This window comes from Musca vetustissima, unplaced genomic scaffold, assembly GCF_032173495.1.
Source record: "Musca vetustissima isolate MV318-11 ecotype Yass unplaced genomic scaffold, APGP_CSIRO_Mvet_v1 utg10349, whole genome shotgun sequence".
Classification (NCBI taxonomy): domain Eukaryota; kingdom Metazoa; phylum Arthropoda; class Insecta; order Diptera; family Muscidae; genus Musca; species Musca vetustissima.
The window spans coordinates 80,314-152,402 of NW_026879760.1; the positions used below are offsets into that span (position 1 = coordinate 80,314).

The 72,089-nt window shown below is 32.4% G+C and overlaps 2 protein-coding genes across 2 annotated transcripts in view; both read left to right on the forward strand.

The window, feature by feature from the left end:
* The first annotated feature begins 11,770 nt into the window (after positions 1 to 11,770).
* On the forward strand, positions 11,771 to 57,105 carry LOC133324880 (insulin gene enhancer protein isl-1). The gene is made up of 8 exons (XM_061533707.1): positions 11,771 to 11,939; positions 48,259 to 48,448; positions 50,161 to 50,291; positions 50,382 to 50,576; positions 54,613 to 54,733; positions 54,811 to 54,973; positions 55,123 to 55,338; positions 56,740 to 57,105. The coding sequence occupies exons 1-8, from the start codon at positions 11,807 to 11,809 to the stop codon at positions 56,938 to 56,940; spliced, it is 1,350 nt and encodes a 449-aa protein (XP_061389691.1). The 5' UTR covers positions 11,771 to 11,806; the 3' UTR covers positions 56,941 to 57,105.
* Positions 57,106 to 70,831: 13,726 nt separating this feature from the next.
* LOC133324881 (large ribosomal subunit protein uL13m) overlaps positions 70,832 to 72,089 on the forward strand; it is a 111,058-nt gene continuing 109,800 nt past the window's right edge. The window contains exons 1-2 of the mRNA XM_061533708.1: positions 70,832 to 70,964; positions 71,587 to 71,989. Of these exons, the coding sequence (XP_061389692.1) occupies positions 70,937 to 70,964; positions 71,587 to 71,975 (417 nt within the window). The 5' untranslated portion in view covers positions 70,832 to 70,936 and the 3' untranslated portion in view covers positions 71,976 to 71,989. The remainder of the gene's footprint in view (positions 70,965 to 71,586; positions 71,990 to 72,089) is intronic.

Here is a 72,089-nt window from a genome sequence, read left to right on the forward strand (position 1 = left end):
AGTATGAAGAGTATATTAATTTTGTTTTTTTTTAATAAATCAATATTGACTTATTGTAATAACACAATTTTATATCTGAATCTGAATTTTTGATGGAAAATGTTGGTACGTGTTTTTGTTCCTATTGTTGTTACACCAGACAATTTCATCTTTCATTTTGGTTTTTATTTTAAGCTGTGTGTGTCTTTTTTCATTTTCGTTTTTCATTTTCTATTGTTTGCGAGTTTTCATCTTGTTCATTTCGCCATCATCAGTTTGCTTCATGTCATCCAACATGTTGAGTCCATCATTTTTATATCATCAAACCGCCTTTAACCCACTCCCCCATCTATCTTCGGCGGCACAATCATTTGTTGTAGTCACTCTGTGACGGCAGACTAATTTAAATCATTCGCTCAGCACATTCATCAACGGAGGGAGCATCGTTTGTATGGTTCACTGGTTGGCATTCTTCTGCTATCCGATGTTTCACGATTTCAAATGATTTAACGTCATGCCATAAAAATGCCAATGTTTCCCGTTGTCAAATGTCAGTCATTTCGTTTTTTTTTTTTTTCAAAAATCCACAAATTCCACCAATAGTTTCTAATCCATCAATTCAATGAATTTGCATTGTTGTGATGGCAAACAAATCTGAGCAATTGCCATTTGATGGCATGGCAGGTGAAAACTATGAAGTTTGTTATAAAACCTTGTTAAACATAAACGGCATTTTGTAAGCATATTTAAAAATATTTATTTAATTAATTGTATACATTTGTAAGTGTTATTTTTAAATATTAAAATTTCATTCTTTTACACATATCTACATTTAAAAAAAATTCACCAATAGGTATAAAACGCAGTAATTTTTTAAAATTATGTATTTTTTACTTTATTTATATATTCAAATTATGTATATTTCAATTCAAACACGTCTCAAGTGTTGTCGCCCTGTTCATTACAACTATGTATATTTGCATGTACACAATTAATTCTTGTAACTAAAATTAGAATTTTTCTTTCACCAAGTAAATGGCAAAACGAATGTAAAAGGCCAATATAGCGATGACCGACCGACATACAACAAACACACAAAAACCGCCAGGACTCAATTAACCCAATTAATGAATGGCTTTGAATGGAAAACGGCAACGTAAAAGGAAAACAGTAATAGTGTCATTGGCATACTGGCTGGCTGGCTGGTTGGCTGGTTGGCTGCTTGGTTGGTGTTACTTCCATGCCGTCCATGATACTAATAAATATAGCAACAAGAGCAAAGGAACAGGATAATGACAACGAGAACGTAGACGATAACAAAAACGATGATGAAATTGTTGCAAAAGAGAAAACTAATTACACATTTTTTTCTGAAGCGCATGAACCAACAGCTGATGATAAAATATTTTAAATACTGAAACAAAATGATTTTATACAAATGATTGGCTGTGAGTACTCGTGTTGTCCTCTTGCTGCTGCCCATCATCATTTGTAATTTAAAAAACATTTTTAGTTTAAATGAAAAAAGATCTTCAATGAGTCCAGTGTTCGTAATTTCAAATCAATGGAGGTGAAAAACAAAAATGTCAGCTAACAATTACAGGGACATGACATGGACGAAAGAAAGAAATAAGTGAAAATTTAATTTTAATATGACCATGAACATTTTGGATAGGTTGGGAAGGAGGAACACGAACAGAAATCGCTCATATTTTAGAAAAAATATATATTTCAAATATCCACGATTTTTGATTATAATATTAAATTATTTTGAGGTAAAGTGTATATTAAATATATTCTTTGGATTCTCCATAAATTATATGTATTTTTAATCTGAATAAAATTCAATATCAGATGGCTTAAATCTACGTATGTGTGTGTGCTTAAGTCTACGATCAATAACATTTGTGCCTTTTTTATTTAAATACTGTACAATTTTCAATAATGGAGATATTTGGTTATTTTGAAATTATTTTTTGGTCCATTTTTGAACATTTCCATAAATTAAGGTCTAGCCCCATTGTTCATATTTAGGAGGTTTCAGACGCATTTTCCCATCAAAGTAATTGTAATATGGTATTTTGGGTACCTGGAGGATAAACAACTTTTTCACGTTTTGAATTTATAAATTTTGGTATTTTAAATGATTCGGTATCATTTTGCCACAGATGTGCTGTAATTTTCCTAGTGGTTAAAAAACTTATTCACAGATAATAATTGTCCCAGTTTCGACAAGAACCACATATAACAAACTGAACCCTTTTTTAGTATTTCGAAGATGTTAGTCGCATCCCAGGTTCCTGGTAAATAAAAAACATATTCCCAGATATTTTTAAATACATATCCATATCCAAAAGTATATTTTGTAAAAACGCCGACTAAATAGTGGACGATGTCCAATTAAACAATTCAGATGTCATAAACAAATGATTGGAATCGTATTTCAGATTTTTTAAACAAAAAACTAATTAGACATAGAGTTTGATAGTTCCAGAACGAACTAGTTCATTGGAACTATTCCGATAAAGGAACGTTAGGAACTAGGCCCAGTTCTTAAGTTCCTATAGTTCATTTTTTGATCTTTGCCTTTATTCCCATATTCCTAATTCTTTATCGTACGCTTTTCAGATGCTATCACATTGTTCAAAGAATATGTATAAACAAATGCTCGTCAATTTATTACAATGTAAATCATAAAATTATTTTGGAAAATAAAGTAGACAAATAATAAAAAAAAAATGTTGTGGTTATTGTCCTGTAGTTGAATTTTGTAACTTCTGACTATTCTAATAAATAGAAATTAATTAAAATCATTTTGTTCATATTTTCTCAATATGTTTACTTTTTTCATCCATCAACTAATCAACATGGACTTATGTGAACGAAAAAAAAACAAAAACATCGATGAAAGAGGGATTCAAAGGAACTATCTGAGAGTCGGAACTATATGGACCAATGGAACTAGTTCCTTTAAGAACGATCGATCATACGATCCGATTCGTGAAGTTGATTGCCCAACTATAACTAGAATCTATAATCATAAAATTATATTTTAATTATTATTATCGCCAGTCTGCCCCAAACCGCACTCTATTCACTTTCTTCGCTGTCCCAGTATTATTGTAAACAAAATACAGGGAACAATTATTTTCAATATAGATGATACTTGGAAAATTGGTTTTATAAATAAAGGACAAGCCCCATTAAAGATATTGATAATCGATTCAGCTTTAGATATGGCTCCCACATATATTTTCGATCAAATACATGGATTTGAATAATGTCCCATGCCCCAACGTCTTTCCGAATGACTTTTAGAAGTGTGGGGTATTATATAGTCGGCAATGTTCTACTTTGGTTTTTTCCTTACTGGTTCTCAATGTTTTATTGTTACCCTTTGTTTTTTTTCTTATTAATAAAATTCACATAGATCACGAGAAACAATTGTTTTAAAACATGGAATATTTTCATATATTGACAAATTGTGTGTCAAAACAAAGTGTCTCCCAAATAGAAATGACTTTTGTTGTATATCAATTCTTTAATTGACTTATTTAAGTATAGACACGACACGAGGTATTATTTAAATTTTGTTATTAATAATACCAAATGACATATTGTTATTATTTATGAACAAGTTTTGAAGTCTGGTTTTGATTATAAATTTATAAAATATATTTATAAATGAATAACTCATATTTCAATACGTGTTATCAATGTAGAATTATATAAATTTAATGATATATTTTATAAATAAATTATAAATTATGAACATTAAAAAAAGTGTTTTTTATAGAACATACAGTTTTAATGTACTGAATATTAATCACAAAAGCTAGACTGGAACTAATTACTTCTTCTATTCTAGTTTGTGTATACTATAAGACTATATATATCAATATATATAAAAATGGAGGCATAAAAATGTATACTAACTCATCAATTGAGAACGGCTGGACCGATTTGACTCAAAGTTTCTTTCAGTTGTCGGTAATTACAGTGGGAAGGTTTTTATAAAAGAAAATTTTAAGAAAAATCCGCGAAAATCTTGCAAAAAATCTTTTAAAAAAATGGCTGGCTCGATTTGACTTAAAATTTCTGTTAGTTGTCTGTAATTGAAGTGGAGAGATTTTATTGAAAGAAATGAAATTTTTGCGAAAATGTTGCAAAAATTATTTTAAAGACACGGCTGGACGATTTGACTTACAGTTTCAATTAGTAGTCTGTAATTGAAGTGGAAAGGTTTTAATGGAAGAACATTTTGAGAAAAATCCGCGAAAATGTTGCAAAATATATTTTGAAAGATATTAGAATGTCCACACATTTTATATCGAACCTTTATGATTTCATCTCTTCTTCTTGGACATATTTTGGGCGAAAATTGGCACCGTATAATATCTTTAAGTAATTGTCATTAAATATTGTCTCAAAATATGTTAATTTTCTACAATCAATTGGAATGTCATTGCCTTGAAAAAACTATTATATATATACAAACATGAATTGCTGTTCATTAGTCTCGCTAAAACTCGAGAACGGCTGAACGGATTTATCTGATTTTAGTTTTGAAAACCGCGGAAAATTTGCAAAAAAATTACTATGAAGCATATTTGCATTTCCACGAATTTTGTATCAAGCTATGTGCACCACGTCGTAGTTGCTTTTTGAGATATTTTGGGCTAGAACCCAAGCGACCAATCCTATAAGCCTTCATTTGTCAATTATTGGAAATTTTCAATTTCAATTGGATTGACATTGTATTTAATTTTTTTTTTGTGAGAATATAAAAAATAATTGAGAAGTATATCATTGAATGTACACGCGATCATTGTATGTACACGGTTTTCTATAAAATCCACGTAAATTTTGGGACACATGCAAAGATGAAAATTAGAAGACAGTCGGAATAGTGTTCTGATTCTAAGATTCATGCCCTAGATCATTTTCTTGAAAATAATAATAATAGGAACATGTTGATCCTTATAGTACCTAAAAGGTTGCAATGTCACGAGAAATATCAAATCTTCTCCTAATCGTTGGTTAGTGTCTTTGAACTTATAAACACAACACTTCGCACTTTGTAGATTCCCTAAATCGGTGGGGACAATGTTTCAGCATTATGTGGTAATAAGTTGTCCATGCTCTGAAAAAATAATTTTCAAAATTACAGACATACCGATAATTAAACGGGAAATATTTATGGCAACTTTTTAATACGTTAGGCCAACCCAATTCGCTCAACGTCTTTACAATACGAAATCTTGGTCCTAAATAGAATTGTTTCCGCAAAAATGTGTTTTACCATCCCGGAATTATATATTACAGCTACTACAATGGGAATGGATTACAGCCGATTATATTTAAAAACGTGCCCAAATCCCCCATAGCATCGAAAATGTGGAGTACTATTATTAACAAACGTACTGTAATGTTATTACAAAAATCTGTGGAGGGTATAAAAACCAACCTAAAATGACGAAAATTATACATCAACTATATTGCTAGGCAAGACAACGTTTGCCGGGCCCGCTAGTATATATATATATATATATTATAAGACTTTTTTTTATAAAACAATAGTAAAATAGAATCAATAGTATCAATTCTAGGTGCTCAGAAAAAAGTAGCAATAAAATCACTCAATAAAAGCAATAATTTCTGATTAGAATCCAGCCTTTAAAGATTTCTAAATAGGAGCAATTTTAATTGAGTTTTAAGGAGATTTGTAAAATATATTTCATTTTGACAAATGTAATAATACGATAATTTTGACTTCCCTACACCGTACTATCATGGGTATATACTCCATTTATAAAACTTAAAGGGTGGAACACCAACGAGGGCTTGACCTGTTAAATTGGCTTGGTATGAAATGTCAATTTATAAAGGAGTATCAGAGACAATATTGATTTTGGGCGCCGTTCTCTTTTATTTATTTACAACAAAAATGCCAACGTACCATGCCTGAAGTCCTCTTATGTGTTTCCCCCCTAAGAATGTTAGACTGCTACCCCAAATAGGATGCTACTTTATAATTTACCAGTAGTCGGTTTGTTTTGTATTTGACCTCAAAGAAGTAAAAATTCCTATAATTAATTAATAAAAATGACTTGAATAATATTCAACAACGATATTGTCAGCTTCATTTGTGGAAAATTAAATTTATCCAACCATTTCAATTATTATGTAGAAAGACTATCTTTCAATACATACAACAATTTATGGTTTAGGAAAAAATTAGTGGACATAGATTTGTTGTCGATTTCAATAACACTGTGCGACAAATTTGAATTTTTTTGATAATTACCGGGAAATTCCAACAGATTATGAAAGAGGGGCTAAAAAAAGAAGACACGTGTATCGGCGTTTTGAAAGTTTACGTCGGGAGGTAACCTAAAAAGGGGGCCCAATATTCCCCCTTTTCAAGAATTTTGATTATTTTCGGATTATGATTTCTTGAAATCCTTGCATTTCTTCGGCAATGCAAGGATTTCAAGGTCTTCGGCAATATTACTGATGAAATATCGAGGGATATTTTGGTGCAACTTCTTTCTTTCTTAAAAACTATTGAATATAAATATATAGTTTGTTCTGAGACTTGAAGTGGATTTTGACGTAGAATATTTTATTCTTTGACATTATATACCTAAAATTAAGTTTCATGTTACTTTAATGCACTTTGTCGAAAAAATACTGGGAAATGTCTTTGAAAAAAAAATATAAGAACATTTTCAATTTTTGGTTTAAAATGTATGACTATATATTCGGTATATACATCATATATACAGATTTCTCTTGTTCAGTGACTTATGCTAAAAATTGATGGAGAATATTTTTGTCCCTTATACTATCTTTCTACAACGACATCTTGTGAGAAAAATAGGTAAAAACTAGTAATAAATACGATATTAACCCTAAAATGAGTTTTTGTTTTTTGAGATTTTTGACGTTTAGGCTGATTTTCGAGTTCTAGTCTATTCTGAGACTTATAGTAAAACTTTATGGCGAACATTTCTGTAGAATATTTTGAGGAGCTTTAACCCCGTTTTGAATGAGTTTTCAATCACTCCAGGAAAAGGGGGCCGAAAAGACCCCTTTAATGAGTCGCATACCAAAATATTCCTCGATATTTTATCAGTAATATTGCCGAAGACACTATATACCTAAAATGCAAGGATTTCAAGAAATCATAATCCGAAAATTATCAAAATTCTTGAAATGGGGGAATATTGGTCCTCCTTTTTAGGTTACCTCCCGACGTAAACTTTCAAAACGCCGATACACGTGTCTTCTTTTTTAGCCCCTCTTTCATAATCTGTTGGAATTTCCCGGTGATTATTTTCTGTGTTGCACAGTGTAATATTAAAATTTCATATTTTTGTATTCTGACTGTTTTTCTTAACACTAAAAAACATACAACACTTTCAAATTATTTGTAATTATGTTTTTTTTTTTTAATTTCCACTAACGATCCGTTCATAATCTGTCATACCCCTTGTAGCACCAGGAAATATTCATCGGAGAAGCCTATAGAAATATCCTGCAAAGTTCTAAAATATTAAGTCAATCTAGCTCGCAATGGAATCGGAATACAAAGCTAAAAATTTGAACAGAAGCATTTATTGGGACCTAATCACCTAATTAGATTTTTTATCCTATTACATTTTTATACAGTCGAGTACGCTTATAAAGAACACCGGTTATAACGAACATTCTTTATAGCGAACACAAGTTAATTTTTACGCTAATCATCACAAAAGTAAATTTTTACGCTAACCCTGGTAATCTTTACAAAAAGTTAATGAAAAAGAGAATCACCTTAAGCTGGGGAAAACGAAATCCATTATTTTTATTTGAACTATAGGAATTAATTTAACATGCTTCGGAATATCCGATTTGGGCCAAATATGTTGTTTTGTTGTTGATTTGTTGGCATTTTAAAGATAACTTCATAATGCCTGTCTTGTAGAAGTCCTGCCTTCTATTTGCAAAAAACTCTAGTAGTCGATTTTCACAATTTTCCCTAGACACCAATTTCGTATCATTAAAGAAATGATAATTGATAATAATCGCTTGATGCCAAGTCCGGGCTGCATTAAAACTTCCACACGACACCTCTCCTGTTGGCCAATTCTGGACGTTTCTGGTCAATTGGTCAACCGGTCCATAATAATAAATAATCCCCACCAAATGCATAGCTGGCCGTTAGTCCTGGTTTGGCCAACGTTTGAGGTGCTTCGCCGCTCTTTGACTACGATCGTTTTCGCACAGGGTTATCCGTTTTCTCATCTCCCATTTAAGAAATGGGTCCGATCTATCCTATATTTTTTTGGTTTTATTGGTGTGGCACTCGAACATCGAGCTTCTTTTTGAATCCAGCTTTATGTAAATGGTTTGAAACAGTTTTATGGTCGATTTTTAGCTCCTGGGTGATATTACGACTGCTTACATGCCGGTCAACTTCGATCATTTCTCCGATTTTATCGACATTTTCGACGACAAGCCTAAAGGATTTATTTTTCCCCAAGGTAATATTTTTTTTTCCAAACTAATAGATAATTAACTTGTTCTATAACGAACTAATCCGATTTACCCCTACTAGTTCCTTATAACTAGTTAAAATAGTTTTAATTTTGAAAGTCTATTCAATCTCAATCAGTTAAATGCCCAATTTATATTTAAATGATTTTTTGCTCTGACATTTTCTGAAATTATCCAAATATAATTCTGTTGAATTCTCTAAAAAATTCTTAAGATTGTCATGTCATTGTCAAATTCATAAAAGATTGTCATGGTTTTTTTCAAACACACAAGTCAACATTTTCTTCAGTACTTTTCACTCATGTATTGGATTTTAATCTTTCAAATTATTTTTGTTTCCAGAAATATAATATATATGACTATCTACAAATTATTTTATTAAGATGAACTTTAAATTACATAAAAAACCGGAACAGATAACTCAAGCACTATTTTTATTTAGAATAGCAACCGCAATAATAATTTAAAATTGTTAGAAAAATTTTGTACTTCGTTCTTTCCAAAGATTTCATTTCACATTTTAAAGAGCTTAAAAATGTAATTTTTATTGTTCCATAAATAAAAAAAGAAATTATTTTTTTCTTTGAATATTTAAATTTGAAGAATAAGTCAGAATCAATTTTGTATCGTCTATAATCATAAGGGATTTCAAAGTTCTGAACAAATAGTTTCCAAAGGGCTTACAAAACGTTGGCGACAACAAAAACAACAACAAATTTTGTTAGGCCCCTATTCAAAATTGTTTAACTTGTTCGCTCGACTGGTTGGGTTACTGTTGAATGTTGTAAGAAAAAGAACAACCCACAATTTAGCGGCAAAAAAAAAACTTATAAAAAAAAAGTAAGAAAAAAAAACAAATGCCAGACACCAGTATTTGCCATTGGATTTGTGTGTGTATGCGTAATTATGTTTGCAGCACCCAGTTGCAAACAAGTGCAACCATTTTGTATGACATCCATAGTTTGTTGTTATTGTTTTGTTTGTCTTGTTGTTACTGCCGTTGTTGCCGAAAATGGCAAATTGTGCATTGTTGTTGTTGCTTTTGCTTCTGTCGACAACGTCGCCACTACACTACTCTGTTCCCCACGCTGAGACAAATGAAAGAAGGCAAGCAAATAAACACCAAAAAAATTGCAATCATGTGAGAAAGAAAGGTGGGGCACTACACCAACTGCCTTTCATGGTGCTCTCAACAAAACCAGAGTATCGCACCACCAACACAGGAACAACAATTAATGCCACAAGTTTTTCTTCGTTATTTTCTTTTCTCGTCTTTTTTGTCTGTTCCTTTTTTTGTTATCGTTCGCCAAGAGAATCCTCAAGTTAGTTCCATCACGGTGTGCTCCATAGCCGATTGCGTGTACTTTTGTGTTTCCGCAAATCCATAAACGTTTAAAATCGTATTGAGCCTGTTCGGTTCTGTTTGGGTACATGAATTTTTCAACTGGCTTCAGCCAGCCAAAAGTATTTAAATTCCACTTAAATGAACGCGACGTTATTAAGGCAAACTGGCAAACGTCGGTGCTATTCCAAAAGGAAACTAAACAGAACGCCATACACACGAAACACACGGAACAGATTAATGTGAAAAATTCGAAAATTTGCTAAGGCCAAACAGGAGAAACAACAACAATAAAAACCAACAACGACGACGAGGAATATTCTTGGCTAATTGGAAGGTGGGGCAATTTGCTGGAGAAACTTGTATTAAGAGCGACGCATGCCCAGACGATTGGTTCACATGCCAAGACGCCATTTACAAGAAATAACAACAAGAAGAACAAATAAAAACACAACAAAACCTCTCCAACAACAGAGTAGCGAACTTTGTTTGGCTGAGCATAAGAATGCAGGGAGAATTCTTGTTGCTCAGACTCTCTGTGTGACAAGTGCATGAAGAAAAATACCAACTAAGTGCATGGAATAGAAAGAGAGCCACCACAGAGAAAGAAGGAAAGAGATGGCACAAGGTTGTTATTAATTTTTCGAAAATATTGTTCATGCCCTGATTTCCCCTGCACAAACATTCGAATAAAATTTAAAAGCATCTTCTTTGCTTTATATTAGCAAGAGAGCAACAAGGCCAGAGATAGACAAGTTCGAAAAAAGGTGTTAACACACCACCAATAAGAAGAGAACGTTGTTTTGTGTTGTGGCAAAGTGAGTGTCGCTACATCCCTCTCTTTCTCTCTTGTGTTACTGTGAATGGTGTGTGTGCATGCATTTCATTTTAGTTAGGGGAAGATGACTAGCAAACCCAAATGGATGGCAAAAACGACAACAACAACAACAATAATAACAACACATCCACAGCATACGACCAAACAACATACACCACCAATGTGTGGATACACACTGCGTACATTGTAACTTGCCAGTCCGGTTTAGTTGTACGTGAGACTTTGCTGCGCGCTAACGTTGCTCTGTGCTGGGCTGCAGACCGCTTAGAGGAAAAAATTCGTCTTATGAACTGACTAAACGAACACACAGCGACACACAAAAATACATTCGCATAACTTTGAATAAATCGCTCGATCCTGCTGTTAGTGAATACCGTAAAACGCGCGTTCATCGAACATCACCACCACCTACATTCGCATGCGGATTTTTTTTTGGAAAAGAATCAAAAGAAAAATAAGTGAAAAAAACTAAACGACCAAAATAAATTTTGAAATTTATCATTTTTGAGTTTTTATGTTCAGTTCGAATAAAAGGAAAAACAACAACAACAAAGAAAAGTAAAATAATAATTTATTTGCCAGGTATGAAACAAATTGGCAAACGAAAGTGACAGACGTTCTGGTGAAGAAAATTGGTGAAAATTTATTGCAAACATCGGCAACCACAACTTGTCAAAGAAAAATACAAATTAATGAAAAATAAACAAGAAAATAAGTTGGAAAAGAAAATTAAAAACAAATACATATAAAGCCCCCAATCGTATTCCTCCCCCTCACCTATAAAACATCATTGTCAGTGCCTTAAAACAAACAAACAAGCAAACAAAACCAATCTAGCAAAGGATAACAAAATACAACAACAACCGTAAATAAAATAAAACAAATAAAAATTCCAGCTCAAAACCAAATGTATTAAAAATTACACAAGAAAATCATCGGGAAAAAAGAAATTCAAAAAAGGAAAAAACAAACTTCTTTTTTTCAATTACGAAAAAATTGACATAATTTCGTGCATCAACAAAAACAACAACAACATTGTGGAATATCACATTATATAAAAAATTAATTTTTATTTGGAACACCAACGCTTGTTTTAAACATAATATATGGTAATGGCAGAGATTGGTGGCCATTTGGCTCACCAGCTTCCCCTACACAATCACAATCAAACTGGATTACAACCATCGCTGGTGATGAACCATCACCTGGATTTGGATTGTCATGGACATGATGTGATAAGTAAGTACAAAAATATAGAGATTTTCAATTCAAATCTCAGATTTACAATGAAAGATTTTATGATTAAAATTTGCCGTCGGCAAATTTAGCATAATGGGAATATCATTAGTCTTATATGAAATTTAAAGGTATAAATACTTTGGAATTTGGATTTGTTAAGTATTGAGTTATAAGAGAATATCGGAGTCATATTTGCATTCTGCCGCCATTCCTCTTAAATTATATGTTTTCTCTATAGACTCAATAATAGGGAAAAGTAGTTCGAAGTCATTTTGTAAAATTGCAAATGTAAAAAATCAACTTAAAAAAATCTCAGCGTTCAATCGGAACGATCGTTGTAACTAAATTAAAAAAATAATAATTTTAAAACCCTGCGAAGAGATGCGACTGAATAGAATTATTTTATATTCACACAGTCCACAATTAGGCTCTCAGAATCGCTTAAAAGTCTGTTTGGTTATTTCAATTTCCATAATTGATAAAAAATATGACTATAATTTATAAAATTTGTTATAAATTTAGCAACATATTTGGCAAGGTGTATTTAATAAGGTGTATGCATCAGCTACAACAACTAACATTTTACAAAAACAACATTGCTGTCAAGGTGTATTTAATAAGGTGTATGCATCAGATACAACAACAAATATTTTACAAACACAACATTGTTGTTATAGAAATTAAATTGTCATGCTGACAATAAGTTTTTGACAAAAATAAACAAAAACAATATTAATTTATTTAAGTCAAGAACTATTCTTTTAGGAATAATTAATGAATTTGTGTATTCTTGGGTTATTGGCGGTTTTAGGTGAATGAAAAATAAAGTTTTAGACCTGGTAGCGATTAATTTTCAGTTTCCCTCATGCAGCCCATGGCTCCTTGTGATGTTGTTTATATTGTGAATTACAATCTATTTTTTCTATGGAGTGGCTTAAAATTTTACCTTCTTAAAGAAAATTGTATGTCCTTCAATTTCAATCCCCGGCCAAAGACAAAATCATGGAAATTGTGTTAACCGTATAAAATCTTTTTATAAGCGTATTTAACTTCCGCCGAGGATTGTGACAAGCACCAAGGGGCCGATTCCAATAACATAATATCCTCGATTTCATGAGTAGCTGGGATTTATGGACAGATTTCCACACATAACATAAAATTTGTGGACCAATCGGCGAACGGGGTTATAACTGATTTGAGCATAGGTTTCCTTTCCGTCCGCCTCTATGAATGTATTTTCTTTAATTTTTGTTATTAAAAAATACTACATTTAAAGGCCATTTTGGAAATCGCAATGTAATATTGAAAATGTTTTTGACAATTTACTTTACAAACAATAAGGAAAAAAGTTTGAAACCATATGATTGTCACTTACACCTTATTAAATACGCCTTGATTGCTGTTATAGAAATTAAATTGTCATGTTGACAATTAGTTTTTGACAAAAATAAACAAAAACAATTATTAATTTACGTTTATTAATTTTTGTCGAGAACTATTCTTTGAAGAATAATTAAGGAATTTGTATTTTCTTGGATTTTTGGCAATTTAAAGTTTAAGACCCGGCCACGAATTATTTTGAAATGTTTTCAACGTGTATCCCTTGGTTCCTGGTGATGTTGCTTATATTGCAAATTAAAATATTTTTCGAAGAATTGCCTTCAAATTTCGCCTCCTTAATGAAAGTTTGGTGGACGTAAATCGCCGGCCAAAACTAAATCAAGGAAATTGTGTTGATCTTGTGCAATCTGTCTATAGGAGTATATCAAAGACTTTCACCTTTGGATTGATTTTTGGAATCTGCCTATTTCAATATAGGCTACGTATGTGTAGCTAGGATTTATGAACAGATTTCAACACGGGATACAAAACATAAACTATTTGGATCAAATCAGCGAAAGGGTTTAAAACTGATTTAAGCCTAGGTTTCCTTTTCGTCCTCTCTATGAACATATTTTTTTTTATCAAAATCCTAAATTTAAATTCAATTTTGTAAATCGTAATTAATTGTTGAAAATGTTTTTGACAATTTACTTTACAAGCAGAAAAGAAAAAAGTTTAAAATCATATGATTGTCACTTACACCTTATTTAATACACCTTGATATTTGGGTGATTACAAAATGTTTAAAAATACAAATATTTTTCAAAATGTTATCAAGGTCTGATATCTTCTAAAAATAGTTTTATAGTCCCGAATTTAAAACAAAATATTATTACAAAGGTCGCATTTAAATAAAAATTGCACATTTTTTGCGTTTCTTCATAACCTTATTCAGATCTTTTTGAATTTCTTTTTGAAATGAGGAAGTTTTTTTTTCTTTCAATCGTTTATATTTTCAAGAAGTTTTCATAAAATCTATATAAAAGCTGATGTAGTTGGTTCTGTAACGAAATTTAAATTAATTTTTACAATGAAGATTTAATACGAATAATGTAATTACATAGTTTTCGTATATAGGAAGAGCTTCGAAGATTTCGGGAGTACAGATTTTTTAATCGCAATATTTTCCCAAACATGTGAATTATTCAGATTAAGTAAAAAATTTTGTAATTGATTAATAGAAGGACGCATTTAATAATTAGGGATGGGTGCTTCTATTTCTTCTTCCCATTGATTAATTCATTCCGGAAAGATTAATTCTTTGCGGAAAGCATTTCAAATCGAAATGGCTATAAATAGATATTTCGGGATTTCAGATTGTAAAAGGCTGTCTTTCATTTGTTCCTTTGCATAAGCCAAAAAATCAAAATACAAACATTTCCTTTTAGAGTATGTGCAGATTACTCGGAATGTAATCGGAGAAATAGTAGACCATAACGAAAATATATACAACTTAGTACTGCAATCCTTACCTTTTAATCAAACATTTTTTTCATTCACTCAAATCCCTTTAAATTCTGCAATTAATTTTATTTTTCTTCTATTTATAACGTGAAAAATATTGAGTTCACAGACTTGTGTTAAAAATTTCGTATTGAAATTTTCAAAATCAGATAAAACGCATAAAACATAATACAGTCACACATACACACATTTTTTAATTTTGAGAATTTTTAAATATATTCATTTATAAATATTTTGGCATCTAACAAAACGTCTTGAAAATATTTCCATCATTTGCTGTGAATTTCTTGTTTTTGTTTTATTTGAATAATTCATTTTCACGAATCCCTGTATATAAATATTCATTTCAGACTAAAAGAAAAATATTGGTATTGAACATCTGGAATGAGATACACACATTTTCCAGCATTCCTTTCCTTAGCACAAAATTTTTCCGTTGACAATAAATTCTTACGAAATATATTATTGTCTTATAAATTTCCTGTGTTTATTATTCCTCCTCATAACATTTTCTCCTTCATCAAAAAATTTAAAAAATAAACCTGCATAAAATCATTACTTCTTGGATTTCTGGTCAAATTAAAATTTTTTTCCCGCAAAGATAAAATATGGTTTATGTTATAACTTGGTTGTCCTGCTGCTGCTGGTCATTAATCCAACCATACTATAACAACAACAACAGCAACTGGGCGATTGCCAAAGATTAACCTGATTGTAAATATAAAAATAAATAAACATAAATAATCAAAAAAAATAAAAATACAAAAATCATTTACCGGTTAATTTTCGTAGTTAATTGCAGCAAATGTTTAATGATAAATTTCGTTTATATTACAAATCTAACGTGTGTGTGTGTGTTTTTTGTGAGTGTGCAACCGAACGAACAAACGAGTGTGACGATGATCACGATTCCGATGATCATTTAAATTACTCTTGATTTGGTGACATTAAAAAAAAAACATTGATACTCGGCCGCGAGTTGTCGGTAGTCATTTGGAAAGTGTGCTGCCTGCTCTGTCTGTTTTGCCAGACATCGTTGTTGGCAAATTTTTGTTGTTGATGTTTTTGTTGTTATTTTTTTTTATTATGTATGGAGGTATGTACGCCACAAGTTGAATGACATTTTTATGAGTGAGTGTGTGTTTGAGCAAAGCTAAACTAATTAGTTAATAATTACAAAATTAACAAAAAAAATGCAAAACAGCTGCAACAATAACACAAAAGAATATATGAAAATGTTAAAGATCAACGCTGACGTAGAAAGAGATCAGTGAATAAATAAATTCACTCATTTAACACAAGACCAACATGAATAAATTTCAAAAAAAGTCCAACAAATTTGTTTCTCTGATTCATTCACTTTGAAAATGAAATATTATCATTTGATGTGTGATTGTGTGTCGGCTTTTTAATTTGTTACCAGAAACCAGTTGCAAACACAAAGGGGAATAAATTTTTTTTGAAATTAAATATTTGTTTAATAACATTTTATTAGATGTGTTCTGCAACCCTAGATTTTTTTAAATTCAAAATATCAAAATTGTTTTTTAACAATAAATAAATATATTTATAAAAATCCGTAGATTATAAATATAAAATTATAAGAATTCTTCAAAGATTATTAATTTAAAAAATTCGAAATATGAAAAAAATCTTTAAAGGATGACAAATGACAAACATTTCTTAAAAAAATATTTGTAAATAATAACTTTAAAAATACTCTTAAAAAATGTATAAGAGTATCATAAAAAAAGAAAATAATAATAACACGTTTTCAATATTTCATTATGTTCGCTTATTTAACTTCGCTAAATATTTCCTTGATTTTTTTTCTTTTCATTTTAATAATTTTCCCCAAAAAATCAAATTTCAAAGTCAACATCATCAAAAAAATCAATCCATAATAAACTTCCGTCATTGTAAATAATTAATAATTACATGCGTTTGAAAATAAACTAAATATTTAATAAATTCAAAAAAACAAATACAATAACAACAAATATTACTAGATTTTGTTCATTGCAGCAATTCGCAGAACCAAGTGATGTAGGAAAAACTAGCAGAATTTTGAGTAGTAGTTTTTGTAATACAAATTAAATGCTAAATTGAAATTTAATGAGCGAGAGAGGCGAAAAAGTTGATTGTGTCTGTGTGCAGTCAATTGATTTGGTGCATTTACACATTTTGTTGACATCAGAAAAAACTATATGTCTAATTAATAAATCGTTTGACTGGCAAACTTTTTTTTGGTAACAGACATCATCTAAATGATAATTTAATATATACCCAATGGTGTATGGAACTAATTGACAATTAAACCATTCATATGACACTACATTTGCTTACCTGTTAGCAGTTACCACAATTAGTAGCACATCAAATATCAATTTGTTTCCATTTATGTTGGCATTTGATGTTTTATTTCATATTCTATGAAATTTGTTAAAATAAAAATAATAATTTGTTTATTAATAGAAATCAATCTCATATAATCAATTAACATATTTGCTTTCAAGTTAATTTTAGTTACCTAACAAGTAACATTAAGGCAATTGGCACTTTCCATATTTTTCTGATGTATTTAAATATAGACAAAAATATGTTTCCAAAAATTTGTTTTAATTAGTACAATTTGACTTTTTGTTGTTAAACTATTTGTTTATATGTCTGTCTGTCTGTTGTGTCCAGCCGTCATCTGGTTTTTTCTTTTTTTGAATGATTTTTAATGATTATGCGGTTGAATTAGAAAATAAAATCAATTGTTATGTGTTTTTGCTACCACACAAGTAATTATTATTAAATAGTCATATCACCCAAAAACATCATTGGGGCAAGTGTTTTTTTTTCGATTACATTTAAATAAAATTGTCATTTTATTAGCAATTTAAATATCCATGCAATTTGTTTATAATAATTAGTTTTAATTTTATATAAAATTGCACAGCAATTAAAATTTTGTAAACATCGCTTGGTTTTTGTTCAATGTTTCATTGGAGATTTTCATTTAATGGGATTTAAATTGTCATTCAGTTTTGAAACAAAATATAAAAATATTTGTTAAATGTTATAATGAAAATATTGATGTATATTTATTATTACCATATAAATATTGGAAAATATATAATATCGTAGAATTAGATAAAACAGTAGGGGTCAAGGTTAGCGTAGAAAGTCGACAAATTCAAGGAACAATTTTAAAGCCAATATTATAATCAACATTTTAATAAATTAAAAAAATTGAATTCTTAAAAAGTATTAAAAAAAATTTCGTTTATACTTCAATCACACAAATTAATTTTAATTCTTGAAATGTTTCTTATAATATTCAAAAAAATACGATCGGTTCCAGAACCTACAAAAATCTATATGTTCTAAAAAAATAGAATTCCTAAAAGTATGCTCTGCATTTTCAAAATTAATAGTATTAAAATGTATTAAAAAAAAATCTGAAAGGACCTTCGCAATTATATTTTGCTTATATTTTGCAATACTTTAACCATTATTGGATTTTTCCAAAACCTACAAAAATCTAGAAGTTTTTAAAAAAATTGAGTTCCTAAATGTATGCTGTGTATTTAAAAAATTAGTATTATTCAAATGTATTTTTAAGAATATTTTTGAAAGGATCTCGCAATTATTTTTGCTAATATTTTGTGATGCTTATATACTGGTTATTGGATTTTTCAGTTGCCATTTTTGGGTCTAGTGAAATTTAAGAATATTTTTTGAAAACATATTTTGAATTAAACCGATTTCAAAAAATAAAATTAAATATTACCGCCAAAAATTAATTAAAAAATAACTTAAAATTAATTTCGAACGTCCTTCCAAATCTAAAATATCCTTAAATATCGATAAAAAATACTTAGTAAAGTCTAATTTCTTCAAAACATATTCTTAAAATTAATTCAGACTATATAATACTTTGTTAGTTTAAAAATAAAATAAAATACTTTGTTAGTTTTAAAATCAGAGCATACTTTTAGAAACTAAACTTGGACTTTAGTAAATACAATTAATTTATCGCTGGTAAAATATCGAATTCTTTCTATTATATAATTGTTGGTCATGGTCATGGTCCTACAGTTAAATTAATAAAATTTATTCTGCTAGTATATTCCGAACCAAACAGCTGATCATATTATAAACCTCGATAATTTTTCTCCCAAAAGTATGCAGCGAAATTCGTTGAAGAAGTTTTGAGCTTAATTGTTTTGTAAATACATATAATTATAAATTTAATTTAATTTTCGATTTGGAACTCGAATAATCCAGTTCCTCTTAATAAAATCCATTTTCCTTTTATAATTTTCAAACACTTTTATTTACATATAATAATATGTGTCTGTATATAATATTTGTTTTATAATATGAAATATTTACGTATTTTAATACATCTTCTTCCTGCAACATAAACTGAGAATGTGTAAACAAATTCTGCATGCAACGACAACAACAACAACATGCAATAATTTATAACGATTTAATTATTATTATCGAAAAGTGCATTAGCATTATTTATAAATGTATGAAACTTAATTAAAATTTATTTAAATTTGCAAAAACAACAACACAAAAAATCATATTCTCTTAATCACATAAATATCTAATAATTCTATGATACAGATGTGTATACATATTATGTGTGGATACATAAAATGTATTATCATTCTAATGATGGCAAAACATTAGATGCATATTTTCTCCCCCAATAACAGGCAATTTTCAAATATAAACATATCTAGTGTTTGTGTGTGTATATGTGTGTAAGGTAACATGTGTCATAAGTAGATGCATCATAAATTAAGTTAAGACCATTAAAATTTTAAACACACAAATTGCACAAGGAATTCTCAATTCGAAATCTTAACCAAATGCAAGATATTATTCTTTTGTTTTGTTATTCCTTCGTTGTTGTTTTTTGTCTCTTCTTATTCTTTGTATAAATTAATGAATTAATAATTTGCTCATCAATGCTTTTAATAATAGATTTTAATTGAGACATTTTTGAACAAAAAATGTATAAATAATAATAAAAATCCTGAATGGATTAATACCCTGCCCAGAGAATTTTACGTTTAAGGAGAAATAAATTATCTCCATTGTTAGATTACTTTGATGAATTTATTTATATTTTTCTAAGCCCCTGAAAAAATCAACACAAGACATTATTTCAAATGCAATTTTTTATTTTATAAGAAAATATTTACTTAATAAATAAAAATAGAAAAAATGTTAATATTTAATAAATTAATGAAGAACTTGTAATGCCAAATAAGCAAAACTAGCTACAAAACATTGATCTAAACTTAATTGCCAAGCACAAATAACAAATTTGCCCAAGTCAACAACAAAACAAAAAGCAAATTCTATGCTTCAATCTCTTTGCCTTGTTTTGTTGTTGCTGCTGCTGCTATTATGCCCTTTAGTTAGATTCGTTAAAGTTCACATTTCCGAAAAAAAACAAAAATACTGAGAGGATTGAGAATTAGTGGACCAACTAAAAGTTAACTTTAGTTTTTCATGGCTGAATTGTCCACGAATCATTTGAAGTCATGTATTTGTAACCCTGTAAAATATTGTGTGAGTTAGTAAGTGTGGCTCTGTGTATGTGTGTTTGTATGGGTATTCGAGAGTTTGGATATATATTCAACGTTTTGTTGCGAAAACAATTTACATGAAAAATACATTAAAAATGTTTACTGACATACAAAACTTTACGTCTTTTTTGTCGTTGTTGTTGTTGCCGTTTTGGTTTTTGTTTTCTTTTTCATTGACTTGTTTGTGTCTCATTGTCGTCTTCGTTGTGGCGTTTTTAAGGGAAAAACAAAATTTGAAAAACTAACACTTTGGTAAATAGAATTGCAAATATTTTTTTAATAATAAACAAAATTGAAATAGAATCTTTTAAAGAGTTCAACAAAATATAGACAATAGTCTTTTTAATTTTAAAACACTATTTTAAATTTTTTTTTAAATGCAAAATCAAGCGTCCTATGTCACATGCATTAACACAAAAAATTTTCGCAGCATACTTTCAGGAGTTTAATGAAATCAGCTGGTTGGTCCTAAATTTACTAGTAGAATACAAATTATTGAATTAACTACAGGAAATTGAAATAACTATAGGAATATGGCCATACCAGATTATATTTTAGTACAAAAATACTATATACAGAGAACTGTTTATGAATTTTTTTCAATTTTTTCTAAAATTTTAAAATTTTGCCTACTTTTAGGGGTTTTACATATATTTTATACCTGTAGGTCTATTCCGTAACTTTAAACATTGGTATTGTAAAAACAATAAAACAAACAAATGAACTTGTTGTAAAATAAACAATATCGAATATTGTTAAAAAGTTATAGAATAGGCCTACTGATTTCTTTTAAAAAAACAACCATACCAATGTTTATTTGTTGTTTCTATGTGCATGCATTACACTTCCCCATTCAAGAAAAAACAATAAGAACAACAACAAATCTTATTTAAATTATGCATAACGCCTCGCTGTAAAGAACAAAGCACAGTAGCCGGTTTAAACGATAAATGATTAGAAGTTTCCATGATACACTGGTACATACATACATATATCAGTTTCACAAAATTCACAAAATTACTGTTATCAGTTGGACCAAACAACAAAATTGTTGCTTGCGCTGTGTTGTGGCAGCTGTTTAAAATTGGCGCTTTTGGTATTTTTTTTTCTAGTGGCAAATTAAAGTGTCAGCAGTTGCCACATGTTAGGCTACCGTATTTTGGGGTTCTTTAATATTCATTCATTCGGTTCGCTTGTTCATTCATTTACATTAATTTACAATATCATAATCACGCTCACACATACATATACATATATGTGATAAATTAACCATGTGATATATTATAGTCTTTTTAATATTAACTGACTATCATCAACAAACAACCAGGCAAGGTTGGGCCAGACACATATGCACACACACACACACTCTCACACAACCACCATAAGCCATGTGGAAAAAATATTTAGTTTTTGTAACAGAATCGCAAAAACAAAAACGCAAGGAAACAAAATTGAAAAAATACTCACCGCCACAGTACACAGACATGAATAAATCAACGTTGGCGCTGTTTTTTTGCAAAGCCGCAACCAAAATAATATAAACCGCCAAACACTGAGAGTACTTCAAACAATCTCAAATATACACAAAACACACACATACACTCACATGCACATAGTCATTAAAATGGGGAGAACCGACGACAAAAAATGGCCACAATTACACTCGCACACACATACACATTTATATTTATTACAGAATTTAGCAACAAAAAAAGGAGCAACCATATTTGTCTGTGTGTGTGTTTATTTTCAATGATATAAAAAGGAAAACATGCAAATGCAGACACTGAGAAAAAAAATGGAAAAAATATTAATTTGTTAATAAAATAAAATGCATAAAAAACATATGTTTTGTATTTGATTTATACATAGTGTTGCATACTTTTAGGAGTTAATATATCTGTTAGTTTGAGAAGAGAAGAGATAACATGAAATCATATCCTTAATGCCGCATCAGCAAACCCTGGCACGCGTGCTCTCTTCGAGAGTACTTTGTATGATAAAGAACGAAAAATAGCTCTCTTCCTGACCCTACCTTAAACTGTTATTATCTCTATAACTTCTCTTACAAGAATAAGTCTATTTCACTGGTGTTTAAGCTCAGTGCTAAACGGGCATAATGGAGAATCACATTTAGTTTGTATACTTGAGTATCCACTAATTTCTCCAAAAATTATGTAAAGTCTAGGATTTCATCGAATGCCATTTTATGTGCAAGGTTTGATTTCCGAAAAAACATCCTTATTTTCGAATATATATAAAAGCTCGCTGCATACTTTTAGGCGCATTTATGTCATACTTTGAATTTTTGTAAATTGTGTCAAGTTTCTTTTTATTTTTCACTGGGAATAAAGAATGACGTCTTGTAACTGATTTAACAAAATATAGTGAAATATAACTCTTAGTTTTTTTTTTTTGTTTTTTTTTCAAGTGGATTTTCTTAAATATTTCTTCCAGTGTAATTGCATTTGCAAGCTAATATATAATTTATGTCCATAAAAAAATACTTATTTTTTAAGTTGGCTTGTCTGCTGTTAGTTGTTTCAGTGAGTGTATGTGTGTGTTATGCCACGCCCGCATATTGCGTGCAACCAAACATTTTTTCCATATTATTTTTTTGTTTTTCAAAAACCGCCAATATTCACACAACTACCGAGAACCGAAGCAAATAATAACATTGTAGCAGGCGTATATTGTTGAGAGGCCAAAGCGCTTATTAAATGCATGCTCCCAGCGGGATGCCCATACAAGCTCCATGAACATTTGCTTGCCGTGGTGTTAGCATATGAGCGTGTGAAATTCAGAAAAAAGGCCATCCATTGCTATTTATGATGGCCATTTTACAGGCACTCCAGACAGACATGGGCATGTTAACGAACCAAAGGCTTCACAACGCACTTCGTCATTTAATTGTGGGCCATTGACGGAGAGTATCTACGCCTACTTGTTTCATTTTCGCCTCGTTTTGCACAGGATCCTCTGTGTAATACCGGTAAAACAAGTTGAAAGTTACAACATTTTTTTATTTTCGTTGGTCCTTGTAAAACATGAAAACCGTACGGTATTCATTGGAAAAACAGAGAGTGAACAATTTTTATTTCTGGCTTTATTTGTTTTTTCTTCTTCTCCTTTTTTGGCCATAGAACTGCATGTCACATGCAATCTGAGCTTTTAAAAAACAAAAAAAAAATAGTGTAAAATAACCAGTAACACTATAAAACACGGCAGCCCAGTTTTTCATGACACGAGGATCCACAAAAATCTGTGGAAATGTGAATTTGGCAGCCGAGAGAGAGGAGGAGAGAGAGGGAGAGAGTGGATACCATAAAGTCTAATGGTTGGAATTTTTGGTCTGGTTTATGGCAATCGTAAATCATGCCTCAAGATATTTATGTCAGCACTCATGTATTCAATGTGAATACAACATGCGACTTTTTTGCCAGTTCTGCTCGTTATACGACACACCGACACACACACGCACACACTGACACTTCGTAGAGAGAAAACGGCAAAAACGAGTACGAGTACATCATGTGCTAGCTGTTGTTTGCATAAAACATGCGGTTTGATTGCAACAATGCTGAGTGAGTATCTGTACTCGGTAGACGACATACAACTGTTGTTGCCAAAAGGTAAAAACTGGATATATTCTCACACACATGCACGCACACATACAACAGTCATTTGTCTGTTCAGCATATAGTGAAACAACCATACATCCACCCACCCACTTTTAACAAGTCAAAACAACGCCCACATATCTGTTCTCAAACTTCATTCGGGCTGTTTCATTCTACAATCATTGCCGCAGCAACAAACGGTGACAGCAGCATCATTACATGTTGCAACAAAATATTGCAAGTGTTGTTGTCGTCGTCGTTGCGGTAGCAACAAGAGAAAGAGGAAAACTTTTGTACCAGACAATGAAGCCAACCAATTGTTACATGTTTTCATGAGAGATATTCTCGGGTGAATAAATCATTATTACTGCATTGCCAAACACGTTTACATACAAACATGCAGCAGCACTGAACTTCCTCGCGCGATCTCCCTCTCTCTATGTCATAGACCCCCTTTTTGTGGCACATGTGTAAGTACGAATATATGTGGCACAGTCATCATGTTAAGATTTCTTTGGAAATCTTTTTTTTTTTCAAATCCTACCTTGTAACAAATTTTGATTGGAACTATATATCAGAGTTGTTGTTGCTGTGGTTGGTTGCCATGTCCTTTGAGACATTTTGAAGAAGCTACGATAAAGTTTTCTTTTGCTGTGGTTTTTCAAGTATGTGTGTGTGTATTTTTCTATAACATTTTGTGGTCATGTCAGGTAATTTAGTGTCAAAATTTAATTTATTCGACATTATGTCATATTGATGTATGTATATGTAGTATGCATACATGCACATGCATGTTGTAATTGTAATGTCAGATAACTAAACAACTAATGTTGTTATGACAGGTAATCATTTGATGCCACAAAATAAATTACATACATTTGAATACACATAAATATATCACAAATGTGCATAATAATTGAACTACCGAGAAGATAGTAGAAACCTGAAAACAACAACAAGTCATATTTTAAAGTTCCGAAATTTTGATATAGGGATTGAAAGAGAGAGGTGCAAGATAATCGATGTTTAATAGAGATATTTTATTCGACAAGTGGAAATAATCTTTGACTGTCTTTTCGTGAAGGCAATTACATTATATATCTCTACAATAGTTTCGAACATTTTTGGGTTAAGATTTTAGATTTTTAGTCCTGTGAATATTTTGAAAAATTATACGATTTTAAGAAAAGCTTTTGCCAATGTTTTCATCAATCAATAACGAAAGTTTGAAATTTGAGAGTCGATCGGTTCCGACCAAAAATAAAACCAAGTATGACTATTTCGGTCGCTTCCCTGGAACCGAAATTTGAGGGCTATTGGGAAAATATGTTTAAAGCTTAAAGAAATTAACAAAAGGATACCACCAGGAGCGGATCTTGCAGATTAATTAGATTTGGCAGGGAAAAGTTTACAAGTTTCGATCGTAAGTGTCGTAGACAGTTTCTGAAATAAGTTCAACTTGAATGCTAAATTCCGAACCTATTGAAATATATAGATATAATATTGAAAATAAATATAGTAAATTTTAAAGTATCAAAGAACGATTGTCCTACTGAACATACAGGTTATGCCGTTGTGCACTACAGTAATGTGTCGCAGAACATAGATACAGACAAACAGGATGAGAACATGTTATATCGCCACGGATGATTTAAACAGCCGATTTAAACATTTTTAAGGATTTAGCTATATTTCGAATCATTCATTCATTTATACTTTAAAATATTCCCAATATTTCTTTTTCCCAAAGATTCAGAAAAAGTAGATGCCCCTACGTAAAGGAAATCACCTCATTATCCCAAATTATCTACTAGATAATTTCTCATAGAATGACATGCTGTCAAATCGAATTGCTAACCTTGGTCAAATGAAATTTATGTGTGGGTTCTTGGTGGTCCATTTGTTATTGGATTTGTTGTTGTTGTTTTTTTGTGTCTTTGGGATTTAAAAAAAAAGGTATGGGTAGTTGGGATTTCATAAAAAGGTGCAAAATCAGATAAACATCGTCAACCGAAGAATTTATGAGGTGCGCTTGAATATCTTTATTGAGGAATTCGTTGAGCTATGCGAAACACGGAATGACCAAGGTATGACAATATTTTTGTTGGTGATTTTTTTTTACCAAAACCACAAACACCGGATGTGGCAAATAAAATAAGCTAAATATATTGCTTCATTCAGACAAGTTAATAAATTCTCTAAAGGAGACAAAGAAAACAAAAAATATGTTTCATATTACCACTTCCAATTAAGCAAAGAACCACTTAGACGCGCCAAAGTCTACACAATGCTCTTCAAATTGTCATTTGAATAAGGATTTACACTTAAAACTCTAAGAGTACTTAACAAAAAAATCGAGTCAATTGCCTAAAATTTCACTTTCCAATAGTCTGTCTTTTCTGTCTCTCTCTCTCCCTGTCTGCCCAACATGTACTCCATTTGCCATTAACTCCGCAACTGGTTACACAACCATATCGAAAAAGGCACTCCAAGTTATCTTTATTTCGTCTTCGTTTTTTCTTCCACAATTGATCTTCTTTGCCACGCATGATCTGTGAGCAGCTCCTGTAAACGCTGTTGATTATTATGGCATCCCGCAGAGATTTACAAACAGCAAACAAAACAAAAAATCCCCCTCTAGAGTTACACACAGCGGGAAGTTTCATTCATGAAATTTTGCCAGCTACCTAAACCTTCAATAGCAACAACAATAACAAAAAGTAAACAAACACCTACATGTGAACGAGACGAAAGGCGAGCGGACGGACCGACGGACAGACACACAATGCGAATGAATGGCTTTGAAATAATTTAGTTTAGCTCGAGCCGTATAATTACGGCTTAACGTCACAACAAAACAATTGTATGTCGTACAGACAAGTGTATGTGTGTGTGCGTGCATGTGTATGAGTGTATTTAAGATTTACAGACAGTCATATTTTCATGTCCTTAAATGTTTCTCTTCTTGTTGTCGTCGTCGTCCTCATATTTAAGATACTTAATCCTAAATGACCAGCCATTGAACTTGATGACGACACTCGCCCAGAGTACTTTGTCCTGTCTCGCCACCATATAATTGCCATTGATGATTTGTTATGGATATCCTAAAATTTTTTGTTTGCTTATGGCTAACTGAAACATATCCTTAGTCAATTGCCTTCTTCTTCCTTGTCTGCTTTGCTTTTGTAAATTCATAAAGGACGAAGAAAAAGGCCATAAAAAGGTGTGGGCGTATGAGTTTTTAATTACGTTGTGTGTTTTTGTTCGGCTATTCGATTACCTGTCACGAGACTTAAAGTTAAATATTTTGAATTGTATTAAATTGCCATTAGAACAGCATTTAGGGTAAATATTTCCAATTTGTTTTCGATCAATAAGGAATTAAGAGGGCAGGGTGTAAAGAATGTGTAGTTATATAAACATAAGTAGAATCTAATAAGACATGAACTCCAGGTACATATTGATAATGTCTGCCATAAACATTTTTCCAAGAATATTGTATATAAAAATTATTAGGACCTTTCCTATGTTCCAATCATACATCGAAAAAACCAAAAACTCGACCATTAAATCAAGTTAGGACTAAGGAAAAGTCGAAAATCGATTGTTTGTTAAATTGATCGTGAAATCGATTTTCAATCAAATTTTAAATATATTTTTAATATTTTTTGTTCCGATTCTGCACATCTAAATTTTTCTCTCGGAAATCCAGAAAATGTCTGCCATTTTAGTTAGTAAAATCGAGCAGAATTCGAAACATGTGAGATGTAAGCTTCTATCCAAAACTCATGTTTCTATTATTAACCGAATACATTCAGAACTCTTTCAGATTTGTCTGTATCCTATTATTTTTTATTAATCCAGAATGTGTACTCAAAACCACAATTAAATCACAATTGTCTATGAGATAAATCAAAAATTTAAATCTTATCAAAAAACACAACTAAAAACCCAACCTTTATGATTTTTTTTTTTTTTTTTTTTTTTTGGGGCCCACATTGGTAATAAATCTAAGGAGATAATAAAAAAAACGTTGGGAAAATAACTCCCAAAAAATAATAAAAATCACACTTATCTTCGGACAATGGATAGCGCCATTTTAAGCCTTAGAAGCCTCGACTCAACCAAATGACCTTTTTCTTGACGCCTCTTGAAAATCAAACAGAGTCCAAAAAAATAAAAATGAAGAGGGCTTTGTGTCTACTTTTTAAGCGGCTTTACACTCTCCTGTGCCTCTTCTTCTTCGTTGTTTGTCTACATACTTATGAGACATTAAGCAGTTTATAGGGTCGGCAGTTAGGGTATCTTTTTGTGTGTGTTGGGTTTCAAAAATTGGTGTGTCATCGCAATGTCTGTCCGCCAGCCAGCCAGCCAACCACTTTACATGAGCCATTTAATTCAAGTGTTGAGATTTTTTATGACCCCCAACTTGTTGTTGAATCTTAATATATTTACACGATGCGGTTTCTATTTGATGCACCGCTGCTGCAATGAATTACATGACATCTAAAAACCCAGTTGATTGGCTGGCCAATGTCATGCGAGAAGACCACCTTATGGATTGTGGTGATGATGCCGATGACGACAACTCTCCTCTGCAAAGATAGAATCATCACACACCAAACTGTTTGGAGGGGATTTATTTAAGCTGCTGTGTGTTGCCGTCGTTTGGTTTGACTTCAGACGGTGGTACACCTGAACTACGGTTCTCTGATGAAACATTTACTTTGTTCACTTCAGAATTTTTATTTCATTGTTTGTTTTTCTTTCTGAAAATAAATCCAGCCAGCTAGCTAGCACTTACTGAATGTTGTCAACAACCAACAAAAAACACATACGGCAGTTGCAATATTTGTTTTATTTTTTGTTGATGTTGAAAACATAACAAAAAATAATAATAAAAAAATAAATAAAAGTACGGGGCAGCCACAAAAAACAACTAAAAATTGCCATAAAAGAAATAATATTACCACTGAGATTGTACGCCCGTGTATATTTCAGTTTTTGTGAGTTATTTAAGGTGTCATAAAAACTACAAAAATTCCTAAAATTTTTGTTTTAACTGTCATTTGAGGCCATTCCAGGCCTGCAGTAAAATGATGACCACCTAATTAGCCATAATAAATCGCTTCGTTTTGACTATAACAATTTATTTATTTTTATTTTTTATTTGGAGCGGGGTTTATTGTCTTAATCGTTCATTAAACAAAAAGGAATTTCAAAAGTTTCTAACACCAAAATCCACACGATTGTGAGTAACAAAAAAAATTGAAATCACTTTTCTGATTTGTTATCTTAACGAGAAAGGAAATTAAAAAGGAAAAAAAACAACAAGTTTTTAAACCATATTTTGTGGTAATATTTTTCTTATAAAAATTAGCACCTGTAGTGTAAGTAATGGAATATTGGGTCCATGGGAAAATTTGGACATATCAGATGTTCCATTGTTCATTGTAAACCTTTATCTGGAAATACTTAAAAATAACAACCATGTGTGAGAAGATTTATTTTTATTTGACATATATTCCAAGGAGAAGACTTGAAAGACGAGGTTTTTGTTTTGTTTAGTGTAAACCTGGTTTAATGTATTTCGATTTGTATATAATTCAATTACAACCCTGCTTTTGCAACAAAAAATGCATCATTTCTCTAAAAATTAACAAAATGGCAAAGCTTTACGATTTAAAATACGTTAAAATTAAGAAAACCGAACTACCGAATCCACTCGGATTCAAATGTCAATTCCATAGCGCAGATGTCATAAATCCAGTCGATTTTTTTTTATTTTATAAATTGTTGTTTTAAATAATTATTATTTTATTATGAACTAGAGATCGATAGTCCTAATGCTTCCAAATAACAACAATTAAAATTCTTCCCTATCAGATACCTATAAAACTCTTTATCACCTATATGACATCTTCATTTTTTATTACCTTAAAATTGTTGTTTTTGTCCTATCAATTATTGTTTTCTCATCTATCCATCCATCTCCAAGTCATATACATGACCATAATCCAACAAAGACCTTGGATAATAATGTCTTCGTACAACCAAATAATAATAAAACCAAAAAACATAACAAAAGAGACAATAATAACTATTCAATGTGTCAAATTTACGTCATGTTTAGACCAATCATTTGTCTGTCTTAAAAAAATTCTTTGTTGTTATTGTAATTATTTATTTTTCGAAAAAAAGTGAAACACATCAATATTCGAAAATATGTATATGAAGAAACGTCAATCGTTTCGTATTGTTTAAATGTCAAAAAAAGAAAGAAATGATTGTCAGACAGTTCTCAGTTGTGTAGGTCATGTGAACGAAAAAATAAAAATCGTTAAAATTGAAATTGAAAAACATGTGTCAAATTGAATATTCCATTTCCATACGAACACCTGACATTGCGGGGGCTGAATATTTTTTATAGAAAAAAATATTTAAAGTAAAATAATAATTTAATTATTTTTTTTTTATAAAACATATATGTGATATCGCCGACAATTCCTCAAATAAGCCACCTTAGAACTTGTAGGGACGTAATTATGTTAAAAAGAGCGAAATCAGAGAACATATTTGACAGTTGTATGAAGAAGATTTTACAGGAGAAATCTTAATTTAATTTTTGTTAATAAACAAATTATAAAAAAAATAATAAAAAGTGGGCAGAAATTAACATTAAAAAGAATTGTATTATTCAATTGTTACAAGAACAATTTTTTTTTACAATTAAAGCAGGAACTCAACTGTCTTTGCCCTGTCGCTTTTAAACGCAGGGTTAGATTGTAAATTATTTAAAATTACAACTTATCATCGATTTAAATATTATTTTGATTTTAAAATAAATACCATGCAAATTCCTTATTTGCCATAAAATCATGTCGAACTTTAACAAATATGACAGTGTATAAAAAAATATCATTTTCTAAAAATACCAGGGACCCACCACAGTAAGCAACCGCAGCAGACCCCCTTTCATAGCCAACAACTTGGCCATTGTAAATTATAATCAAACCGCCCCAACAATTTGACCGTATGCCAAAAACAAACACACACACACACACTTGGCCAAAAACAAAACATGCTACACAGATAATATTTTGCATACCGGGCTTGGTAATCTCGAAAATAATAAAAAAAGAAACTAAATACAAAACTTGTTTGCCATGAATCGGCTAAGCAAAGTTGGTTAAGAACAAAATTATGCCGCCATACCTACTATGGACCAAGACGTATCATAGACTACGAACAAAAGCAGCTACAACAACAAACTGTAATTCCCCTCAGAAGAGCAAAAACTGAAAATAAGAACACATAGCTTTTGTCTTTGGGCTTGACTTTAAGTTTTGTTTGCCAATTTTATTTATTTGTTTTTTATTTTCATTTTCTGTGGGGTAATTAATACCAGCGAGGACTTCAAAAGATTACCAGGCATGCAAAGAGTTCCCCACTATTATGTGTGTATGTATTTTGCTGGAGAAGCAGATCTCCATCCACATGTAGAGGATTTTAACTTTTAGTATAGACGAAGAAGAAGAAGAATGTAACTCATTATGTCACAAATTGAAATGTTGCTGTAAATAAATGGACGACAGTATGCCACAAAACAAAAGACAGCCAGCACAACACCCTGCTAAAAAGGAACTGCAACAGCGACAGCTGAGCAAAAAAAAAAGTATCCAAACCAAAAAAATGCAACTGCCAAGTTAAAGCCACCAACCATTCTTGATTTCAGTTGACCAACCAACTCAGTAAATTGAAACGTTTTGTCGTAATTTTAAATTGTAGTTTAATTCTATCTTTTTTTGTTGTACACGTGGCAAAGATGCGGATTAAGATCTTGATTTAACTTTTGTTTTTACATCGCTTAATATTTATTGCCAGAAGTTGATGGGCATGGTGGAAGCCGAGCAGACAATCATTAATCAGTAGTTAAATCATTTCGGTGGTTTTGTTTGGAGATTTAGGAATAATTGTAACGGAATTATTGTGGTAGTGGATTCATATTTGCAAAATGGAGGTATTACCCGTTTTATTTGTAAGTAAATAATCTTCAGGTATTTAAAATTATAATATTTTGCCTACATTTCCAGTACTCACTAACTTCTATTAATAATTTAGTTAAAAGGAACTTTTAGACTATAGCTGTTATTGTAACAATGTGCATTATCTTTAATTGGAAAATCGAGAATCTTCTCTCTCGAGATCGCACAAAGTAACGAGATCAGAAAAATGAACAATGGAAACTATTGAACTAGTTCGTTGCAGAACTACCCAACTCTAGCCTTGACACAATTACATTTTCAATTTTTCTGTTATTGTCAAACACAAATGTGTTGTAAGATTCTGAACTAGTTCGTTGCGGAACTACCCAACTCTAGCCAGTGTTCGCAAAAAAACGGTACACTATCGTAGTGTACCGTACCAGGAACACAAACACTAAAAAATTTTAGCGTTTGTGTTCCGGTACACAAACATTAAAAAATATTTTAGTGTTACTGTTCCGGAGCACAACGAAATTCGTAGTGTACCGCTGTCGGAGCACTAAAAATCGTAGTGTACCGCGGTCGGAGCACTAAAAATCATAGTGTACCGCGGTCGGAACACTAAAAAATCGTAGCGTACCGCGGTCGGAACACTAAAAGTCGTAGTGTTCCACTTGACGGAACACTTAAAATCGTAGTGTTCCATTTGTCGGAACACAAAAAGATGTATTTGTTATATTTTATTTTTTTATGAATAAAATTTATATTTTTATTGTTTTCCAATAGATTTAATAAATATAAAACTTTTTATTTTTTTTATGATTAAAAATTAGTAATATTTTATTAGCATCAACCGTTTAACATAATAAATATTTTATAACTAAAAAAGGTCGTCTAGTGAAAATTCAATCAGAGGCCAACTCGCAACTGAAAATTCCATAATCGATTGTGCTGATCGGAAAAATGTATTGCATAAGACTACCTGTGCAAAAATCATAAAAAGGAAGAATATTCCAATAATGGATATGTATATGAAATTCGTTGTTGATATGGTACCTGTGTGTGGTTTTGTAATATTTATCCCAAAATCATAAAAATATGTTTTCCATATCCGCGTAATTTGTACACTTCTTTTAATGAATAAACAGGTAATTATTATGTTGATTGTGTGACAATCACCAAATTTTGAATATTTTTGCTAAAATTTCCTAAAAGTATGAATCATAGATGGATGCAGGTATAATTGTTTTAGGAAATAATGTTTTCGTACTAACATTTTACAAGGAGATCTCCCAATATTATGGGAAAAATCATGTTCGTTGTGTAAATCAATGAACATTTTATCCAAAGCTGAATAATTTTGTCACAAAAACTGGCCAAAATACCTATTTCTGATGGACATTTTCACTTTTGTAATTGCAAATAAAGTTATATTCAGTTTTATTTTTTTCTTTACTATTTTATCTCATTTTACCTACAAAAAAAACAGACGTGTATGGCACACTACCAGTACAGTTCAAGAAAGTGGAACGCTACGATTTTTATTGTTCCGACCAGTGGAACACTAAGATTTTTAGTGTTCCGACCAGCGGAACACTAACATTTTTAGTGTTCCGACCAGTGGAACACAATGATTTTTAATGTACCGCAGTCGGTACACTACAATTTTTAGTGTACCACTGCCGGTACACTACGATTTTTAGTGTACCGCTGTTGGTACACTACGATTTTTTAGTGTACCGCAGCAGGTACGCTAAGATTTTCGTTGTGCTCCGGAACAGTAACGCTAAAAATATTTTTAGTGTTTGTGTACCGGTACAGTACGTTATTTTAGTGTACCTATCCACCTTGGTACGGTACAGAACACTATGGAACGGTACCATAATGTTTATTTTCGAACGCTGACTCTAGCCTTGACACAATTACATTTTCAATTTTTCTGTCATTGTCAAACACAAATGTGTTGTAAAGATTCTGTAAAGTTGTAAAGTAATCACTTCAAAACCTAGAATTTTCATAATGTTGAATTTTATTATTAATCCTTAAAAATTATAATTACTATTTTTTATGCAATACTACACTTCTAATAAAATTTTTTTTCCAAACATTTCCCTTCCAATTGCGCAACTTGTGTGGTTTACAAAAATTCCCAAACCCTCTCTTTAATTACAGCCCTCTTTCAAAACTCTTCACAAAACAAATCACAAAATATGGCAGTAACATCGCCACAAAAAATAAGTACAAACCAGCGAACGATAAACAAAACTTCCTTTAGAACTTTTAGAACTATAAAAGTCTTCTTAGCACACCATTTCTAAAGAGTTATCAATGTTATAAACTTCAACATACTTAAGTTGCCATAAAACAAAGATTTTATTTGATCATCGTCCTTTTTCGGTTGTTTTTTTCTTGGTTTTGTTTTTGTCATTCAACAAAAACTGCAGCGCAAAAAATAAAAAGAAAAATCGCTGCATAGCTCAAAACCACACTTCAGGTTGGCGGTACGAGAAGCTGCATTCAGGATGATGATGATGATACTGGTAGGAGAACCCGCAAAATGTTCATGTTGCTTGTACCTACCACGCCAACTGTCGGAATTTTTTTCGCCTTTCGACTTTTTGCATCCGATTGCATTGCACACAGCGGCGGTATTTTCCTCTTGAAATTCAAATTTTATGGAAGCTCATTAAATATAAATTTGTCGTTTATTATAAGCGTATGTTGGTCGGTCGGTCGCTTGCTTGTTGTGGCTGTATTTACCAAGTGTGTGGGTCTATGCCACAGCAAGTGCATCATCATCATCATCATCATCGCCACCATCATCTTTGTCTGCTTGCTTAGCTTAAATGACACAGGTTTCATTGTGTCTCCGTTGTGATGGTGTTTTTGGTTGAGATCTCCCTCGGCCTGTATTGCTTTGGACTGACTAAACATTGACGCTCCAATAAAATAATATAAATTAATTAACCTAAAGCGGCAAAAAATTTTTTGAAACAAATGCACCCAAGACTTCGGTTCTTTTTCGCCACAAAGGCGAGGTGTGCAATCGTAAAAAATTTGCATTTCTTTGTTATAATCCGGCTTTGCGTGTCAAGGACTAAATATAGGTATGAGAGGCCACAACCAACCAACCACCACCACCATCGCCACTATCATTACATACAAACAAGAAAAGGGCATAAAACTGGCCGATCGCCCAACAACTTTTGACTTTTATTTAACAGCGGCAATAGCTGCCAACAGAAAAGAAGAAATATTCATTAGTATCATAAACATTTTCATTGGCTATAGTGTGGAGTGCGTGCGTGTAGGCAATCGTCTTCAAATGCACGCAGCTCTTCCCCTCAAGCCAAGAGAAAAGAATATTGACATACTCTTATTGTTTTTGTAATGAATGAATAATAAGTCTATCTAAATCATCGGCAATATTTTCTTGCTCCGGGCACGAAGGTGTCATTTTTGTAAGGATATTCATTTTGTTATTTTTTATGATGAACCTCTCGCAATGCCCAAATAAAATTATATGAGTTTTTAATTGAAAACGAAAATAAGGGAAATGCGGAAACAAATATTCTTTATGGCATTCGAATGAATTCTTATTGAACTTTATAATGACTTTTTATGGGAATATTTATACGGAATTGACAATGTAAACCATGTTTGATGTAAACCGTGCACCAAAGTCGACCTACATATCCCTATCGTTTATAATTTGGCATTAATTCACGAAGAGAGAAAACAGCATGGTACAATAAATAGGTAATCCATTTAGCACAGCTGACGATTCGATTATCTGTCAAAATGCATAGTTTCTACTTGAATTCGATGTGCAATGTTGCCAACCATGTGAAACAAAACATAGTAGTATTTGTAATTAAAATAGTAAACATTAGGCCACAGCTGATTGCAAAAACAGCTGACCCTATTTTTACATTTACATTGCACTGGATTTAATAAACCCAGTAGATCTAAATTACATTGCATTGCATGGGTTATAGTACGTTTACATTTTCGTTAACCCAGTGAGTTTAAATTGCCAATTCCTTGCAAATGTGCCAAATAAATCCTCATAAAGTCGGTTAACTTGGTAAAAAGTTTTAATCTACATGCCGTAACTCTGAGAAATTTGCACATTAAAAAAATGAAATTCGTCAAATTCGTTTTAACGAGTAAACAGACAAACCTATTATCTAGTTTATATATAAAAAACTCAAATTATCTCCATGGTTTGGTATTCCAATCTAAAAGAAAATCGCGATTAGAGCAACTAATTGTGAACAAACATATTTTGCTGTATACAAAAATTTCAGACTCTACACCGGCAACCTACATATAGAACCAAAAACACTGAAACCTTCAATGATGTAACATTTAAATAGGTCTCAACATAAAAAATAAGTTCGTCGCTTTTATGTTTTACGTTTTTTGTAAAGTTTTTCGTTTTTTTCTTTTTTTCATCTTTTTTGCCCTTGCAACAGCAAATATCGCACCTTGTTTTCACAGGTCTGTGTTTTTTGGGGCACACAGCGGCGGTGGCGGCAGCCTTAGCATCCCACAGACATAGTCAACGGCAACGGCAGACATCAAGACTCGCCTGCTTGCCATCCAGCCAGCCAGTTAGGCAATTCAGGCATGAAAATTTTAAGCCTTCAAGAAAAATGATGCAAAACTTTTGCACCAAAAAACATAGTCGTCCCTGCAAGGCATACAATTTTCGGAATTGTTGTTATGTATTTGCTGCAGCAACAACAGAAAACAGAACAAAGTTGTATGTATGGCCCAATACTGCTTACAGGAGGGTCTTCACATCTGGTGTTGATGTGGCGGACAACATCACCTTTTGCATCACACTGTGGGCAAACGATGTTGGGAGGGTACGGGCAGGATGAAAACAAAATCCAAGCCAAACATTTTATGTCGGAATTTTTGTAAGAATTTTCTGTTGTTGTTGTTTTTATTCTTGCTCTTTCATACATAACAGATATTCTAACATGAAGCGGTTTTTATTGAACTTTGGGGCGAAAAAATATTTTAAAAATTTACACTGCCAAAAAAATTGTTATAATAAAATGAATTCGACTATCAAACCCATGATCCCCCTCACCCAAAACCATTGCCATTTGTAATATTTATTTTCACAAACATGTGAAATGAACCATAGACAAAAAAAAACAAAACTTGAATAAAAAATATTATTTTGTTTTGTTTTTTTCGTTCTCAAAATTTGTTTAACTACCACCTACAGTTTAACAAAACGTTTAAATATTTGCACAAAAAATAATCGGATCTTGTGCTTATTTTATGGTCAGGTGCAGGCAGTTTGTTATAAACAGTAATGTGTATAACAACAACAACAAAAAAAACAAATTATCTAATTATCTAAAAAGCTGTCAAATATCAGCTGTTTGTAGGTTTTGAATTTGTTTACTGATTTTTTTCATGAAGCGAAAGTATTTGACCACCAACATGAAATTTGTATTGAATTTGACATATTTTATTGACAAATGATTGAAATCCATAAAGTTTTATTTTTACTTTTGGCAAATGACATTTGTCTAACCCACACTAAAGTTTGACATTTGGTTGGCAATACTAGAAAAATATAAAAGCAATGTTTTTAAATGTCATGGCGCAGGGCATTAAAAATAGTTTTCAGATTCATTCGAAGTCGATCGACATTAAGGATATATTTTAAATCAAATTGAAATTCGTGAACAAGACAAATGTAAGAAAAATCCATCATTTATATCGAAATTTCAGCCCCTTAAATATATCGATTATTTACTACTTATTTCAGATCTTATCCGGCGATAAGAAAGTGTTATATTTTGTATCCACTTTTAATAGAAATGTAGACCAAGTTTATTTCCAAACCTAGATAATCACAGATTTCTTTCAACAACACCTACTGTTTGTTAGATACGAAGATAACAAAGCTTTAACAGTTGTAAGCGAACACCTTCAAAAGCATGATATCAGATATCATTGATTAGTCAGTGTTGCGACCCGCATTTTATAGCTATTAAGAGTTAAAAATATTTCTATAATTTGAACCGGTTCACGATTCACAAATAATTGGTAAAATCATCGAACATTCGCTGCTGACCTCATAAACTTTGATTTTAATTGTTTAATAGAAAAAATATATTTAATATAAATACCGACTACTGTAATCTTTACAAATCGTGAACTTAAATCTCTTTTCAAAATTTAGACAAGTTGTTCAATGTAAATTTACAACAATCTAATTGGAATATCATTGCTGTGATCGTTGCTGTTGTTTTTGTTGTTTCTTTTACTCCAATAAACCTCCCATAGAGTTTCCATGTTTTGTGATAATTTTTTTGTTATCAGGGCTTCTTCATTGGTCCGTCCGAGCAGTTCAGTTTAGTTTGTTAACGTACCGATTCAATAACGAAAAAAATTTACATACTTACATACAACCAAACGCTGGCTAGATGAATCTCATCAGCATCACTAGTCATTGGATGCCCAGACCAGACAATGTTCTGCTTGTCATTATGAGTGTGTGTGTGTGTGTGTGTGTGCGAATGTGTGTTATGTGGCTGCTTTATCTGGTCGGAAATCTATCAAAGGAAAAAATACAAAAATGTATAAAAATCGAAACATTGGAAAAAGGTGAATAAATTTCAATGAAACAGCAATGGACGGGAATAGCAAGAAAATTTCAACACATGCATACATACATATATAAAGTGGCAGCATGAATGCAATGTCCATCCATCCGTATGTGTGGTTGTCCGTTGGTTTGATTCATATGGACAGACAGATGAGGACCCACTACAAATATGAAACAGAATGGAGAACAGAAGATCATAAAGGCAGCCAACCAACCAAACAGTCAGCACCTATAAAACACCATACACAAACACATCTCTTACAACATGATGCAGTTTTACCCAGGCCAAAAACAACACAAATTCACAAAAATATAAAAGATAAGATTTTTTGAGCCCGATCGCCCGGCCATCCAACTAACTAACTGTTGTTCACCATCTTCATCATATTTTGTTAGGTATTTTGCCATACTTTTCATTCCATGGCTGATGTACAACCGATGACTGCAGTCCAAACTAAAAAAACCCAAAATGCATATTGCCAAACTCATGGTAGCTTCCAAATTGTGCACGTCATTTAAGTTAGAATCACTACCGGTTATTAAGAGATAGCCATAGTAACCAAAAACCAAGGCAAAACAAAAATAATAATAAAGGTTTTGAACGAACACAACATCAGCGGCAACAACAACATAAAAGATACAAGCTCAATTTTAATCTTTACACAGATACTTGTTATCTTTTTGTCTACGAAAAGTATGACGGATGCCGTTTAGTATTCCAATTTTTTTCTTTTGGTGCTGCATGGTTGAATGGTTGGTAGATGGATGGATGGATTAGTCTGGCGAATTATTGTGAAAATGTAAAACCAGATCTAGTGCTGAAAAAAAAATGTTTTGATATTAGGGGTATTCATGAAAAAAGTTTTGAAAATAAGCTGCAACGTTATACTACAAAAATTAAAAAAATAATATATGGAAACATTTAAGAGAGAAACGTTCAAGAAAAATTTACACCGTTGCGGAACCTGCAAGAAACTTCTAAATTTATTTTGCTAAAAAACCATTACGCATCCAATAAGATATATCATTTAACTTTCAAAGAGGCAATGAAAATTGAGAGTCAGCTGTTTCTTTTCAAGTCTAATGTCAAAAATTTGGACTTTGTTTACGTTTTCATAATGAACGTCGATTCATAATAACAGTAATCTCAAAAGTTTAGAAGTTATGTATATCTTCATAATGTAAAGTCTATTCACAATACTGAATTTTGACAACAAACTTGAGAAGCATCTGATTTGCAGCTGGTCTTCCTGAGTGACCATATTAATATACCATGGATGTCTTCATAATGTACAGTCTATTCACAATAATACATTTTGACAGCTAACTTGAGAAACAGCTGATCTTCCTTGTTTTCACTAGATTTCCATTTCAATACTTCTAGGCCTATTTACAAGGCATTCAATCGAGACAATCTGAATATCAGTTGCTTCTCATGTTTACTGTCAAAATCCATTATTTTGAATTGACTTCCATCATGAAAACGCAAACAAAGTCCCATGGCCTATAAATAAGGTCGTCCAGGGAGACCAGCTGGATATCAGCTGCCTCTTAAGTTTGCTGTCAAAATCCATTATTGTGAATTAACTTCCATTATAAAAACATAAACAGAAGCCACATTTTTGACATTAGACTTGAGAGAAACCAGCTGACTTTCGCTAGCTGGGTAACCTGATTAATAGATCTTGCAAAGGTAATCTTGCTGGGTAATGTTATTAATAGTTCTTGCAATACGTTTTTTTCTTAGATTTGTATTCTAAGACTGAAAGTAATAATCAAGAGAACAATTTTGACAGTTGTTTTGTTGAGAGTTCAAAAATTATTACACAGATTTTATGTTTCGTCAGATGTTTTTGAACGTTCTACATATTTTAAATCGCTGATTGAAATTTGCTTAGACCTACAAGTACTACAAATATTCCGCATCATCCTATTTTCAAAACTTTCAAGATTACGTACTAGAAACACTTTCAAAGATACAAACTTTAGTGCAGATAACCCTGGCAAGGGCAATCCTCGCTTGTCTTGGGATTCCCTGGACTTAAATATTCATATTTTGTTGTTTTTGAAGTTTCCAAGAAAATCACACAATTTTCCCAGAAGATGTTTTAAACACTATACCACATCCAGAATTAAACAAATGAACAGAAAAGATCAGATACCATGCATAACAATGATGATGACACCATTAATACCTTTATTTTTTCTACCTGACTGGACTACTCTCCTAAAAACACAAAAAAATAAAACTGAAACCAAAAAAGGCAATGACGTTCCTCCAAAAGTATTTTCAAGTCGCCAACAATGTTCACAAACAATTTGGGTCGCCAATCGAAGGGAATAAAAATCGACAAATCCATCCAACACATAAAAAACCCCAAAGTAATGATGTCCGAACACGTGCCTAAATTTCATACACAACAGGCCGAAGCACACACACATGTACGCTCGAGCATACCCATCCAGCCAGCCAGCAAGTAACCAACATTGTTCGATCTCTTTTTGGTTGGCTTGGTTGGTTATATGTTTGGCTCAGAGACTCATCAATTTTGTAGATAAAACTGGAGACACTTTTTGTCTGTCAATCGTGAAGTTTATGTGCGCCACGTTAAGCCCAGTTGAGGCAGTCAGTCAGGGATTTTGTGATATAGTTTCACACATAACCCAAGTAGAAAAGGTAAAAAACTATTTTCAGCTGTTTGGTAAGATTAGAAGCCAGAAAAAAGGATAGTTTTTTTTTTTGGATTTTGTGATGGGGTATTTTTAGGGGATTGAGGTGAATTGATGGCATAACACAAACACACACTCACACAACCAACACGGTTTGAACACTCAAATCAATTCTCTAACGGAAATACTTGACATTCCTTTTGATATGAACCAGAAAAATATCTTCCACCCTCTCGTTCTCTCTCCCTCTCTCTCTCTCTTGCTGCATTTATGTGAATCCTTAATAAAGTTCATTAATTAATTAACCTTTTTTCTGAATGTGAAGAAATTGACCGAACCACAAACGACAAAAATCAATAACTACATTTGGTTGTTGTATCCCTCAGAGCTCCAATGTCAATAGCTGCCGATGCCGCCGCATTCGTCTTTGTTGTCACATTAGCCGTTGAACGAAACCATAAAGAAGCCGCTCTCAAGTGTTTATTGAGCACATTTGAATAAAACAAGCATCCAATGTTTGATCGCCAGGATGAGGACCACTTGGCTGAACCAAGCTGGATCATCATCATCAGAGGCAATGGAAGAAGTTGTGTGGCGGCAAAGCAAAATGAAAACGAAAACAAACAACAACAGCAATCGACAAGAAACGAAACGCTAAACGTAACTTTTCATGATAGCCAGCAGACTGACTGTCAAAGCGTAATTTTTGATGATCGCTTTAATTTTTGATGCTACTGCACTCCGTGCAACACCATCTCATACTCACACACACCAAACGGTGAAAGGTAGTGGCGCGGTGTTGCAGCAATTTATGTTGGCGGCTAAATCTAAACAGCCAAAACGCCGTATAACAAATGAAGTTCCTTTTGGCAAAGATCTGATGTTTGTTTTACTTTATTTTGCCGGGTGGTTAAAGGGACCAGGGGGAGAATACCGCCGACATGCGACAAAGACCAAGTGGTATTTCTTCAGCCATATATTCACCCATAAGTCTGGCAGCAGCCATCAGCAAACACCGTCATCGTCAACCACAACAAAGTCAGTCATAGTGAACCATTGACCATCACCTGTGTGGTGTTCTTTGTTGTTTTTGACTCCTCTGCATGGAGTAGTTTTCATAAACAAATCGTTCGGTTCGGTTTCCTTGGCCTATAACACCGAACACTTTCATGCAGCAGTTCTGCAAGCAAGAAGTTGTCATCACAAACCAGATGACAACAACGATAATGTTTTACTGTGTTTTTGTTGTTGTTGTTCTTGTCTTGGAACATCCGATTTTGTTTGCCTTCCACGCAATGAGTCAAAAGTGTTTGATTTTTTTTTTTTTTAATAGGACCGACCAAACAATGATCATCGGCCAATCAGTCAGTCATTCACATCATCAATGATCATTTTTTTCATTCAATGAAGAGAGTTGCGTTATTTTGCTTTTTCTCTTGGACCAAGGAAATGCAATAAAACTCCTCTGTTTTGTTGAAGGTGCGGTCAGCTTTTAGCACACGGTTATTTATGGTCTAGATAAAATACAAATTTAAAGAAATGCCATAAAAAGAGGAATTCTTTTATTCAAATTTTTATAGATTTTTGGCGCCAGTTAGAATGACAAATTTGAATGTGAACTATACGAAGTTTTAGAGTGTTATAAAAAGGATTAGTCACTTTTTCAAAAACTTCCAATGTTCATAATAACATTACAGTTTTATAAGTTACACAATATCCTGTGAAATCAGCTGATTGTGAAATTAAACAGAAAATTGTGAATTTTTTAAATTTGTATAAATTTTTGATGTATTATCAAAGGGTTTTACAACTTAAATGATCGTTTATTAGTTTCAAGATATATTAATAAGGTCACCCAGCTAGCAAAAGTCAGCTGTTTCTCAAGTCGAATGTCAAAAATTTGGACGTTGTTTACGTTCTCATAATGGATGTCAATTCACAATAATGGATTTTGACAGCAAACTTGAGAATCAGCTGATATCCGACTGGTCTCCCTGGATGACCTTATTTATAGATCTTGATTAATTTACTAAAATTACTATTTTCTTTACATGAAACTTATGGTATATTTACACTGAACGTCTTTTATGATAAATCGTAATTTAATCGTCGTTCAAGTTGCCATTTCCTTTGTCAAATAAAGATGTCTGAAAAACACGTTTGGTGTAAATGTAACCTTACTTTGTTAAATCAATACCGTTTTAATTTTAAAAGTTTAGTCAGTTTTTTATACGTCATCCGGCTCCTTTTTAATACAAATCAGCTGATAATTATTAAAAGCTAGGGTTGCATAGTTTGATTTATAGCTGGTTATTGACATCAGCTTTTGTAAGTAATTCCTAAAAAATATATTTTTAAATAATAAATCACAAATACTATTAAACAGCTGACTATTTTTAGGGACTTTTTTTTTTTTTGATTAATCGATTTTATAGTTAAATTCTAAAGTGGAGTACACCCTACAAAACAAAAAAATAACCACAAAAAATGGAAAAAAAATAAATTCTAAAGAATTTATGTTTCAATTAATAATCTCTTTTTTGGAACGGTATAACAAAATAAATGTGGAAGTGTATATATAATTCTGTCATTCTAATTATAAAAACCATTTTTCCCTGGCAGTATGCGTTAAAATTTTCACAAAATTTATAATTCCACGATTCATCATTTGTTAATGACACTTGACCAAATAGTTCCGTTTATATATTTGCAAAATATATCTACACATGTAGATACAGTATAAACATTAAATAAATGTCACATCGCTTACAAAAATATGTAACTCAACATGTGTGAGTTACAACAATTTACATAATTTCCATGATATGAGGACATTATTCTTTCCCCCCTCGACCATGTTTGTTTGTTTTTTGGCCATTTAAAGTATGTCAAAACATCCATCATTGTAAGTGGCTGACAGACGGACTGGCTAGCTGGACACACCATCCATGAACGATGTCCGTAGTCAAACCGAATGAAAACTCAACTTGTTTTTCTGTGTCAAATGAACCTCTGATCTAGGAGTTAACAATTACATTGGGGCCAAAGCGCATTGCTACAAATAACCCGACGTTGATATCAACAAAACGCTACAAATGTACGGGCTAGCTGCGCGGCAAGGCAGCTGATATGGACAGATACAAGCAAACTTTAGACAACCGAACAGAACAACATCAACACCGGCAAACACTGAAGGACCAGGAAAATAAATGCGAAAAACAAGACGAAACGCATGTAATTAGATAAAAACATTTAAGTCCACTAAGATAGGATCAGGTTTTTTTACCCCCATGCCCAATGTGTTTGTTTATTTAGAAGGCATAATGCCTTTAATATTGATAAAAAAAAGTTGAAGAGAAGAAGAACATGAAGATGAGGAGACCAAAGGCCAGAAATAGGAAAATTAAAAAGAAAAGAAAATCATAGAGTAAAGCTTAAACAACAACAACAACATGAACAACGTACTGCAATGATAAGTTACCTGATGAACAACAGGTAAAGTTTGGAAAGAAAATGAAATTTTTAAATTCTGTATTTTTTCCGTTGGTAAAATGAAGAACAAAATGTGATTATATAAAAATTTTGCAGACAAAACGCTTAAAGGCAATAAGTTGAGGATGTAGTTTGACAGATATATAATTAGGGTAATAAAGTTCTCACTGCCTAATTAAAGTCTGCAAATTCGATCAGCTGTTTAATGTCAGCTGAGGGAAATTTTAATATTTTTTATTGAGGAAATCAGCTGGTTTCAAAATCAAACTAATTTGTTGAATAATCTTTACCGGAAAACTAACTGAGATAATATTTCCAACAAAAGTCAAAGAAAGTCATATTTTTTTAAATTTAATAATTTTATTTTCATTATATCGAACATTTATGCTCCTTTTCTATTGCATATATTTCTAACAAACTATTGAAAACCCAAATCCATCCCTTATACATAAACTAGTCCTCAAGGTTTAAATCTCTATTATGGTTATGAACAAAGTTTTTTTCTTCTATTTGTTGTTTAGTAGAAGTGGGAGAGAAATATGAAAACCCCTTGGGTTGATACAGCACCAAAAAACAAGTGCATAACTGTGATATAGACCAACAAACGGAAGTTTACATTGCGCAGGATCTGGTTTTCATTGGTTTGGTGGCGGTTATAGTCATTATGACCGAACAAGGTTGGCCGAAAACCATACACTTGCACATAACTTAATACAGGATCAACCATTTAGAAAATGTTTTATATTAAAGTCCCTTGGCAAAAAGGGATAAAAACGGAACATTCAACAAAATTTCCACCAAAAAAAGAACTCTAAACAAAACTGAAATTAAAGGTCTATCTGCATTTGTCCCCACAAAAGGTATAAATGATACAAAATGGAGATTGTGGCTTTGTGTGTTGGTGTGTGTGTGTGTGTGTTTAAAACTTTGTGTGGATACACATTGTGTTTACCAAGGAGTCCAATAAAACCGACAAACACACGTACGCACACACATAAAGTACAGCCTCCCCAAAGTATTTAAGATTGCGTGCGCGCGTAAAGAACAAAAAAGGAAGAAAACGACCGACCGTCCGACATGAAAAACAACAACGCCAAACACCAATGTCGAAGAAGAAGAAAAAAATCAAACTTGAAAGAACTTCATTATGGACAAAGCAAAGCAAAACGTGAACAAAAAAGTTACTTAACTTCTGTATCTGTAGATGACTGCATGACTGGCTGCCTGGCTGGTTGGATGTATCCAATATCTGCCATCACCCAGTCCGCCAGCAAGCCACCAACCAACCATCATCCCATTCTTTTGTATTCCTATCCCTCTGGCATAACACACACACACACAATTTTGTACACCTATTGTTTGTTGGAAATTTGTTGCTGTATCCATATGTATGTGTTTGTATGTAGAAGTGTGTGTGTTTGTATATTTGAACCACCACTTCTATACTCTTTGGTATCTTATTAAACGTAGCCATCATGTTCTTGTGTGTTTTTAGCAAAAGCAATGGTGGCCCCACCACCATAGAGGCAGAAAAGAGGAAAAGAAACTGAAAAAACCCAGCAGGCTTAAAGCTTTAACATTTTTAATAGCCACGACTACCAACAACAACAACAATTCATACATACATAGATACACAGCAGCAAAGTCAGCAACAACATCATAATCATCAGCCCAGTTGTATATAAAAGAGATAAACAGACAAACATACATACATATCTACATATATATAGATGTAGATATATTTACTACTTGCATACAGTGTTGGAAAAAAGTATGTTTATTTTTAAAGTTATGATTAATAAACTATGCTGAAATTTGAATGGATTTAAAGAAATGTAATAGTACGTTTACATTGTACTGCATTGCGTTAACCCAGTATGTTTAAATTGTCAATTCCATTACATACTATATGCCAAATAAATCCTCATAAAGTATTACCGAGTTAATCGGTAATAAGTTCTACAGTAAATAACAGAGTTATAAACATCATTCAATGACAATTTCGGCGCCCAACGTAATACTTCATTTTAAAATATGCCTAGTACTAATCAGCTGACTATTATTAGGGTTCTATAGGTTGATTTATATCACTCAAAAAGTCTATATTTACATTTTTATTGTCAATTACTTTAATTGATGACTTTAAATAAATGACGTTCAAGTTTTATTTTCTGCAAAAGCTGTCATTGAAGTTTTAAGGATTATCAGTTCAGATCAATTCGCAAATTATATACTTCATTCATACTTTTTTGATTTAGTGTATTTGTTTCCAAAACAAACCAGATTCTTTTGATTTCTGTTGAAAATGGGGGAGGGTTCGAGAGGGGGTCAACGTAACGTATAATCTCGTCTGCTCCGCCTTTATAAATAATGTATGATATCTACACCGAACCAAAAAAAAAAAAAAAAACGTTGATACCACCAAAATGAAAGACAAAAGTTTGGCCAAGGGTATGAATGAATATGGTTACGAGTTTTATGCTGTCAATATATAAACGTTCGTATATATACATATTTTTTCCTGTACTTTACACTTGCAATATAAGAAAAAAACCTAAGAGATATATTTTTTTTTTTCAAAAAAATGATAAAAACCAAACCCCAAGTGGAAAAAGAAAAACGTTTTTTAAACATCACTAAATACGTCAACAAAAAGTTTTCTTCAGGTGGTGCCTTTCCATTTTGGGGATGAAGATTTGTGGGTTGTTGGGAAAGTTTTCATTATTCTCATGGCCTTCTTTAATCTCGCTTTCCCCACCACCAACATGTACTTGAATCGAGCAAAAAGGAAAAAATTCAAAAACTTTTTTCCTCAATGTTTTTTACACATTGTTCTGAAGAAAAAAAATGTTGTTCTTGAACAAGAACATGAGTCTCTTTTTCCCCGACACAATTTTTGCTGCTAAAATAGAACAATGAAGAGCTACAAAAAACCAACAGAAAACGCTAAATGTTTTCTTTTCCCAGCTCTTCGAGTACACTTCAAACTTAATGGTTGTTCCCAAACAGAGAAAATAACAAAAAAATGTTTATAATTTACGGGAAATTTTTAGTGTTAGCAGCTGTTTTAGAAAACTATTTTAAAATTATTAAATTTGAAATTTTGTCTAAAATAAGCTTAAAAATTAAAAAGTTGATCTAATATCTCAAAAATACCAAAAATTTAAGGAATTTCTTAAAGTAATTTTGATACATGACAATGGAGTGTGATAACTAGTTTTAATATTTAATTTGATGTGTGGCCAGACAGCATTAACACGTTATAATCTCTTTAGCTATACTACCTAGCGTTTACACAGAACAATTAAACTACGAATTCTATTTTAATTCATAACTCTGAAATATATGATGCTAAATAACCTGCGCTATTTGAATAGCTTAGATAATTTGTATTTAAAATATAATAACTTTAAATTACAACCTTAATAAACAATAAATAATTATTATTTTTTCGTCTCTTTACAGAAAAACAACGGTTATCGTTATGTGTGGGTTGTGGTGGGCAAATTCATGATCAATATATCCTGCGTGTAGCTCCCGATCTAGAATGGCATGCAGCGTGCCTCAAATGCCAAGAATGTCGGCAATTCCTTGACGAAAGTTGTACGTGTTTTGTGCGTGATGGCAAAACCTATTGCAAACGCGACTATGTACGGTAAGTGTGTAATCAGCTGATATCATTTATCACCCAAAATGGACCAAGGTCTCTATGTTAATACTTTTTTAAGTTAAAATATTTTCCACAATAGAAAAAGTTCGCATTTTCTGTTTTACTTTAAGGGTTATAAGCTTAAACGATATACAAAAGTTGATGCGTTTTAAGTGATAACTTAGTACAAATATATTTAAAAGCGTTCCATCATCGATTTTAGAGTCCTAGAACAGTCAAAGGTAGTTACACAAAACAGCTGTCAAAATACGGTTATATGAACTAATTAACAAAATAGTTACGTCATGTTCACACTAAAGATAGTTATCATGATGAACATAATAAAACATAAAAAATAAAAAATTTAAAAACTGACATAAACGGCCGGTTATAGCTTTAATTTTTCAACGCTTAAAAAAGAACGTGAAAATGATTATCGAATATTACACACATACAGGTCACATATTTTCACTTCAGTTATATTCACAATTATCCTATTCGATATGTTTGCAAACAAAAATATTAGCAGCACGAAGAGAAAATAAAAACAGGCCAATCATCAATCATTCTATCAACCAGTCATAAGATCTACATTCGTATGTATGTCTGTAAATATATCACACATATATCATATAGTCAAATAAAATTTTGTTTACACAAAATTTAATTTGTATTTGTGCAACAAATTAGTTGTTGTATAGCAACTACTTAAATAAGCAACACTTTATGCCTGAAAAAAAAACCAACAACCAAAATTGGCATATATTCGCTATATTTTGGTTTAATAAATGTTTACATTACAAATTGTGATTGAATAATGAAATAATTTTGTAATTAACATTATGTGAAATCACCATGTGCATTTTATTAGATATTTTGTGAAAATTGGGTTGGTTGAGTGTAGGTGGTAGAATAGAATAAATAAAATAAAGTATAATTTAATTCGAATGTTTACATAGAATGCCAACATCGTGATATAACTATTAAATTGGTATTTAATGTAAACGTAGTCTTACTCTTTATTAAATGTCACTTACAGCTGATTGAAAAAAAAATATTGGCTAGTGTGTTTTCTTATAACTTACATTTTATAGCCAATAGATTTATATCGGTTATAATTCATTTTAATTTTACACAATAGACATTTTAATATTTTTCTCTGTAACATGTCAACAAAAATCAGCTGTTTGCCACCAGATTGCTGCCGTTAGTGTTTTATTGTTTATGACATTTTGTACATGTTTAGATTGCTCGATATTGTGGTGTCGGTGGTTGAGAAGTTGTGACTTTGTTTTCTGTTTAGTACGGGCCATAAAATAAATCAAACAAAACAATATGTAAATATTTAAACAATTCATTAACAACGCAAGCGTTAAAGTAATAAATTAGCACTTTACTCTTGTGTGGTTGATTGATGGTTCAACAAAAACACAAGTAACCAAAATAAAAGTAAAAAAACTAATAAATATTTTGAATTAAAGCCAAAAAAGAGAATAAATAAACACCAAGCAATATAATATATGCAAAAACACAATAGGCAAACAAATTGTCAGTTACTCTTTTACATGCTAATTTTAAATGTATACGAAGTTGAACTTGAAAATGTTGAAAAAATAAATATTTAATTTCATAAATCTAAACAGTTTACATGCTACATGTATTATATAATATTTGAGTGTGTATTTCGATTATTGATTTGATTTTTTCTTTGTTTGCAGATTATTCGGCACCAAATGTGATAAATGTGGCAATTCCTTTAGTAAAAGCGATTTTGTGATGCGGGCCAAAACGAAAATCTTCCACATAGAATGTTTTCGTTGTTCGGCCTGTGCGAGACAATTACTGCCAGGTAAATATCAATTGATTGATTTTTTTTCGTTGATTTTGTATTGTAATTAGTAATATTGTAATAATTGTTTTATTATTGCCATATTTGTAGGTGATGAATTTGCGTTAAGAGATGGTGGCATTTTGTATTGTAAAGATGACCATGATGTATTGGAAAAATCCTCCCAAAGTAGTTTGACCTCATCATCATTGGAAAGCAACAATAACAATAGCTGTAGTAATAACAACAATCATTCAAGTCTTAGCAATAATAATAATCATTCCAGCGAATTGGGTTCAATGTCAGGTGAGTGTTAAATATAAAAATGTTATAAAAAAAAAACAATATTACTTATTATCTTTTGCCGATTCCAACAAATGACAGATGAAAAAATAAAATATCTTCATAAAAACTTGTTTTATTAAAACATTTCAATCCCTATGCAAGAAACTTGCTTCCAAAATTGACTGTACAAAATGTAAAGGAATAAAGGAGGCTGATACTCTGAGAATTCTTTGCAATTTGACATTTACATGACCCATGTTATAATAAAGTCGTCCGATAAGTCCAGATGATTTCGCCCGAGCTATCAAAATGCTTAAACGTACGAAAACGTAAGCAGAAAATTTGACAGTGGGGAATTTTTAAACAAATTTGTCGATAATATTACAATATATATTACACGACCTGTTATATGACCTTGAGTCTATATATTATATGACGATTTACTTAGCATATATATTTTAATGCAGTTTAGCCACATATAAGCACTAGACATCAAAATTTCAAGGCTCATTTACAAATACAGGTAGAAATATAATCACAATTTGCGTTTTTTCGAAAAAAACACCGTCGGCAAAATGTTAACCTGACTTTGACATTGCTATATAATTGACATTTGATAAAGTCAATCACAAACTATTGAAAAATATAAATATATTTCCTCAATGGATTTGTACTAATGACATTTTGTACTAATAAGGGGGTTCAAATGAGAATATATGTCTGAAGAAATGTGTAGGATTATAAACGAGAATTCAGACCTGGCCTGTTATGTTGACTTTGTATGAAATGCCAGTTTATTAAGGAATATTAGAATCAAACATTATTTTTGAACTTCGTTTTCCATTATTCTTTTACAATAGAAAAAACAACAAACTTAATAAACATGCCAAGAAGTCCTCTTATGACTTTCCTTCTAAAAAAAAGAAAAAAAAAATTGTAAAATGAAGGCAATGGAGAAACATCGAATATTACTATATAGGCTTTTACATCTAGCCCCAAACATAAACTAATAGTACGTTTACGTTGTACCGGATTTTTTAACCCAGTGGTTTTAAATTATCAATTCCATTGTATATATGTCAAATAAATCCTCATAAAGTTGGTTAACCCGGTAAAAAGTTCTAATGTAAATGCGGTTTAAGTATTTTTTTCATTTCAAAATTTTATTTCATTTTCAAAAAATAGTAAATGCGAAAAATTCCTAGAACTAATAGTGTTCAACTACAGAGAAAACAAGCCGCACTTTTGTGAAGGTCTATGGCGGTAGGGGGAACAAAAAACAAAAATCGATAACCAAACAACATTCGATAATAATAGTACAAAGTTGTTGGTGTTGCTATGAAGTTGTCAGATATTGCTGCATATGTCACATCATATCAACGACATAATCTAGTTGTTTGACTAGAACAATGACAAAAACAATAACAACAACAACAAAATGAGACTAAAGAAAATATTACGCCAAACATCACAGTAAATGACAGAGTGAAGGTGTTGAAGTAAATACCAGACCAAATGGCACAATAACTAGGTACCAGTCATTCTCCTCTTAGAGTTTTTGCAAATTTAGCACACAAACGTCATTTATTTTATATTGACATATGTGAATTTTCCTCAAATATTTACTCAGTTATTCTCTCCCTCTGTCGCTTATTAGGCAACTTTTTATCTATAATGTCAATCTGAACAAAAAATACAGACAATGCCTAGAGGGGAAAGGGCGGTGGACGCTTCTAGGTAAAAATGAAGGAATCAATGTTCAATGCTTTGACAATTGACATTGTGCGCAGCCGTAGAAGATCTTCAAGACAAACCCAAACGTCAAACGAGTGCAAAGTAAATGTTTAATTGTTGCATTCAAGCGTTTAGCGCTTTGTCGTTGTTAAACAACACAAAAAACATTCGCTCAACAACTTCTTAGAAAATTTCTTCTTTGAAAAAAACAACAACGCGTGATCAACGTCACACTTAAGAAAACATACAGTGATGCCGCCAACAAACTAAGTATGTGTACATTGATGATAATCGATCAATTTGATCAAGCTAGCTCAGAGGTTTTTTAAACTTTAAAAAAATCTACAAAGCGTAAAAGTTGTTGCCTACTTCAAGGGGAAATACACGTAGAAAAAAAATGTTTTCATTTTATGTAATTTTTATCTTACTCCACATTCTATATATTATTCATAATAACGTTTACACCCGTTATTATGAATAATCTGTAACGTTTACACCCTCTTTAACATGATTTACATCACAATCAGCTGATGGATGTTGATTTTCTCACAATTTCTCTTACTGTACCTGTACAAATAAATAGCAACACGATATTTTTTATTTGACATGTGATTCTCTATGTTTTATTATTTGATGTTCAATTACAAAATTGTTGTGTTTGTAAATCTATCGAAATTATCCGATGTTAAACATTTTATGGCGGCAAGATGAATGTCACGGGTAATGAAGCCTCTGGCAATCTCAGCAAATGTTAGAATTGTTAAATGCAAATTTAAAAAAAAAAATACAACAACTATCAAAGCGCCCATCATTTATGCAACAATGTATCTTGTATATTTCACTTTGATCTTTTCTATCGTTCACCAACTTCAATCATACCGCAAATTAGATAACAGCATGTAATTAGGTTGTGAAACACGTCTTAATTATCAATTATCGATATTTACATTTTATAACAATATGATTGATATCGAAAAAAGAGATAAAATAGAAACACGAGGATTTCAATCTTTAACTTTTTTTGTCTAGAGATTCATATTAAGAAAATTGAAAACGTTTTTGAAAAAAATGTTTTAATTTGTTTGGTTGAAAATATAGTTTCAAGTTCCATCAGCTGTTTTCATTGCAAGTTCAGCTGAAGTTTACACAGGACAATTTATTCATTCAGTATTTGCCTAAAACGGCATATACATTAGAACTTTTTACCGGGTTAACCTACTTCATGAGGATTTATTTGACATATATGCAAAGGAATTGACAATTGCAACCTACTGGGTTAACGAAATCCGGTTAAATGTAAACGTACTATAAAGTTAGGCATAGGTAGAGAAATTAAATTGGAATAACCTTACGAAACTCCAATTCATACTGACTCTACTTTTGTTATAATAAATGCTTTTTATGGACCTAATGGACAATAATATAGGCAACTGTAACATCTGCCTTGGCCGATTATGGGTAATAATTTGACTTCTTAGTCTTTAAACACACTCATGGTTCTTATACGTCAAAACAGTTGTCACATACGGTGAACAAAAGGATTCTTTCAAACAAAAACATGAATGATTTTTTTCTTTCTTTCAAAATTTTGACATAAAAGACAATATCATTTATTGTCATATTATTGTGACACAGGCAATATGAAGGAGAAAAAAGTGACATCTTTAATAATCACAAAGAAAAACAAAAAATCATCCCTACATGGAAACGAAGTTAATTATATTGTTCTCACTGCTCTCCTCAGTAGTAAGCATATGTTTGCCAACAATGTCATACAATGTTGTTCGGCTCAAAAACAATGACCTTTGACACGAGCCTTCATGTTGTATACTTTTGATTTTCAATTCTTTTCTTTTACCCTAAACAAGGAATTCTTGAGTGAATCAAACAAAAAACTAGTATTCCAACTTGTTCCAAAACAATTGATCTTTTGCGATCACATTCAGACACAATGTCAGACAAAGGGAATTTCCTTTGATGTTCTTTTTCGGCTGGCTAAGAAACTAAGAATCGAAGGCATTTTCCATCTTGGCGTCTGCGAATTCGATAAAAAAAAACCATCAATTTATCAACATGTGTTGATATAACCAACCAACGGAATTTTCGAATTGCCATTCTCGATCGGCTACTCAAAACAAAAGTTTCCACATTTTTGGCAAATACAAAAAATTATAATTTTAGATATTGATTGATTTACCCTTGAATTTTGAATTGATGTTCTGTTCTGTTATTTTCTGATTGTTGGAATTGCAATGAAACGTATTCGATTAAAAGCCACAGCATGATTAAAATGTAGATTTTTTTGGTTTTTGATTCTTTGTAGACTCTGGCAGTGAATCTGGCTCACATAAAAGTATTAGGGATAAACGGCCTTCGGGACCATCGGATGGAAAACCAACGAGAGTAAGAACGGTGCTCAATGAAAAACAATTGCATACATTAAGGTAAGCATTAAATTGATGAATGATTTTCAATATTTGAGTATATTTAATTTATTGTGCAATTTTTACACCTATTACAGAACCTGCTATAATGCTAATCCGCGACCTGATGCGCTCATGAAAGAGCAACTGGTAGAAATGACAGGATTATCACCGCGCGTTATACGTGTGTGGTTTCAAAATAAACGCTGTAAAGACAAAAAGAAAACCATACAAATGAAATTGCAAATGCAACAAGAAAAGGTAAGTGTAAAGATTTTGGAACTGATTTTAGGACCACTTTATTAACAAATTTTGAATGATAATCATAACCACACTTTGTGGTGAATTTTGTTTTCCATCTGTTATTCTTTAACATTATCTAAAAAAATATTATTCCCATTTTATTACAGGAGGGTCGTAAATTGGGCTATGGAGCAATGCAGGGAATACCGATGATTGCCAGTTCACCCGTGAGACACGATTCACCACTTAATCTGCAGGGTATCGATGTACAGACATATCAACCACCATGGAAAGCCTTGTCAGATTTTGCACTACACGCTGATTTGGATAGTAATGGTGCCATAAATACCCATACACCAGCATTTCAACAACTAGTCAATCAGGTAGGTTTCCCTAAGATGTTCAATTCCACGAAAATATGTCAAATATAATACGATAGAAGAGAAGATTTGATATACATATGTAAACGTATTATCAGCTGATGCAAATCATAGGATTTACTCAGCAACTGTTTCTTAGAGAGTAAAAAATTTGTTCTAAAACAAAATATTGCGTAAAGGCTGTCTAAGATCTGATTACATATACGAAGACTGTCATTAGGTTCGTTCGTTTGCTCATATGTAAACGTAGTATCAGCTGATGCAAATCATAAGATTTACACAGCAACTGCTCTTAGAGAGTAAACAATTTGTTCTAAAACAAAATATTGCGTAAAGGCTGTCTAACATCTGATTACATACATGAAGACTGTCATTAGGTTCGTTCGTTTGCTCATATGTAAACGTAGTATCAGCTGATGCAAATCATAAGATTTTCTCAGCAACTGCTCTTAGAGAGTAAACAATTTGTTCTAAAACAAAATATTGCGTAAAGGCTGTCTAACATCTGATTACATACATGAAGACTGTCATTAGGTTCGTTCGTTTGTTCAATAATTACATAAATAATTACAAAATATTCCTCGCTTACCCAAAAGTCCAGTAAAAGAGAGTGAATTGAGAGCAGATTTGAGAGTTGTGTATTTGTAAATTCTTACAAAGAAAATTTTGCTCCGTAAGAATTTTCTTGCACTATCAGCTGATATTTAATCAGCTGTTTTCTTATGTTATGTAAACAAAATTGTTCTCAAGCAAATTGATTGTTTTGTGAATTTTATTTTGAATTTTGTATCATTAAGCATTAAAATGAATGAAAAGAACGCAAGTATTTATATACAACATTAATTTTCTCTCTTGAGAACGAACAATTCACATTTACTCTCTGCAAATTCTTACTGAGTAAATGTTACTGGAAGAGTTCCTGTACACAAATTCAACACTTTTGAAATATTTAAAGAGAAAATCAAAAACAATTTCTTTCACATTATTGAAAACAGCTCAGCTTTGCTCTCTCATTTGCTTCTCTCAGCTGATCGAATACCAAATGTTGCTCTATTGTGTAAAATTGAAATGACTCTTGAATATTATAGTACGTTTACATTTAACCGGATTTCGTTAACCCAGTGGGTTTCAATCGTCAATTCCTTTGTATATACGTCAAATAAATCCTCATAAAGTAGGTTAACCCGGTAAAATTTTCTAATGTATATGTCGCTTTACATTGCATTGGATTTAGTTAGCCCAGTGGGTTTCAGTTGTCAATTCCATTGTCTATTTGTCAAATACATCCTCATAAAGTAGGTTAACCCTGCAAAAAGTTCTAATGTAAATGCCCTTTTAGTTTTACAATAAATTTCCCCATTTGCCCCCATTTTCTAATTCAATTTCATTTCCTTCCCTTTGCAGATGCATGGTTATGATCTAAATGGCATGCCACCATTACAACCCCACCAACAAGGACCACATCCGCAAATACCGGGTCAACAAATGAACGGTCCACCCGGTGGCAGTATGGACTCAGGAATTACCTCACATCATCATCCGGACAGTACAGATTCCTATGTCACCTATTTGGAGAGCGATGATAGTATGCCTGGCAGTCCGTAGATAATCGAATGCAAACGTATCTAATTTGCTTCTTTTGTTGCTTCACAAACAGAAAAACTAACGTTGACGCCATCCTCAACAACATCATCATCCTGTTCCTCAGCATCCTATTCTGTTGCTGGCAATGCAGGTATCTCTCAAACAGTACAATACAACAACAACAACGCAGGACCATCATCAGCATCATCCATATCATCACCACCGACTTCTTCATCAACGGCTTTTGGATCACATGCAAATGCCAGCAGTAGCAGCAACAATGGAGGTGGCGGAGGACATATGCCATCGGCTACGGAACAATTGATGCAGATGCTGCAAAAAGTCACAGGATCACCCACATCAGCACCGACAGCGTCATCGTCGTCATCATCTGGATCTCGTTCAATGGGAATTTTATGAAATCTTCAAAGCTTTGAATGGTGATGGTTTAGACCACCGATTATGGAGTTTTAAAATGGCTTAAAACGGGCTTGTGCAATTTATGACTTCTATCACCACAAAGCTCCAACAGACGAGCTTTAGGCGATGCGTAACATAAGAACTTATTAGGGACTCATTAAAACTAACACTAGGGCAGAAATATTTGAAGTATAACCAAAATCTGCATTCAGATTAAATGATTTGAATAAATCGGAAAACACAGAGTTGAAGCCACAATTTTGTTCTCTTTTTTTTGCATCAATCCCAATCAGAACTATTACAATAGCCCCCATAATATTGACCCATATATCTACTGAAATCCCAGAGAAAATATCTGCAACATCTTTAAGCCCTTTTAGCCCTTGTGTTAGAATCCAAAAGTATTGCTTTTTTTATTTATAAATAAATTGTCAAAAATTAAGAAAAGCTCGTCAAAAATAAAAGTATTCAATATTTTCTTAAATTCAAACTTCAAAAAGAATACAAATACAAAAAAAAACAAGAACAACAAAATGCTCACTCACTTTTAAAGTTATTTCGTTTTAAAAAGCAAACAAAAAAGTAAATAATTGTTTATTATTTCTTTGTAAATTAATTCACATTTGTTATTGTAACAATTACAACAATTAATTGGTAATGTAAATATTAAAAACTGCATAATTTTGTTTATTTTTTTCTCTTTTTCAATATTTTGTTGACATTTTGTTCTTCGTTTTTTTTTCTTTAATTCTAATTTCTGAAATGGCAAGCAGATCCATGTAAAATCCCGCCAAAAAATATCGCAACATTTGCCATTGACTATTTTGAGGGGATTTCACATTCACAAATCATTAGACAACAACAACAACTCTGCAAGTAAAATATTAATTGTAAAATAGTATTATATTATTATAAATAAATAAACCTCGTTTCCTCTCATCTCTCTCCCTCTCTTTGACTTCGTTTTTTATTAGTTATTCAAATTTATATTTTTTCGATTGATTTATTTTAGGCATAATCAATACCAATACATTTATAAAATAACAAACAAACGCATATAGTACATAAATATTTAATAATTAGTCTTCTAAGTAAATATGTATTAACAAAAAAATGTTTATATATATACATACGTACTTATAGAGTTATGTAAAAAATGAATCACAACAACCACAACAAAAAAATAATTGTATTTTTAACTTTAATTTTAGTATTCATAGAAAATGTTTGAAAATTAAAGCAAAAAATAAACAAAAAATTATAATAACAGGATAACAAGTGTGTATTTTGATTTGCTAACAGTGTAATAAATGGGGTTCACTTCAATTAAACTTATCTTTATTTAAAAACCAAACCAAATTTTAAAGAACACAAAACAAAATGGAGTTTTCTTTGTAAGCTATTTGCTAGAGAAATTTGCCTGAGTACAAATGGTGTAACTAGGAATACCAATTTCTGATTAGCTGTTGAATTGAATTTGAAGTTTCTTACATACTTACTTAGCCGGCTTGTTACAGAACAGTTGTTCCATAAGCCGAGCTTAAAAAAGATTTCCAAGCGCATCGGTCTTGTGCGCACCTCCCCCAATTTGAAAGACCACGTTCCAAGATGTTGTTTTCCACTTGGTCTTTCCATCTAATTCGTGGCCTTCCCCTTCTACGGAACCATCAGTAGGCGCGCCTTTATATGCCTTTTGAGCTGGGACATTCTCATTCATTCGCACAACATGGCCTAGCCACCGTAGTCGCTGCTGCTCAATACGACTGACTATGGCCATGTCCGCGTATAAATGTTAAAGCTCTTGGTTCATTAGGCGCCGACATTTTTCTTTCAAACACCCCAAGAGCTGCCTCATCTGCTTGCGCAAGTACCCATGCTTCAGATCCATATAACAGCACGGGTAGTATCAGCGTCTTGTAAAGTGTGATTTTGGTCTGGCGGCAGGTGGCCTTGTTTCTAAACTGCTTACTTAGACCATAGTAGCATCTATTGATGTCATTCGTTTTATTTATGGCGGTATAAAATCTTTAACTACCTCGAAGCTGTAGTTCTCAAGTTCCACAGTTGGTCCGAGTCTACTGGACATCATACTGTTCACCTTTGCGTCTCGTATGACCTTTTCCAGCAAGATGCTAAAAAGATCACAAGACAAGCTGCCACCTTGTCTGAATTGTCGTTCGGCATTGAAGGACTCCGATAGGTCCTTTGCGACTTTAACTGCTGACCTTGTGCAACTTAAAGTTATCCCGCATATCCGTATTAATTTTACAGGAACGGATAGGGCTGTCGAATGCGGCTTTATAGTCGACGAATAGGTGGTATGTGTCGATGTGTTTTCGTGGGTCTTTTCCAGGATTTGGCGCAGAGTGAAAATCTGGTCAATGGTGGATTTGCCAGGTCTGAAGCCGCATTGGTATGGTCCAATAGTGTCATTGACCATTGGGATCAATCGTTCACACAGCACACTGAATATCACTTTATATGGGATGGGAAGAAGACTAATTCCTCTATAGTTGGCACATATCGTCTTGTCTCCTTTTTTGGGCACGGGACACAGGATGCTGAGGTTCCAATCAATGGGCATGCATTCCTCTAGCCAAATTGTACTAATCAGCTGGTGCATGCTCCTGACCAGAATCTGACCACCAGTCTTGAATAGTTCGGCTGGTAACCCATAAGCTCCTGCTGCTTTATTGTTCTTTAGCCGATTAATTGTTTTTCTGACCTCATATTGGCTAGGTGGTATACACTCTATACCATCATCTCTTATGGTTCTGGGGTATCTTCTCCACCGCCACTATTTGATACCCGAAGCTTTTCAAAATGTTCCTTCCTTCCTGTCTGTATCTGTCACCAGGTTTCCTTCTTCATCTCTACAGGAGGATGTGCCTGCACCAAAACCTTCGATTTGGTGTTTTACTCGTTGGTAAAATATGCGGATTTCATTCTGACTCCTGTACATCTCGATTTGCTCACGCTCACGTTTTTCTTGTTCTTTCTTCTTTTTTTCTGAAAACACGTTTCTTCTCTCTCCTTTTCTCCTGATAATTCTCCATCACGTTACGTGTTGCTACTGTCTGCAGGGTTGCCCTATACGCTGCATTTTTCACATCAGTAGCATTACGACACTCCTGATCGAACCATGGGTTTCTTGGTGGTGGTTTTTGGTACCCAAGTGTTGCTTTTGCTGCAGTTTGTAGGGAGTGGTCAATTCTTTGCCATTGTGCTTCTATACTATTATCGGGACAAGAAGTGTTTTCTTCAAGCAGATGGGTAAGTTGATCGGAGTAGACCTGTTGTGTTCGCAGCTTTTCGAGGTCGACTTTCCATGTTGTGTTAGATCGCACCTTTGCTACAACATTAAGACGAGTGCGAACCTTGGCTGCTACAAGGTAGTCTATCTATCACAACATGATCAATTTGATTTCTCGTTGTTTGATCTGGAGAAATCCAGGTGCCCTTGTGCTAATTACCATGTTTTTGCTACCTCGAAGTCAATCAACTTCATGCCGTTGTCGGATGTTTCTTCATGAAGGCTGAATTGTCCGATTTTTGCATTAAAATCTCCTAGCAGAATTTTAATTTCATGGCCAGGGCGATCATATGATGTTTCTAGGCGCTCGTAAAATATGTCTTTGGTCTGCTCATCTTTACCTTCGGTCGGAGCATGGGCGCAAATAAGACTGATGTAGATGAACTTTGCTTTTATGCGGATTATAGCAATTCGCTTATCTACTGGAGTGAATCTGGAGACAAGGTCATTTAATCTCCTGTTGACCATAAATCCGCAGCCAAATTCGTGTCTCGTTCGTAATCATCTGATTTACTTACGCCTGTCCCTTTCCATCGCATTTCCTATAAGGCAATAATATCGGCTTTGTACTTCTTGAGTACATCCGCCAATGCGAGAACTGCGCCTGTTCTGTGCAATATGCGAATAGTACTGGAACAGGCTATATAAAAACCAGTGAGCGGAGCAGTATAGTCGGACGGGGCCGACCATACGACACCCTACACAACTTCCATGAAAATCTAACTTTCTGTTGTTCTATATTCTGAGATTGGGCAATATTTCGCGATATTTGCACACTTTTGACTGGCTAGTGGTCAGCAAATGTTATTATTAAACAGTACAGCCCCTCTACATACTTGTCCAGATTCCCTTCACCGTGGGTTGTGTTGTGATGTTCGGCTTTCGACTCGAAAAGTACAAATAATTAAGTTTTCGGTCCACTTCATCCGAAAAATTATTATCTGATCATCACCTAACATTTTAGGCGTTCTCCTTGACCATAACTGGAACCTCATGGAACATTTCAAAGCGATCCGCGCTATATTTCCGGCCTTCAGTGTGGTAATAGGTTATTAAACAATATCAGAATACGTAAGCACCTGTAAATATTTAAGTGTAACTCCCGCATCCGAGTACCCACGACAATATAATTGGTATCAATTAAAAGATCATCCACTCCTCTTGGATATACTATCAACTTCTCGGGTCTACGTTCTTCAGTGGTAAATATATATAAGTTATAGAATACAAATGTTGTCATTTTTCACACAAAAGTTAGGGTCCATTTGACCCGCTAAATATTGACCGCTCTTTATCAAAACAGGCATGCTTATTCTCTGGCCCCATCCGATTCTCCATGCAAAAATTCGCTGTGTTTGGGCCATAATTGCGGCCTCTGGAGCGACCAGAAAAACCGACAAAAATAAAGTTTTTGGTCCATTTCATCCCCTAAATATTAACCGATCTTTTCCAAAAACAATAGGGGTCTTCATTAGCCAGAACCCATCCTACATGCAAAATTTCGTGAGGATTGGTCCATAACTGTGGCCTGTATCGTGTTTACAAATTATATTGGACAGACGGACGGACGGGCGGACACACATATCTAGATCCACTCATCTAGTCAAGATATGACGATCGGTATACTTAAAGGTGGGTCTAGGACTAATATTTCGCGGCGTTATAAACTCTTGGGGCAGAACAAAGCTATAATACCCTGACAACATAGTTGTGTAGGGTATAAATCATGGTATAATAATAAAAGGTAACAGCAAGTGTTGTTGTACAAAAAACGATACAACAACCACATGGAAATTTGTTGTTGTAAGTTCTACTAGTGTCAACTGATTTGACAGAAAAATGTAAACAAACAAACAAATTATCATCAAATTATTTTTATTTTGAAAATGGAATATTTTCGAATCCTCAAAATAAAAATTGAAAATCATGAATGAAAATCTATCAAATTTATATTTCTATCGCTTCCACATCTTTGCTTTAATTGAGACATTGCCATATATATGGGTAACACATATGACAATGCTGGGAATAGCGAGTTATTCCTGCAAGAAAGATTTGCTTCCTCAAACTTTCCCAGCAGGCAGATTGAGTAAATTGAATACGGGAGCACATTAATAAAGAACAATTTCAAATTGTATGCGTTCCCAATTTTCCTGTTGGGTGATTTTTAAAAGCATAATTTGTCAAATTCATATTGACACTAGTATTACGTTGGAATCAAATCAGCTGGGATTTGCTGTTACCTTTTATAATTGTACCATGGGTATAAATATTAATTTATTTGGATATTATTTTAGTTGGAAACAATGCGTGCAAGTTTCAAATGATTCACTTTGTGTATATTCTATGGGTTTTTGTTGATTGTTTATATTCTGCTCTGCCTTTTCCAGTGGTATTACCATTAAGTTCTACCAGCAAATTTTTGTTGTCGCCGATTGTGGTACAACTACACTTGCTCTTACTTTATATTATTATTCCAAGGTATATACCTTGATTGATAAAATCAGTTTCAGGTGTTACGAGGAAAATGATATAATAAAATCTTGGACAGGAAATTACATTTATTATGGTCTAATGAAAAAAGTTTCTACAGATATTTTTAAGTACAGTTTTAGTATAGAGGTAAAAATTCGCATGACCATAATATGGAAACAAAATTCCACATTATATAGTTAACACGTTAAAGCCATGTGGTAGATTTATTGCGATAACGCCATCTATTACTCGTGTAACCGAACAGCGGTTGATTCGTTTTGTGACATATAGTGGTAGCGTTTTCAATCTATTCTATTACAATTTAGATTCTACCGTGTACTGAATTGAACGTTGCACACAACAGATGTCACTACTAATGTATATTTCTCAGTAGATGGCACTAACCGTTGTTTCAATATCTTTTTTGCATGTTAATATCATCCGTTTATTAGACCATCATTATTTGACATACAGTGTCGGAAAATTGAATAGAAACAAATTTAACATGGTTGTTTGAACGCATTTTTGTCGGAATGGAAAGGTTGATTTGAGCACATCTATATGAAGGTATATTTACAATTATACAAGGTAGGGTATCTTATGTCAACAGAGAAAAAATACACCTCTTCGTTGTGGGCTATAATGTCAGAATAAATGAAAACAAATGCAACAAATCGTTCTGTTCATTTCAGAGAAACGGGAAGTTCTACTTCTACTAAAGAATCGTGTTTCATGGCGATTTTAGTGGTAAAGATGGCATTTTTACAGTGGAAAGTACTAGAAACAAAATATTGCTTGTTAAGGTTTGTAACTTTGCACATATATATTGAAGATTTAAAAAGGAAGAAAAATAATTTACAAAAAATTGTTGTAGTTGTTTTTTTGTTATCAAAGAGAATCCGAAAAATCCGAAAATTCCAACGGTGTTAGAAAGAGTACATGTCTGGCTCTCGTATGAACTAGGATTATTGACTTCGCACAACAATTAACAAAATTGCGGAAATTTGAAAACAATTTTTTTTTTTTTTGGAAAATCGACTATTTTTGACCACAGACTGAGTTAAAAAATAAGGAAGATATACACTGATTGGCTTTATCCTAGTTCATACGATAGCTATTTTATTTATTTTTATTCATTTATTTATTAAGTTAATTAATGTTTATTTATTTATTAAGTTAATTAATGTTTTTCCTGTACAACAAGACAAAAGTCTTATAAGTGCCAGTACAGGATTATATATATAATCAAATGTCCATAATTTTTTAATTTTCACAGAGAAACGTCCCAAAATTTGAAATCGATTGGGTTATTAGTTGTTGAGTTATCGTGCCCGCCATTCGCAAAAACGTTGTTTGTAGAAAAATTCGTTTAAAGTTTGAGAAACCCTCTTGCTGTCACTTGATGCTAACACAATAAATCGGCTATATCTTCAAAAATTGTTGAGATTTTCACTTAAAAATTTATAGGAATTAGTGCAGGTTCAAATTAAATCAAAATATAAAATTAAATTTTTTGACACCGAGAATAGGGGGTACCCATAAAAGTCAATCATTGAGTCGCATAATATGACAAAGCAGAATATGTAGAGGATTTGAATTTCAACCAGACCTATTGCGGTGACAATTGCCAGGCTATGATGCCGAATGTGCCCCATTAAATGCCGAAGCTACCCCGGGTGGGAGCACATTCGGCAAAATTGACTTTTTTTCCAAAACTGTAAAAATGTTTAATTAATACTATTTTATTATATGTTTTTGGTACTAGTTTTTATAATTAAGTATCAGAGGACAATAAACCGACATAAAATTTTTATATCTGTTGAAGAAGTGCTGAGAGCTCTAAAGAAAAAGTGCCGAAGGTCTCCCCTACATTATTAAACCAGTGAGCGGAGCAGTATAGTCGGACGGGGTCGACCATACGATACCCTACACAACTACCACGGAACTCAAATTTTTTTCGGATGTTTATTCCGAGCCCGGGCAATATTTCGTGATATTTGCACCCTCCTGCCCGATTAGAGGTAAACAGCACCTCTTCCTCACACTTTTCCGAATATTACGAGTATTCAGTACAGCTATTGTCCAGATTCCCTTCACCGTGGGTTGTGTTGCGATGTTCGGCTTTCATTTGTGGTCTATAGATCGACTCGAAAATAACACAAAAAATTAAGTTTTCGGTCCACTTCATTCCAAAATTATTATCTGGTCATCACCGAAAATTATAGGCGTTGTCCTTGACCATAACTGGAACCTCATGGAACATTTCAAAGCGATCAGCGCTATAGTTCAGCTCTCCAGAGTGATAATGGGTTACTAAATAATATACAAATACGGAGATACCTGTAAATATTTAGGTGTAACTCTCTCATCCGAGCACATACAACAATATAATTGGTCTTAATTTAAAGGTCAACCACTCCTCTTGGATATAATATCAACTTCTCGGGTATATGTCCTTCAGGGGTAAATATATATGCCATATAATACACATTTTGTCATTTTTCACACAAAAGTCAGGGTCCATTTGACCCGCTAAATATTGACCGATCTTTATCAAAACATGCATGCTTATTCTTTGGCTTGATCCCCTTCTCCATGCAAAATTTCAAGATGTTCGAGCCATTATTGCGGCCTCTGGAGCGACCAGAAAAACCGACAAAAATTTAGTATTTGGTCCATTTCATCCCCTAAATATTAACCGATCTTTCCCAAAAACAATAGGGGTCTTCATTGGCCAGAACCCATTCTACATGCAAAATTTCGTGAAGATTGGTCCATAACTGTGGCCTGTATCGTGTTTACAAATTATAATGGACGGACGGACGGACACACATGTCTAGATCGACTCAGCTAGTCGAGATATGACGATCGGTATACTTAAAGGTGGGTCTAGGACCAATATTTCGCGGCGTTACAAACTTTTGGGGCTGCACAAAGCTATAATACCCTGACAACATAGTTGTGTAGGGTATAAAAATATATTTTCGCCCTTTTCGAATTGGAAAAACTCATGTTTTAAACTGGGCCAAAGACATAGAAATCGTAAAGACTCGACAAAATGTATTTTGACAAAATCAAGCATAACAGAGTCATTGAAAGAATAGAAACGCCAATACACGAAAATGTGTGTATAAAATGTAAATAAAATCAGAGATCTGCACTATGTTTTAATATATGTTTTCATTTTATAAGCTTGCGATATAGCGCTTAAAATGTTTAACATTGTTCGCAGGTCCACACATACCCCTTGTTATTGTACCATGAATACATCGTACATGTGATGGATAAATCTTACTAGATGAAATTTACCCAGTAACATTCAGCGTAGAACTGACAAAGTAGCTCTCTCCTTTCGCTCTCTTTTACTGGACTTTGGAGTAAACAGACAACATCCGGTAACATTTGGTAACAATTGTTACCAAATGCCGAGTAAACAGACATATGGTATGTAGTAAAGCTAGTAAAAGGGAAATATTTCATAATCGCTCTCAGAGTACAACATAATTTGAAAAGTTTGGGAGCGCAAATCTAGTAAATATGTCAAAATTAACAGCCAATCGGAAGTTGGCATTCCTGTTTACCATTTTTACCCTGACAAATTTTTCGAGTATAAAGTTTACAGAACTCCATTTTGTTTTGTGTTCTCTTAAAATTGGTTTAATGTTTTACCAGTTTTGTAGTTTCAGGAACGTTTTTCGAGTAAAAAGTTGCATAACTTGTAAAATTAGTAGATTATTTTAGGTTCTGGAAAGGAACTATAGCTTTTATGACATCGGAAAAAATAGTAATAATTAACAGACCACTGGTCAGGTCAGGGATGCGAAATGAAATTATTCCAATTGTACTGACTTTCAATAAAAAGTGTACTTTTTTCAGTCCGATTGTACTTTTTATATATTTTTTAATAAAATTTTTATTGTTATCAACAATTAATAAAAACATACATACTGAATTCATTATACCCTTCACCACACTGTGGTACAGGGTATTATGTCTTTGTGCATATGTTTGTAACAGGCAAAAGGAAACGAGATAGACACATGGTTCCTTTTAAGAATATGCATAGAACCACTTTCGGAGTCGATTTACGCATGTCCGTCTGTCTGTCCATGAGTTATTGGGCACGTTTTTCAACCGAATTCGCTGAAATTTGATACATTTGGTTCTTATTGGGTGCCAAATATCTCCACTAAAAATTATACATATAGGTCCAATTTTTCTGGTAGCCCTCATATAAGGGTACCCCCAATTTTTGAGCACGTTTTTCAACCGAATTCACTGAAATTTGGTATTTTGTAGTCGTATATGGTAACAAATTTTCCTACAAAAAATTGTCAATATTCACCCCCTATATAACCCCCTTTTTATACCCTTCACCACACTGTTGTACAGGGTATTATGTCTTTGTGCATAAGTTTGTAACAGGCAAAAGGACACATGGTTCCTTTTGAGAATATGCATAGAATCACTTTCTGAGTCGATTTACGCATGTTCGTCTGTCCGTCCGTCCATGTATTTTTGTGAACAAAGTACAGGTCGCATTTATGATCCGATTTGGATGAAATTTGGCATAGGTCACTTATTTGGCGCACAGACGAACCCTATTGAAATTTTGAAAAATCGGTTCAGATTTAGATATAGTTCCCATATATATTTTCATCCGATTTAATGTAAAGAGTCCCTATATATCTCTCAATTTGCACGAAATTTGGCACAGCGTAATTAGTTAGGTCTAGAATGATGTGTGTTAAGTTTCCTGAAAATCGGTTCAGATTTAGATATAGCTCCCATATATATTTTCGTCCGATTTAATGTAAATGGTCAACCAAAGTCCCCAAAGTCTTTCGATATGCATTCTATATCTGACCAAATGAAAAATTTAGTATCGGTTGCAGAATGGCATGTTTATTGATCCAATTTGATTTTACTGGTCCTTTAAAAATGCGACGTCTATTAGGATACATCTGTTAAATATACCCAAAGTGGTGAAGGGCATCATATAGTCGGCCCCGTTCGACTGTACTACTTTCCTTACTGGTTTTAATATACGAAATTTACCTACTTAGTACGTAGAACTAATTCACTTGTTCTACGTACTTATAAGTCTTATATATAAACATTGTTTTTAGGAAAACAAGTCTATTCGGTTTTAGATCGAAATCAATTTATCAACTTTATTGCAACATATTATATATCGTTAGCAGCACGACTTCAACAAATTCTTTGTTTAGATAAGATTTAAAGCAGTCGAAGCATGTAGTCCGTTCCTTTTTTGGTTTTAATTATATTTTGATATGAAAATACCCTTTCCACATTTGCCGATGAATGTGGAATATATAATAACCCTCTAGAAATGCGTGATATATAAGGAAACATATCTTCATTTAGTTCATTTTTGACTTCAGCTACCTTTGACCAACAAGTTTATATATTGTCGTTTTTAAAAGACATAATAATTTCAGCATGCATTCTGGCATCCTCAGACTGCATTTCAAAATTGATATTATTTATAATTTTTAGTACATATTGTAAGAACAAAAAGAGCAGTAAAAAGGGGTTGAAACTTCTGAAATAACAGAATTGAGCCTTAACTTTTGGGATTCAGCTTCGAAATCATTGAGTGTAAAATAATATTGAAGTGATTCCCACTACGCCAAAATTGTTTCAATAACTTCTTGACGAGAAAGCCATCGAGTTGTTGAGTATTCAAAAACAATATGAGTATCTATACCGAATTATTTCTGAAACATTGAAAAAATCGTCTCTCTTATAGAAATGTTACAGAAATAATAAATACAGAATTTTGAAGCGTTTAAACTATGGCAAATCCATCCATTCGTAACGACAGCGGGGGGTCGCGATTCATTTCATATTAAACACTTATAATATGTGAGAATAATTTGATACAATTTTGAAATAGTGCTAAATATGTCATTGGGGTGCTATTGTATTTTTGACTTCCAAATAGTACTAAAATTAGTACAATTGTACCAACTTTTTCATCACTGGGTCAGGTTGTTCAACAAGAATCTACTAATTATGAAGTAATTACTTAGTTCCCCATACAAAATTGTCTGAGCGAACACCGACTTTTGTACGTTGTTCAATTCGAATCACTCTCTGAATCACCAAGAAATTTGTCCCATCCCTAACAACTGAGAGCATTTATCGAAAATAAATTAATTTTGACAGCTTGAAAATATTTATAAAATTGTCAACCTTTTTTAGTAATATTGAAAATGATGAATGAAAAGTAAAAAATTGTCTAGTTTTTATATATGCAGCAGGATGTAAATTTTGTTATCTACATAATGCAATGTGAATTTCTTTCCCCATGGTTCTAATTATCGTACAAAACAAGAAACAAATTTGGGGACACTCAAACAAAAAATTCTCCAAACTTTTATATGTGACATTTGAATTTAGAAAATATAAAAATGTATGAAAACAACAATATGTTCAGAAAAAATGGAAAACATGAATTAAAAGTAAATAGATATGGGTTCTTAATATAGTCAGGAGAAAGACAATTAATTTTTCTATTCAAATCCATATGTGATTCATGCAAATATGTTAGAATTTTAGTGTAAAACAAGAAACAAAAAGTTTGAAATAAAAAACTCTGATGACATGAATTAGGAGTAGTGTTGTATGAACGGGTTAATTCATGTACGTAATTCTGAGAGCGAACTACCAAGGTAGATATACAAGGTAGCCGCATCGGCGAATTGGGAACATGATATGTCAAAATTGTTTACCAGGCGAATAATACTAATTTCGCCGTGACATAAAAAACTCGAAGCAAATTAAATTCAACCAATCAGAATTAAGCATTTTGAAAAAAAGAAAAAAATTTGTTTACCTTTTGAAAATTGAAAATTTTTAAAATAAGTTGTGTTAGTATCTGATTTTTGAGTGGAAAGATACATCAAAAGTGCGCCTTAAATGTGATAATGTTGGTGACATCGGATGTAGTGAGAGATAACAAGATTTAAGCTATTTGTTACGTAGTTTTGTCATGCCCTCACATGAAGTTTTTGGAAACAATATATAAAGAAGACAAAAAGGTCCTATCGAACCAAATCTTCTTTTTGATCCCAAAGTCTTGTTTTTGATTCCATGGTCTTCTTGAAGAAATATCATCTCCATAGCCTATCGTTATGCCTTTTATCCTTTTTTTCTTTATTTTCAAATATATTTCAATTTTTAAAATTTTGTTTGGAAATGGGATTGAAAAAAAAAATCAAAAACAACAACAACAAATTGTTATGACATATAATGTTACCATCAGCTGGTTTGATACGGTTACCTTCTTAATATACCTTGCGAACTACGTTGTTCGAATGCCCGTCAGAACATGGCATAATTTTTACTATTATTTTGGATAACATAAAGGAAACATTGTTATCGTTTTAAAAAATTGTACATTTTAAAGTATTAAACCTTCGTGTGTGAAGACCACTAATGAACTGATAAATCGTTATCGATTACTATAATCGAACGATTGTTTCTAAAATCGTTCTTCTTTGTCATCTCTAAACACAAAGGCAAGGGAATGCGTGAATGGAATAGTTGTTATTTAATAAATTCTGTGTCGGCTTTTCAATAAAAAATTGACTTAAAATGTCTATTGCCAAGAGAGTTCAGGTATGGTCTCTATTATCAATCATATATCTATATGGAAACCGTCTTACTATGCTTGTTTTCTTTTAGCAATGGGCAACATTTGCCCGTCAATGGCACATCTACGATTGCACTTGGCAAAATCCTTTTGATTCGGCCAAAATCATTTCCCGGCATTTGAGAGGAATGCAAAAACCTATTTATCATCCAATGAGTAAGTAAATGAAAACTTTGGTATTCCTGCTTTGAAACAAAACGTAATGAAGCGAAATTAAATGTTAACTCCAACATGCTCGTTACTGATGTGTGAAAGTATAGTGTAGTAATGTCTTATGGACATTGTGGGAAATTAATTATAAATGTAGGTCTTTCCCCGATTGACATGTGAATTATTAAAATTATGTACTTTTTTAACATAAACTGGCACATTAAATTTTAACTTCTCTAGAAGTTTTTTAAATAGGATGTTTTATTTAGCCATCGACCGAATTCATTTGTTCTCATAAAGTTGATAACATCTACATTATTTTAATCAGTAAACTTATACCGAGAAGTGTATACGTCCATATATAGTCATAGATCCTCGGGATGGTTCTCTTCTACGTATTAACAATGCACATACAGATTATACATTTATTTACTCAAAACCTACAAGGATTATTTTATGCTTACAAGTATAATAGTTTAAAGTTGGTATAGTTTATAAAGATCTTTAAATATGTTGTGAATGAAAAAAAAAAAACATTTGAATAAAAATATATTTTGCAAATTGAGTGGTAAATACCCCTTCAGTATTTTATAATTGTATTGTTTTATTTTTTACTCTTCCTTTTCAGATGATTGTGGTGACCATGTTGTAGTAATTAACACCAAAGAAATTGCCTTGCCCGGTGATGAGTGGGTTAAACGTGTTTATTTCCATCACACTGGCTATCCCGGTGGAGCATCGTGGACCTTAGCTTGGCAATTACACGAAAAAGATCCCAAAATGGTTATGTACAAAGCAGTATACAATTCAATGAAGGGTAACCTACAGAGAAGACATACAATGCAGCGTCTTCATTTATTTGCCGATGATCAGGTGCCCGAGGAGATTCTAGCAAATGTAACAAATCAAATAAGAACGCCACGTCAAGTGCCACAACGTTTAGATATGATTGACAAGGAAACATTGGAGAATTTCCCATCGATTATGGATTATCCAAAGGATTATATTTTACGATAATTTTGTTTTTGTTTGTTACTCTATGAAGAATATAATTTGAAATAGAGAAGTTTCTTGGTTTTTTTCCTGTAAAATAATTTTAATTTCGATTGGGAGGATGTTTTACTTTTTATA

Coding starts and splice junctions, on each gene's coding strand:
- LOC133324880 (XM_061533707.1), top strand. CDS start 11,807: ATGGTAATGGCAGAGATTGGTGGCCATTTGGCTCACCAGCTTCCCCTA. Junction 11,940..48,258: donor TCATGGACATGATGTGATAA/GTAAGTACAAAA, acceptor GTCTCTTTACAG/AAAAACAACGGTTATCGTTA. Junction 55,339..56,739: donor TTCAACAACTAGTCAATCAG/GTAGGTTTCCCT, acceptor TTCCCTTTGCAG/ATGCATGGTTATGATCTAAA.